General features: G+C 37.7%; 1 protein-coding gene, 1 long non-coding RNA gene and 2 other non-coding genes across 4 annotated transcripts in view; 3 read left to right on the top strand and 1 right to left on the bottom strand.

The window, feature by feature from the left end:
• The first annotated feature begins 19,159 nt into the window (after positions 1–19,159).
• LOC145596227 (small nucleolar RNA R71) lies at positions 19,160–19,265 on the top strand. Its single transcript, XR_014103096.1, has one exon. It is a non-coding gene; the product is annotated as a small nucleolar RNA R71 (small nucleolar RNA).
• A 10,489-nt stretch (positions 19,266–29,754) lies between these two features.
• Positions 29,755–32,907, bottom strand: LOC145595495 (uncharacterized). Its single transcript, XR_014102964.1, has 3 exons — positions 32,629–32,907; positions 31,474–31,637; positions 29,755–29,977 (listed from the first exon to the last, which is right to left on the bottom strand). It is a non-coding gene; the product is annotated as an uncharacterized LOC145595495 (long non-coding RNA).
• An 8,854-nt stretch (positions 32,908–41,761) lies between these two features.
• On the top strand, positions 41,762–41,868 carry LOC145596302 (small nucleolar RNA R71). Its single transcript, XR_014103151.1, has one exon. It is a non-coding gene; the product is annotated as a small nucleolar RNA R71 (small nucleolar RNA).
• A 19,986-nt stretch (positions 41,869–61,854) lies between these two features.
• LOC145593499 (proline--tRNA ligase, chloroplastic/mitochondrial-like) overlaps positions 61,855–72,089 on the top strand; it is a 15,174-nt gene continuing 4,939 nt past the window's right edge. Inside the window, exons 1-9 of the mRNA XM_081649748.1 lie at positions 61,855–62,305; positions 62,635–62,691; positions 67,807–67,917; positions 68,064–68,150; positions 68,228–68,341; positions 68,444–68,650; positions 68,741–68,878; positions 69,783–69,944; positions 72,018–72,089. The exon at positions 72,018–72,089 is cut by the window's right edge and continues 128 nt beyond it. Of these exons, the coding sequence (XP_081505874.1) occupies positions 61,961–62,305; positions 62,635–62,691; positions 67,807–67,917; positions 68,064–68,150; positions 68,228–68,341; positions 68,444–68,650; positions 68,741–68,878; positions 69,783–69,944; positions 72,018–72,089 (1,293 nt within the window). The 5' untranslated portion in view covers positions 61,855–61,960. The remainder of the gene's footprint in view (positions 62,306–62,634; positions 62,692–67,806; positions 67,918–68,063; positions 68,151–68,227; positions 68,342–68,443; positions 68,651–68,740; positions 68,879–69,782; positions 69,945–72,017) is intronic.

The raw sequence follows: 72,089 nt of genomic DNA on the forward strand, positions 1-72,089 counted from the left end.
CAAAAATGTCACTCATCAAATTCCACCAAGCTAAACTTTTGCTTGTCCTCGAGCAAAACAAAGCAAGAAAAAGAGAGGATGAAAATTGTTTTGGGGTTTTTTGTACGTACCCGAATGGAGGGCGTGTACGTCCCTCGGGAGACAGATCCGCAATGCAACACTCGAACGGCCCGGACACCTGCAAAACAACGGACCCCGGGGGAGCCGGAGGTCCGCCTCCGACGATCAAGTCAGTGATCGAAATAATGTATTTTAGAGAGAGAAAGTAGAGAGAAGGGAGAGTAATTGTGGGGGGAATTGCCCTTGGAGAGAGAATTGGATCCCTTGAAACTGATGTAAAGATCAGTATTTATAGAGCACTGGGATATGTGCCTCTTAGGTTATTTAACCTAAGTAGATTGGCTTCCCATCATTTTACGGTTTCTAGGGTTGTGGGCTTAGAGACCATTTTCACCCTTCTATCATTGAGTGACACGTGTCATGCTCTAATTGGCTCATTGAGCGCTGAGCTTGCGGACAGGTGTCGCGGTGGCATTGGTCCACATATAGGGGGTATTTTTACCCCAAACATTAGCCCCTCGAAAGGGGTAATTTCTCTTTTAAGAGGAGTTACTCCTTTCGAAATCAAGGCTTTATTATCCGCTTGTTCAAAAGCTCTATGGGCGGCATATGTCTAGTTCAACAAAAGAGAGATTTGATTAACTTGGAAAATTTGATACCTTAAAGGGTATGATATTTTCTAAGTTAATCAATCATAATAATGATTGCCGCCTGAACTAGACAGATGACGACTTTTATTTCTTTTAGCCCCACTATGGTGGTCATATGACCTTTGGGTGACTTAGAATATTTTTAAGACGTTTGATATCCCAAAAGGTAGGAGGTGAATGGCCGCTTGACTCTTCACAGGGCAGGAGGCAAATGGCCGCCTGACTCTTCATAGGGCAGGAGGCTAATGGCCGCCTGACTCTTCACAGGGCAGGAGGCAAATGGCCGCCTGACTCTTCACAAGGCAGGAGGCAAATGGCCGCCTGACTTTTCATAGGGCAGGAGGCAAATGGCCGCCTGACTTTTCATAGGGTAGGAAGCGAATGCCGCCTGGGGGCAGGAGGCAAATGGCCGCCTGACTTTTCATAGGGCAGGAGGCAAATGGCCGCCTGACTCTTCACAGGGCAGGAGGCAAATGGCCGCCTGGGGTGCTTGTAATCCAATTATACTTTCAATGTCCTTTTACCCCATTGGGAGGACTTGTATAATTTCATAAGGTAATCTAGGTTAGAACTTTGGTCAGTCACCATTCGGGTCTCGAAGACTTGGTCGTCCTTTAGATTACCCAGGTCAGGCGGCTATAGGTTAACCAATGAGGTCTTTCAATTTTTGCCGCCTGCATGCGTACGTAAAGCAAACGATAGAGTGCTTTCTGCGACGATTGCACCCGGAGGGGTGTCGCCGGACGCCATATTTCACATTGGAGCAGGCGAATTTACAAAAATGTATATCCATCCGGCCATTGGCCTCATGTCTTTTTCAAGACGGTTATATAGCCATTGTACAACTCTTTTTGCCCCAATCGGGAGAGTCCGTGCAATTTGGAATGAAAAGCCTAAGTAAGAACTTCGGTCGGTCACCGACTGATGTCTTAGGACATCCGGGTTCCGAAACTTGGTCGTTCCTTAGATTGCTCAGGTCAGACGGCTATGGATGGCTGATTCAGCCGTCCAATTGTGGCCGCCTGCATTGGTACGTAGAGTAAGCAGGTTGGCTTCTCTCTGCGACGATTGCACCCGGAGGGGTGTCGCCGGACGCCTTTGTCCATGTTGGGACAGACGAATTTGAAAAAAGCAGCCATCCGGCCATTGGCCTCTGGTCTAGGTTGAGACCGGATGTATAGCCACTAAGCGGTTTTGTGCTTAGCTTAATTATCTGGCCATTAGCCGCATGACACTTGGACGTTGAATTTGCTACTAAGTTTGAAACTTAGTTTATTATCCGGCCATTGGCCTCACGTCACTTGGACGAACATTTAGCTACTAAATTTCAAACTTAGTTTATTATTGGAGTTTGGACGGTCCGTCAGATTATATTGAAATTCAATCAATGAATCAATAATAAAAATTATAATAATAACAATAATAATGAAGATTGTCATTACTATATTAATGCATTAATACTATTAGGGGGAATCAAATCATATTATATTGTTACCTCCAATATTCAAACGCTTGGTGCCGCTTTGAATTGCTTTGAAAGCTTAAGAATCGGAGTCGGAGATATCGCAAGCTCCTTATTGTAGTACCATGCGGCATTAGTCATTTCATGCCGCTTTCCTTGAACTTAATTTGCCGCCTATGCTAGCTTATACACGCTTGAACACAAGTTCTCGAAGGTTGGTCGGCTTTGAGATGTCAAGACACTGAGCTTGAAGAATGATTTTGATCACTGATTACACAGGCGGTTATTTTGCATAATAATGATGAACAAAGTAGCCCCTGCTTACATAAGAGAACGCATCCAAGTTGGCTTTAGAGCTGTTTGAGTGCAGCCGGGCTTAATTGAGACAAGAAGCAACCCACAGCCGAGATGGATAGATGAGCAAAGCAGCCCCTAAATTCGGTAGGTGCGGCTGCTCTCTCAAGGTGAGCTTCTTTGCATCAGATTGGAGGTCGAGCGGCTCCAAGATTACCGACTGAGTGAGCTCAACCAATGAGATATGGAGTTGAAGTTCGCTGCTAGAACAATTAGAGATTGCTTGCTCACTACTTAGACGGCATGTCGGCATATGTATAACAACAGTCACTTGACCAAGCTTGCACATTAATAACCACAGCCGTATAGATAAGAGTAATATGTAATGTCAGCCGGTTCTTTCTCTTTTTATGATGAACAAAGCTGCCACGCAGCCGGACATAATTGATTGGTCAAGCTCAACGAGCCAATGCCATAGCCGGGCTAGGTTGATTACAATCTAATGGCACAGCCGCTTATATACATCCGGCCTTGGTTAATGAACAAAGCAGCCAATACATCCGGCCTTGGTTAATGAACAAAGCAGAACAGCTTAATTGATGAGCAATAATGCCACTGCAGCCGGACATTAATGCCATTTAACGACAGTCAGCTTCAATGATGTCTGACTTTGTTTAGCTTGGTTGCCGCTTAATTGAGGAACCGCACTTAATTGTGGCAGCAGCCCCACTGCCGGCTTGGTTGCCGCTTGACCAAGCTCAAAATCGATCTCTCTTGTTAGCTTTGACAACATTGAGTACTTTCTGCATGCCATATGCTAACTTATTCGACTCGACATTAGAGTTGCTTGTATAAAGCTGGGCTTCAATACCTTCTGACCCTTGTATATATATACTAAAGTAATATTCTACTCACATGTATAATATATACTTAAGTAGTAGTGTCACATGCTTTCTTTTTCCACCAAAATGCATGTACATACAAAATGTTAGTGCTGCATGCTTTCTTTCTTTCTTTTTTTTCTTTTTTTTTTATCATAATAATGATTTGCAATTTTGCATGGTAGCCCAACTAGCTTCACGCACAAAAGCTGCCTAAGGGGTGATACAGCCGCACTTAATTGACGAGCAAGGATGCCCTTTCATCCGGCTTTAATTGGTGAACAAAATAACCCTTCAGCCGAGTTTATTTGACGATCATTTGAAATGAACCAAGCATCCCACAGCCGGGGATATTTGGCGAGCAATTGAGCCTTGGCAAGTGGGATAAATTGGCGAGGAGAGCTGCACCTACAGTCGGCTTTTGTGACGAGCAAAGCTGTCACTACAGCCGGGGTAAATTGGTGGGACAAGCTGCTCACACACAGCCGGATTTGAGGTTGTTCAAAGCAACCCCCACAGCCGGGTTTAATTGAGGCACAAGGCACCCCTGCAGGCGGGCTTAAGTATGAACCAAGCAGCCCCGCAGCCGGCTTAATTGAAGAACAAAGCCCTTACGGCTGTGCTTGGTAGGAGCGCAAAGACTGATCCTGCCGGCTCTGTACCTGCAAAATTAACGGAGACACCGGTTGGATGGTGCTCCGCCTCCAACGCTCAAGTTAGTAACTTGAAGTAGAGTAAAAGGTGCGGAAATTAAGGTGGGGATCTGCTTGGATTCCAAGCTCAGTTGTCTCTATCAAAGGGACGGTTTTCAATGAATTCCTTGAAATGTGAACCTGCCCTCCAAAAGAGGGGAATCTCCCTATTTATAGGGTCATTGGGAATTGTGCCCCTGATTAGGGTATCAAACCCTAATCATTGGTGGGCTGCGCCGTTCTACGGCTTTCTCGGGATTTGGGCCTGAAGGCCGACATTTTCCCAAATATCTGGGATGACACGTGTCAAGCGGGGAATGGTCCACTTTGGACTATCCTTGGGCTGACATGTGTCGCCCTCCGATTAGGCCACATGGCGGGGTAAAAATACCCTAAACATTTGCCCCTCACAGATGTGACGTGGCAATCCGCGTGGCATCTGTGACACATGTCACTCGCTGAACGATGGTAAATTTACCGCCAAAAAATTACTGTTTAACTTCTGGGTAAATTACGGAGTTGCCCCTCCTTTCACCCTCTATATATAGCCGTTTACCCTCAGAATCTTGCCACACTTCACAAAAATTTCAGAGTAAACTTAGAATCTTGAAAGAGAGAACAGAAGTCATCCGTCTGAGTCAGGCGCATATTTGAAGAAACCCAGACGCACCAACACAGGCGGAACCGTCTACCTTCAGATATCAAATCTAAAGGTACCGTCTCTGACTCTTTCAGCTCTTTTTTCATTTTTCCGTTTGTATATATTCCTTACAATAAATGGATTCATCACCAACACACACGGCACAGCCTAGGATAGGATCCAGCCGTTCACCAGGGACGGCTGAGTCTAGGACTGGTAGTGCCGTCTCAGGGTGTTGGGACCACCCTCATGCTTGGATTCCGACCATCTGCGCGTCTGTGCAGGACACAATGGCTCGGACTATGCAGACGGCACGAGATCCAAATTATAGGAGCGACGACTCAGGCGCACAAGCGTCTGAGGGGGAGGCGTCTGGCTCTGGACACCAGACGGCTCCAGAAAGGTCCCCTCCGCGCGGTCCCCCAACTCCTCCTGATTCCTTTTTGGAGGAATGCGACCAAAGCGGGGAAGAAGACAATGACCAAGGCGGGGAAGAGGTTGCCTCAGTTTCTCTTTCTTTATCAGGGGAGGAGACGAGAAGGGTTGTTGACGTCTCTTCCTCTGAAAGCAGTGACGATCTTCCCCCGCTTGAGGATAGTGAGGAAGAAGAGAGGAAGACGTGGAAGGAGAAAGATGATCCCTTCAAAATCCACGTCTCCTCAAAAGACATTGACCTGATGGAGAAAAATCTTCCAAATTTCCTGAAAGCCCACCCAATGGGAGACGGGTGGAGGATAAGGGTGCCTCCCCCAGACGGCACCATTTCTTGGGAGGACACTGAACGCAACGCAGACGGCTACTTCGGCTGTTACGAGGCGGCGTTCAGGGCAGGTCTTCGCTTCCCCCTTCACCAGGCGGTGAAGGCAATTTTGAGAGGCTACGGCCTCGGAGTCTGGCAACTTTCCCCCAATTCTTGGGCAAACATTCTGGGGTACGTTGCCGCCTGTGAATTCCAAGGGGTTCACCCCGGCTGGGAAGCGTTTGCCAAGATGCACTATCTCAGCCGCAACCCAGGCGGGTTCAGAGCGTGGTATACTCTGTCCACACTCCCCCAATACATGATGACCTTGGATAAGGTTTCCAAATTCGACGGCTGGAAACACAGGTTCTACCTGTGCACGGCTCCCACCAGACGGGAGAACCACGAGCTCCGTCTGTACAATAAGAAGCCTGACCTTATGGGTCGGAAGTGCTGTCTTCCTCGAATTCCGGATGAGGACTTCGACAAAATAATTGAGGCTGATGATGTCCGACGAGCTGCCGGTGTCAATAAGGATCTGTCCAACCAGCTGGTTGGCAACCTTACATTCAATGACGACCGGGTCGTCATGCGGACGGCGGACGCTACCCCTGTCCTTCTCAGTTATGAGGACGTCTGGGAAGGTGGAGGAGGCAGACGCCTGCTCATCATCATCCTTGTCCATCTTTCGAAGATGGCTCTTGGTGCCCCGGATGGTAGGGCCACCACATGAAAATCCGCCTGCTATAGTGTAGACCGGATCCTTATCTGTATCCGAACTACTAGCCGGCTGGGTAGCCTTGGAGGACTGACCCTTGCTCTTCTTTTTTGCCCCGGCTGGGGACTTAGAAATGTAGGACTTTAAAAGCCCTTTGTCAGCCAGACGGTCTAACGTCCGCTGCAGACTAAAGCAGTCGTTGGTGTCATGGCCAACCTCCTCATGGAACTGGCAATATTTATTTTTGTTCCGTGACTGGACGGAGCTCTTCATTGGATTCGGCTTCTCAATGGACAGCCGGTCCTTTACCTCCATGAGGATGGAGTTGCAGTCTTTGTTAAACTCGTACTTGGGGACGTACGGTTTAAACTCTTTCTTCTTCTTCTGGGACGGCTGCTCAGAATCGCTGACCGCCCAGACTTCTTTTCTCTTTCCGCTCTTTTCTTTTTTATTACCCGGCTGAGCTGGCCGGCTGTCTCTCTGTTTGTCAGACTTCTTGGAGTCTGACTAGCCACCAGGCGTGCAGAGGTCGGTAGCCTGTATATAGCTTTCCGCCTCCCTCAGGGCCGCCTGTAGCGTAAATGCCCCTTTTCTGACAAGGTCGAACTTAAAAGCCGACCCGTCTCTCAGACCCTTGAAAAAGTCTGTGAATGCTACCTCGTCAGACAGCCCCTGGATCTGTATTCTAACCAGGTTGAACCGCCTGACATAGGCGCGTAGCCCTTCTCTCTCACCCTGCCTAACGGTGCTCAAATCAAGGCTCGTTTTCTTGGCAGGAATGTTCATTGAGAAGTTGGTTGCAAACAAGAAGGCTAGCCTCTTGAAGCTATCAACAGAACCGGCTGGCAGGTTGCCAAACCACTGCTGGGCAATGCCCTTCAGTGTAGCCGGGAAACAACGACACCAGGTGGCATCGTCCCACCCCTGTAAGCACATGAGGTTGGTATATGCCATCAGGTGGTCTTCCGGGTTGGTGGTACCATCATAGGTGCCCACCAAAACATTCTTAACCTTGGTCGGCTGAGCCACCTCGGTTATATTGGCTGCAAAGGCAGACGGCTGTTCGCCTAGCCTCATTAGCCGAAGCTGCCAGTCCAGAGGCTGGGCAGGAGTATATGCCGCCTGACCTCCAAAAGGAGGTGGCTGCATGAACTGGAGGCCATATTGCCCACACTGCGCCTGAGGTGCGTATGGTATAGACCCTATCATCAGCTGAGGTTCGGTGTTGACGGTTTTACCGCCTGTCCGACTCTCATGCAAGGACATAGAGTTCCTTGCAGAAGCTTGCTTGAAGCTGTCTGGGAAGCTCGAAGTGGAAGCTGACTCAGACTGCTGCCGCCTCCTTCGATCGATGACTTGTCGTGCATCGAAGGTAGACGCATTTTGTGCCTCCGGCTGGGGTCGCCGGGGCATCAGAATCTTAGACCAGTCAAGTGTTGCGGCTGCCTTCTCCTTTGGATGAGGAGTTGGCTGCCTGTCCTTGACCGGCTTCTTCTTCTTTCCAGAAGTGGGAGTCTTTTTAGCCGGCTGACTCTTGCTAGAGCCTGCCTTGTTTTTGTTGATCATAGCCTTGATTTCACCTTTGAAAGAGGTCATGAATCTCATGAGCTCATCTCGGGTGACTGGGGCTTGACCTTTGGCCTTCTAGGTTTCCCCGTCTGGCCTTCCAGGTGGGCGCCTGCTTGGGCCCGCCTGGTCTTCATTTCGCTCCAGTTGATCCCTGGAACGAATAGATTTAGAGATGAGAGATCCATCCCTAGAGATGTAAGTCTCAACATCATTGTCTTCCTCCTCATCCTCCTCCTCAGTGAATACCTCTGGCTGAGGCTGAGGTGGAGGCTGGGGGATTTCGAACCCGACCGGTTGAATAACCGGTTGCAAGTCATCCAAGTTACCCGTCTGGGTACCCGGACGTAGAGAGGTTGAATTGAGAATCGGTACAGAGTTTTGAACCATCTTGAGGTACTCTCCCCACAGACGGCGCCAAATGTTTTGGGGTTTTTTGTACGTACCCGAATGGAGGGCGTGTACGTCCCTCGGGAGACAGATCCGCAATGCAACACTCGAACGGCCCGGACACCTGCAAAACAACGGACCCCGGGGGGGCCGGAGGTCCGCCTCCGACGATCAAGTCAGTGATCGAAATAATGTATTTTAGAGAGAGAAAGTAGAGAGAAGGGAGAGTAATTGTGGGGGGAATTGCCCTTGGAGAGAGAATTGGATCCCTTGAAACTGATGTAAAGATCAGTATTTATAGAGCACTGGGATATGTGCCTCTTAGGTTATTTAACCTAAGTAGATTGGCTTCCCATCATTTTACGGTTTCTAGGGTTGTGGGCTTAGAGACCATTTTCACCCTTCTATCATTGAGTGACACGTGTCATGCTCTAATTGGCTCATTGAGCGCTGAGCTTGCGGACAGGTGTCGCGGTGGCATTGGTCCACATATAGGGGGTATTTTTACCCCAAACAAAATTTTTATTGAAAACGTAAAAGAAAGACTTAAGATAAGAATGTACACTAAGACTCATTGTCGTAGGAATCACGGTTGTTTTTAGCTACAACAAGCCCTTTAAACCCCAAAGTCGCCTATGAGGACGAGTGAGGTCTCGTAAGGGTATCCTAAGAGTTTGACCCATAACTCTCCACCAATCATCAATGAGGCAAACCATAGAAGAAAAAGAAAGAAAAACAAACCTTTACGAAATGAATCAACATAAAGACTATAAAGCAAATGAATGACAATCTTTCTCAAGTAGTTAAGGTATGCACGTTTCAAGATATCCAAGGTTGATTGAAACATAGGGTATGCTAGGCATAGGAACTAGTTATCACAATTCACTTTCATCCCAAACAATCTTACCGCGTTCTTCCCACTAGTCTCAAATCTTCCTTTAGTGAGTATCCCAATGATTCCTCGAAGGAACCGGAAAAGAAATATTTTAAGGCTACTCGACATCTTGACTATGCATCCCCTTTCCTTAGGCAATGACCCATGATGCCCTCCCTCGAATAGTGACTCAACTATCTAGGTCAAAAGGTCTTTCCCCAAGGTTGTAACGTAAGGCATAAAGGGTGAAGGTAGGCTAAAATTTAAAAATTTGGTGGTTTTCCTAATAGTGAAGCAAAGATTGCGCATATCTTTACACCAAGACTAAGTTGTCACCAAACAAAAACAACACCCCCCAGCTTACTCGAAGCTATACTCACAAAAATATATACAAAAAGCGTGAGAACGCCTCCCCCCAAGCTTAAATGGAGCATTGTCCTCAATGCGCAAAAAGGGAGAAAACTCACATCAAAATATTTTTGAATTTTTCATTTTTCACTTTTTTTTTCTCTTTTTTTTTATAAAGATAGTGCTTTGTCCTCGCCTCTTGTAACTTTGGACGGCTTTTTCAACTTTTGCACTTATTATATGTCCATGCCCTTTATAATGTAGGACGGCTTTTACTCATACTCATTTGCCATTATTCACAAAGAATTCAAAACACAAACATGTTTTCATAAGAACCAAACATATCAACTTCTCCACCACAAACTCCATCAAGTATGATCAATTGCTTCACCAAAAACCAAGAAAAGAAAGAAAAATGAAACAAAAGGCCAAAGAACTAAAGATGTGGCTTGAAAAGAAGGTATAAGGCTCAAATGGTTACAAGAAGGCAAATGTAAACCCAAAAATAGAGAAAATAGCAAAGTATAACAAAAATGAAGATACCACCCCGAAAAATGTGCCTTTGTCCTTCCTAGATAGTTCGGTCTCGTGTTTGAGAATCATACATCAAGATTTATTAGATTAGGTATGCATAGTCAAGGATCCACGCCGCTCAATCAAAGAATGTTGAAGGCTAGAAAAACAAGTAACCTCACAAGGATGTGGCAAAAACTCACTAATGGTGTCAAATCAACTATGGGAAGCAACTACCAACGTGCCACAAACAAGTAGAATCCGACTTCATGATCCCTCTAGTTCAAACCAACTACCCTAGCATACACTATCCTAGAGTCAACCAAACATAGTCTCAAACCGTGCATACCTTTACAACCTAGGAAGAAAATCATGCAAAAGACAAAGTCCAATGTACAAGGTCCAATTCAAAAGAAAAGTGAAAATTAAAGCCTCAAAATTATACCACAAAGAAAAAGAAAGGAAATAAAAGAAGGAGAAAATAAAAGAAAATAAAAGCGAAGTAATGGAACATAGAAAAGGAAAATAGGAGAGATAACATGAAAGCACTAGAATGCAAGTTAAACACATAAGAATCCCAATCGACAGACAAGTGATCGAATGACATCATTGTCATCGATCCCAAACACATTACGTGTTAACAAGCATTCATCCTCGAACCATTCAACATCCCCTAAACTAAACCTATTCTATGCAACCAAGAAAAATAAAGAGAAAAATAAGAAAGATCTCACCGGCTCCAAGCTTAGCAAAAATAAACGAAGTAAGTAGAAGCCACCTCGTTGCATTCCATAAACAAAAGCTTTGACCAAAGACCAAGTGAGAAAAAAAAAAGAATAAAAGAATCTATATACAAGGAAAATTGTTAGTAACTTCCAAATGAAAACAGCCGAAAATTCGGCAGCATAACGACAGGAAATGAAAAATATATATCAGAGATAGTGAAACATCAGGAAACATCATCAGCAACAAGAATCATCAGAGTAATAGCAGAGCAGATAGATAAAGAACAGAGCGAGTCATCATCAAAGAAACAGCAGATAAAATATCACAGAGACATCAGAGCAGACAGAGGACATAGAGGCTAAGAAGGAAAAATGCGAAGTAAACCACTAACAAGGAGGAGAACCATGCAAACCATAACCAACCTAAACCAACTCCCCCAAGCTAGAAATGAGCCACCCCTCCCCCAAGCTAAACCCAACCATAGGGCAAACACTAAGCACAGGAGGGGGTAGCCAAAATGGCTCACTCGGCACTAAAGTAGGGGGTAGAACTAGTACTCCCCCCACCTGACGAAACAACTTCCTTCCCTTTAGCCTTACCTAACCTCCTAAGGGCATCAGCAGCAAAATAGTCAGACCAGTCATCCAAGACAGGGGGCCCTGAACGACCCCATCTCCCCTCAGTCTCAGGGGAAGGGAAAGGAGCAGGGTTTGCTGGATCATAAGTCCAGTCACATCCTCCCGGCCTCCTGTAATCGTAATCCCCTTTAGAGGTCCCATGAATGGCACTATGCGCCATATGCGGGCCCTCCCAGTAGGGATAGCAAAGACGGGGCCCCACCGCCTTGTCAAAAGGCTCCCACTGTGCGACAGGGCCCTCTTGGACCGGGAGATATGGATAATTCATATAAGGCTCAATATCCCCTCTAGAAACATGAAAGTCATACACCCTCCTAGCATGATAATCATAACCACCCACAAAACAAGTATTCCCCATAGAAGAAGAAGACAATGCAATAGAAAGGGCATCAATCTTGGCATGCAAGCTAGATAAATCATGCAAGGGAGGGGATGAAGGAGGAAGAGGAGTAGGAGAAGAAGTTTGAAGGATACCTCCCTTAGATGAAGAGGCCTTAGACTTTGGAAGAGCATTACCCGAAGAAGGCATGGAAACCCGACGAAAAGAAACCGGAATATCTCTCTTGGGCGGCTTCCAAGGATAGGGCGAACTCTTGTCTCTCACCATCGACCCTACGTAGGGAATGAGGCACCAATCGGTTGTCCGAGACACCTTCCAAATAAACAAATCGTCCATGATAGTGCGCTCAATGAACTTTTGATTGATTAAGGCAAACGTGCCCAACAAACAAGACGGAGACTTCTCTCTAGGATCCTTAATCTCCACAAGATCTCCAATCATGGAAGCATATTTTTTGTTAAGCGATAGCACGATGAGGGTGATCATACCCCCAATTTGAATGCTTCCCGAGAGAAAGAAACCGTCACGAATATCGATGAAGCGGTCGAGCAAATGCCTAGCAAAATCAATTACATCAAAGTCCTCCAACATATCATCCCTATATCGATGAGCCAACCATAGCCAACTTAATTGCTCTTGAGATATAGCTCCAAGAGATTCCTTGGAGAAAAATGCATAAGTAAGTATGCGGCTAAAGTAGCGCAACGCTCCATGGACTATAGAGGCCGATTTGGAAGTTTGGGCACAATAAGTATCCTCAATAGAAATATCATCCCACCAATCATTCTCATCATACCTATGGTTGCGATGGAGAGCTTCATAGGCCGGATAAATCAAAGGCTTGCCATCAATAGGCTCCGGAAAGTTAAACATCTTGTTTAGGAATGAAAGGGGAATAGAATAGTCTTCATTGAATACTTGGAAGGTAAGTGTTGGACATTCATTATCGTCACCATCCTCTTGCACTTCGAGCGTAGATAGGAATTCATAGGTGAGCCTTGCATAGGTGGGAGCATTAAGGTCAATGAATTGCTCAAGACCCAAATTTCGAGCTAACATCCGCACATCGTCGTCTATCCCAAGAAGAGTAGTGGTGTCTCGATCATAGAATCTTGTAGAATACAATTTCCGTGAAGAAAGACTCTCAAATCTATCCCAATGCTCTTGAACCGTGAACTTGATGCCATAAGTTTCTTTGATGGAAGAAGGTGGATCAATTGTCTTCCTCGAATTTGTAACCTTTGCGCGCTTAGCTTGTCTTGAACCACCCATCTATAAGATAAAGCACAAAGAAAATGATTTCAATAGTAGTAATGGTGTGCCAAAAATTAATCATGTACATGGGGAAAAATAAAAGGACAATATGACATGAGTTAAGCAAAAGTTCAATAGAGATGAATAATGCATAATCAAAGCATCACAATTGACACAAGTATTACCTCAATTCACAATTAACAAAAGAAACTATATACCATACTACCAACAACCACTTTCTCCATTATCACCATCAACATCAACAAAACACCCTAAAACTAAACATATGAAAATCCAACAAGGTTCATGCCAAAATTCGAAAATGCTCAAGTAATATCATCATCATAATTAGATTTCACAAAACCATCATCAACAATTCCATAATCATCATCATAAAAACAAGTGGTAGTAATGGTGGAGAGTAAGAGGGTAGTACTAGTCATGCTCAAATGCTCATGAGATATGAAAATTGAAACTTTATCACATAAAACATGCAATTATACTTTCAATTGATTGAAAATCACAACAAATAAGCAAGAAAAACACCACTACACATAAACATCTCCAACAATCATACCAACAAGTTTCAATTAAAAAGTACCTAAAATTTTCAAACTAGGAGTGAGAAAATTACCTTTAAGGATGTATAATGAAGACTTGGGGAGCAAAGTAATGAGAATTATGGAAAATTTTGATGAGGAAAAATGAAAAATATTATGAGGAGAATGGAGAGCAACTATGAGCAACCACAATAGACTTAAGGAGGAAGTAGAATGAAATAGGAGAGAGAGAGAAGGAAAAATCGGGCTTAAGAGAGGAGGGAAAACCACCCCACGTACACCCAGCAATGTGCGGCCGCACAAGAGAGATGTGCGCCCGCACAGTGCTCGTGTGCGGTCGCACAGTGCTGGTGTGCGGGCGCACAAAAACTGGGCTCTTTTTCCCGATTTTCTTCCTCCCTCATCATGTGCGCACACCCCATGATGGTCATGAGGAACCACATAGGCAGTAGCTACACTTCATATTGGAGAAAGAAAAACTTGAAATCATGAAAATAAACACAAGTATTTACCATTCTCCATTCTTACCCACCTTTCCAACTTAAGAATTGGGACAAGTTTACCTCAAAGTTGGCATCAAAATTGTTGGAATTCGACTCAAACCATCCTACAACATCAAACACAACAAAATTAGATCACAAAAAACATCATCAAAACCCAAAGAAAAACCAAAAGAAAAAGAAAGAAAAAGTTAGAAAGCACGGGTTGCCTCCCGTGAAGCGCTTAATTTAGAGTCTTAAGCTAGACATCCTCCACCTCTTTCAAGGCGGATCATAGAGAGTCATGTCATGAATGACCCCCACGAACACTCCATCATAATACCTCTTTAGTCTATGTCCGTTAACCTTAAAAGTTCTTGAAAAATCCAAGGGAGAAATTTCGATAGAACCATTTGAAAACACCTCTTGAACAACAAAAGGGCCGGTCCAACGAGACATCAATTTTCCGGGAAAAAGCCTCATTTTGGAATTGAAAAGAAGCACCTTATCCCTCGGAACAAACTCTTTCTTCTCAATGAGCTTATCATGCACCTCCTTAGTTCTAGCTTTATACAAGCTAGCACAATCATAAGCATCCAACCGAAGCTCTTCTAACTCATGAAGATCTAACCAACGTTGCTCACCCGCACTAGCCAAATCAAAATTGATCTTTTTAATAGCCCAATGAGTACGGTGCTCAAGCTCAACCGGAAGGTGACAAGATTTCCCATAAACCAAGAGATAAGGAGTGGTACTAATAGGAGTTTTGAAAGCCGTTCTATATGCCCATAGAGCATCATCAAGCTTATTTGCCCAATCTTTCCTACTCCTTGCAACCGTCTTCTCAAGAATTAACTTAATTTGACGATTAGATACCTCAACTTGCCCATTAGTTTGAGGATGATAAGGAAGCCCGAATCGTTGGTTCACTCCATGCTTCTTCAACATCTTCCGGAAAGCGTAGTGCACAAAATGCGAGCCATTGTCACTTATAACCGCTTTGGGGATGCCAAACCTAGGGAATATTATCTTTTTGAACAATTTCATCACCACTTTATGGTCATTAGTGGGAGAAGCAATGGCTTCCACCCACTTTGACACATAATCAACGGCAACAAGGATATATTGATTCCCATAAGAAGATGGAAAAGGACCCATAAAATCTATACCCCAAACATCAAATATCTCCAATTCAAGTATTGGTTGTTGGGGCATCTCATTCCTCCTCGAAATATTCCCGGTCCTTTGGCATTGATCACAACTTTTGACATATTCCCAAGCATTCTTAAAGAGGTTAGGCCACCATAATCCACATTGAAGCACCTTAGAGGCCGTTCTTGAAACACCCATATGACCACCACTAGGATCCGAGTGGCACATCTTCAAAACATTTGGTATTTCCTCATTTGGCACACATCGGCGCAACAATCCATCCACACCTCTTTTGTACAAGATTGGTTCATCCCATACATAGTGCCTTGCTTCTCTCTTAAGCTTTCTCTTTTGATTGTTGGAAAAAGAAAGAGGGAACTCCCAACAAGCAAGAAAATTCACCAAATCGGCAAACCAAGGGAGCTCCTTCATATTGATAACATACAAAGAATCATCCAACATCCGGTCCTCTATAGGAGACCCATCGTCTTGAACTTGAAAATCTTCAAGTCTAGACAAATGATCCGCAACAACATTTTCAGCACCTTTTTTATCTCGGATCTCAAGATCAAAAGATTGAAGCTCAAGGACCCAACGAATTAACCTCGGTTTGGATTCTTTTTTCCCAAAGAGATACTTCAAAGCCGCATGATCGGTGAAAACTATAGTCTTAGACCCCAACAAGTAACAACGGAATTTCTCAAAAGAATGAACAATAGCCAAGAATTCCTTTTCCGTTGTTGTGTAATTTCTTTGAGCACCATTGAGAGTCTTTGACATATAATAGATGACATGGAGCTTCTTGTCAATTCTTTGACCCAACACACCTCCTATAGCTGTATCACTTGCATCACACATGAGCTCAAATGGCAAATCCCATCTAGGGGCTTGGACAATAGGAGTAGAAGTCAAAGCTTTCTTCAATTTATTAAAAGCTTCCAAGCAAGCATCATTAAAGACAAAATCAACATCTTTTGGAGAAGATCATTTAAGGGCTTAGCAATAAGAGAAAAATATTTGATAAACCTTCTATAAAATCCGGCATGACCCAAAAATGATCTTACCCCTTTCACATTGACCGGGGGAGGCAACTTCTCTATTACCTCAATCTTAGCCTTGTCAACCTCGATGCCTTTATTGGAAATTTTATGGCCTAGAACAATCCCTTCTTCCACCATGAAGTGGCATTTTTCCCAATTAAGCACCAAGTTGACCTTTTCACATCTCTCTAGGCATCTTTCAAGATTTTTGAGGCAATCCTCAAATGAAACACCTCCCACGGAAAAATCATCCATGAAGACTTCCATTTCCTCTTCAAGCATGTCCCCAAAAATGCTCATCATGCACCTTTGAAAGGTCGCCGGAGCGTTACACAATCCAAAGGGCATTCTTCTATATGCAAAGGTACCATAGGGGCATGTGAAGGTTGTCTTTTCTTGATCCTCGGAGTGAATAGGAATTTGAAAGAATCCCGAATATCCATCAAGAAAGCAATAGAATTTGTGCCTAGTCAACCTTTCAAGCATTTGGTCAATAAAAGGGAGAGGGAAATGATCCTTTTTTGTTGATGTGTTTAGACGTCTATAGTCTATACACATCCTCCAACCGGTGACCGTTCTAGTTGGAATGAGCTCACCTTTCTCATTCTCAACTACGGTCATACCCCCCTTTTTAGGAACGACATGCACGGGAGAGACCCACCTTGAGCTTGAAATGGGGAATATAATTCCCGCATCCAAAAGCTTGGTGATCTCTTTCTTGACTACTTCTCCCATTTGGGGATGTAGTTTCCTTTGTCGTTCAATATAAGGAAGGGTGCCTTCCTCAAGTATTATGTGGTGTGTACACAAGGCGGGGCTTATGCCTTTAAGATCATCAATTGTGTACTCCAAAGCACCTTGGTGCTTTCTCAAAACACCACATAACGCTTGAGCTTGGCTCTCACTCAAGGATGCACTAACAATAACGGGATATGTAGAATTAGGGCCTAAGAATTCATACCTAAGGTGTGATGGTAGAGGTTTTAGCTCTACCATGGGAACACCTTTACCTTCTTTGGTTGAGGCCACTTGCAAAGCATCTTGACTTGATATCCCCATGCAAGTTTCTTCTCCACTCCCTATATCGCCTTCATTAAGCAAATTTTCATACAATTGCTCTTCCTTGGTTGAGATACCTATCTTTTCCTTGTTCAACAAGACACACTCAAGAGGATCGTTAGATGTGAGCAAGTGCTCATGCATGGAATTCACAATATTGTCAAGCACTTCAACTCTCATGCAATTTTCTAAAGAAGAGGAAGGATATTTCATTCCTTCATTCAAATCAAATTCAATTACTTCCTCTCCTATCTTAAGAGATATCTTAGCACTTTTCACATCTATCATAGCCCCCGATGTAGCAAGGAAAGGTCTACCTAAGATGATAGGTATTGTAGCATCTTCATCCATGTCCAACACTACAAAATCAACCGGAATAACAAATTTTCCAACCCTTAAAGGCACATCTTCTACCTTTCCCTTAGGAATCTTGATTGACCTATCGGCTAATTGCAAGGTAATCTTTGAAGGTAGAAGTTCTCCTAGACCTAATCTTTGATAAACCGAATATGGCATAAGGCTAACACTAGCTCCTAAATCACATAAGGCATTATCAATTTGGGTCTTGTTGATAGCACAAGGGATGGAAAAATTTCCGGGATCCTTCAACTTAGGGGGGCATCTTATTCATGATGATTGCACTACAATGCTCGGTAAGGCTAATGGTCTCCACCACATCACAAGTCCTTTTTCCACTCAAAATCTCCTTAAGGAACTTAGCATAATTTGGCATTTGTTCAACAACATCGGTGAAAGGAAGAGTTAAATGAAGTTGCTTAAGCATCTCTACAAATTTCCCAAATTGCTCATCCAACTTATATCTATTATATCTTTGAGGATAGGGGAGCCTTTGTTTGCAAACCTCTCTCTCTTTCTCTATCACCTTCTCTACTTGTTCCTCACCAACATTTTCGCTCAAGGGGCATTCATCACCTTCAATTTCAATGGAATTCTTACTAGTTCTCTCATTAGCAACACTCTTCTTAGGCACACCTCCCTCAAGGACCTTACCACTTCTAGTAACAATGGCATCCATAGGGTTCCTAGAATCTAAGCTAGGTGGAGTCAAAGAAGAAGAGTGTGCATATTCCTTGAATATACTAGTCAATTGAGAAAGTTTTTCACTCAAATCTTTGTTATAAGCCAACATGTAATTAAACTTCTCTTCATTCAAAACCATACACATTTCCAAAGTCTTGGCTTGTTTCTCAATGACACTTTCCAAAAATTCTCTAGAAGAAAATGATTGGTCATGGGAATTATCATTTAAAATTTTAGCATTTGGAACTAAATCAATTGGGGAACCATCTTGAAAACTTGCTTGAAAATATCCCCTAGCTTGATTATTCCAATTACCCCTAGTTTCATTTTGGCTCCTTTGTTGACCATAGTTATCATAACCTTGGTTATGATCCCCATGTCTATAGCCATGACCATGACCATTATAACCATGATGGTTATAGTTACCATGAATCTCTTGGCAATCATGATTTCTATAACCTCCATTTTGGTTATAATCATCATGATTCATATGATAATTCCTATTTCCAATATTCCTTTGAACATCATTTCTAGGTTCACAAGCATGATTATTGACATAATTCATGTGTTCCATTTCACTTCCATCACATTCACTACAAGAAACATTTGGGCACATAGAAGCATTGTGATCATTCATTCCACATAATTGACATGGCCAACATTCCACAATCATGCGACAAGTTGAAAGATTGGAGTTAGAGTGAGAAGATGTACCTCTCCTCTTAATTTGGGAGGGAAGAATTGGAGCTTGGGAAGGAGGCTTCTCAAGCTTTTCCTTGAGAGACATAACTTCTTTCCCTAAATCCGCAATCAAAGTGGTCAAATCATTAATTACACTAAGTGGTTCGATCGAGTAACCCTTGCTTGTTGGTTCTCTTTCCACTTCTTGCCAATTCATATAATGACGAGCTACTTCATCAATAGCATCAACCACTTCTTCTTCCGTCTTGTTCATGATTGGGCCTCCGGCTCTGGCATCCAAACTTGCTCTCCCATGAGAACTCAACCCACCATAAAAGATATGTATGATTTGATAGGTAGGAATCCCATGGTGTGGACACTCCCTTTGATAATATTTGAATCTTTCCCATGCTTCATAAAGGCTTTCATTAGGCTTTTGCTTGAACCCTTGAATCAAAGCTCTTGCCTCCGCCGTTTTCTTTTGAGGATAGAAACGGAACAAGAAAGCTTTGGTGACATCATCCCAAGTTTTCAATGAATTGGGCTTCATCTCTTTATCTAGCCATTCCAAAGATCTTCCTATGAGGGAGAAAGGGAACAACTTAAGGCGGATGAATTCTTGAGACACTCCATTAATCTTGATTGTGTTACAATATTTTTCAAACTCCTTAAGATGGTTCAATGGGCTCTCGTTCTTCGCCCCACCATATTGTCTCCTCTCAATAAGAGTGATCATTGCCGGCTTTATTTCAAAGTCATTCTCCGGTGATATAGGTGGAGCTATGGCGCTCTCATACCTATAAGCCCCGGGCACAATAAGCTCCTTCAAGGTAACTCTTGAACTACCTCCCATGACTTGGGATCTACACACACAAAACTCAAAGACAATATTAGTAGCACGGCTACAAGTGTAGCCTAAATGTAAAATCTTTTTGTATTTTGCAAATAGAGTGGAATAGACTCAACAACAACATGCATACAAAACACCATTCCCCGGCAACGGCGCCATTTTGACGTGGGAAAATTAGGTCGTTGGACTAATCCTCCTAAGTCAAACAAAATTTATAAACACTCAACAAACCTAAATACAAGTATAGAGGTAAGTCAAGGGTCGAACCCAAAGGAACGGTAATGTCTAAGTGCTTTCAATTATATGCCTAAGCTAGGTCGAAGACAAGAGATAAAAGAGTATACTAACAACTACTAAGACAAGGAAATCAAACAAATAAAATGCTAGGGATTAGGATTCACTTATATTAGCAATGAACAAAGCAAATTGGTTTAGGAAGTTTACTAAGTCAAGCAATGTGAGGGAAGATTAATTATGCAACCAAAAGAGCATGTCAAGCTATTCTCCTAGAGGTCTAACTAGCATCAACTACGATAAACTCTAGCTAGGAAACATCACAAGACACCTCAATCGTGTAAATGCAAGCCACAAATCAATGGTCCGTATCAATGTGAACTTACAATGCAATCTAGTGTGAATAACTAGGGTGATCAAGCCTAAATCAAACACACACATGCACACAATCAATTAACCAATTTAATCACATCATCAACTCCATCAAAATCCCCAATCTACATCAATCCATTACATAATACAAGCTTCAACAAATCCCTAACCAAACAACAATCAAAATCAACAAACAAAACAAAGAATAATAAATGAGATAGAGTTTAGAAATGCTCATTGATAATAGAGTAGATCTCCAATACAATTGTCACCATTGGATCTTCAATCTCTCAATCACCATTGAAATTCTTCACTTTCTCTCTCTAAAATCTACTCCTAAAACTAACCCCTAAATCTAGAGAGAGAAGCTCTCAACTAAGCTAAGAATATGATCTAATTCTATTATTACTTTCTTCCCAAAAATAGAAGGAATTAACTATATATACAAAGGATAAGGTCGGTTTTGACGCCAAAGAATAGACCCACGCAGGTGCGGGCGCTCGGAGGAGAGAGAGAAGTGCGCACGGGACACACCCAGAATGGTGCGCCCGCACGCACCAGGTGTGCGGCCGCACACGACATATGTGCGGCCGCACACTCCCCATGTGCGCTCGCACAAACTGGCAACCTCCTCTTCTTCTCTTCGTCCTAGCTCATGGGGTGCACACATCCTAGATGATGATGATGGAGGACAAAGTAGGCATAAACTTCCTTGGAAATCTTGAAGAAAATGAGCCATGAGAAAGGCATATACAAGGCCTTGAAGCATGCCCCTTTGATTCCCCCCTTTGACTTGAAACTTCTTGCACAAGCTTTAGGCATGAAAACAATGAAAGATCATGGAGAGGAAGCTCGGGAATCCTTGGACAATCAATCACAACCTACAAACAAAGGAGAAAAAGCAAATAAAAGGGAAAAATAACAAGAAAACTAGAAAATGCACAAAATAGAGAAACTAACTACAAAAAGCATAAAATGAAGAAAATAAGAATAAAACTAAGGAAAACTAAAGAAAGGAGTAATAAAATGGAATGAAATTCATCCAAAAAGGGACCAAATGAGTGCCATAAATGTCACTCATCATATAGCAACAAATCCAACAATATAAAACCGTTAGAAAAATAATAGGAATAAAAGGAACATGATTCCTTACTTTGATTTTGTTTGCTTGCTACTATAAAAACAATAAACGCGTTAGTAACTTCAAGGAAAATAATTAAACAATAATTTAAATGGAATTAAATTAAATTAAATTAAATGAGAATTGATTTGGGGCCAAACCCTCAAACAGTTCTACCTTTCACGTCGTGGTTTAAGGATAGAACCCCGGGTAAAGTACGGACTCCTTGGAGTGCTTAAGGAAGGTGTTTTGAAAGAGAGAAGGGTAAGCTAGTGTTTAGGCTAGAGCATAGAAGAGAAATGAGAGAATTATTTGATGCCCCGTACATCAGAAATGAGGGATTATTTATAGAAAAATGTGCTGAGGGAACACACGGAACCCTAAAATGACAGAAACCCTAAAACAGTATCACGTGACATGGCAAAGTGTACCGTGACACGGTAAACTCCACCGTCAGACGGGAGAGAATCCCGTGACACGGTACTCTTTTGAGTGACGCGGGATACTTTTAAACAAACGGGGGAAGAAAACGCGTTAGGGTTTACGCGGAAGGGACACATACTGTACCCGTGTCACATCAGGTCTCCCGTGACACGGGATTCTTTGCCGTCAGACGGTAAAGATTCCCGTGGCGCGGGATTTCTTGCCGTGACACGGGACAGTTTTTGTCCTTTTTTCCGTCTAAATTCATTTTTAACCCTAATTTCATTCAGCATTTTAGGTGCCGATTGATAATTTCGGGCCATTTTCTGATTTATTAAAATTGGGCTAAATTAAGAAAATAAATAAAAGAAATAAACAAAAGGTTTGGGCCAAAAATAAATAATAAAACAATAAAATGAAAAAAGGGTTTTGGGCTGAAATTAAAACTATGCTTTTACCAAACACCAAGACTGATCCATGGACTATTCAGAAATACGAATTTAATTAAATATGATTTTTAAGCACTCTCGGGATTAAATACTGAACCCGACCAATAATAGCGGTGAAAGGTTGTTCATCATCGGGTTTGGTTTTGGGAGACATTTTTAGGTGTCTACAGAAGCCCCCACTTTGACTGAGTTTGTAGAAACGTAAGTTTCGAAACGATAGTCAAATTAGTCGAGTGGGACGGAGAATGATTTAAGACGTTCTGCGATCCTAAATCACTCTGTATACGCCGATACCTGCAAAAAAATATTAGTTCCACAGATAAAAGAGTAAAGGGATAGAATACGTATCTGACACCAGTGTATCGGTGACAAATGAGTTTGGCAGCTTCCTATGCTTGAAGGAATCCATCGGATTATGTTTCGCTGAAATGCTTTCCATGCCTGAGGAAAGCCGACTGATGAATTTGGTAGCTTTCTATGCTTGAAGAAATCTACCGGAGAACATTTTCCATGCTTGAGGAAAATCGACAGATGATTTTGGCGGTTTTCTATGCTTGAAGAAATCCACCGATAATACTTTCCATGCTTGAGGAAAGCCGACAGATGATTTTGGCGGTTTTCTATGCTTGAAGAAACCCGCCGGTTGAGATACTTTCCATGCTTGAGGAAAGTCGATAGATGACAATTTTCCATGCTTGAGGAAAAACTTGTCTGATGATGAAATTGCAAGTCTCTGTGTATCGAGAACCTTGCGCCGTGAATCGTCTTCGCTTGGGAGATGATCACTAAAATGATGAAGGTTCGATTGTCCCCGTACGTGGGCTTGTAGAAGGTTCGCTTGTCCCCGAACCTGGGCTGAGTTGGTCCGCTTGTCCCCGGACGTGGGATGTAGATGGTCCGCTTGTCCCCGGACGTGGGCTGTGGATGGTCCGCTTGTCCCCGGACGTGGGCTGTCGATGGTCCGCTTGTCCCCGGACGTGGGCTGTGGATGGTCCGCTTGTCCCCGGACGTGGGCTGTGGATGGTCCGCTTGTCCCCGGACGTGGGCTGTACATGGTCCGCTTGTCCCCGGACGCGGGCTGTAGTTAAGACCTGAGAAATAAAATTTGCCAAGGGACTCGTATAGACTATGATTGACTTGACAAAATTTTACTTGACATGACATGACATGTGTATGACTTGTGAGTGTGTGTATAGTTTGAGTGTGTGTGCACAGACACAAGCAACCGAAAATGCAAAAGAAAAAATTTTCCGTCATTTTTGTCATGAGTGGAGGGTACCGACTTTCTCCCTTCAAAAGAAAGACATGAAAAAGATTTTATTTTTGAACTTCCCTCGATGAGAAAATTTTGAAAAAGTTTTTGAACTTCCCCAACAAAAAAATAATGAAACAGGGGAAGAAGTTTTGAACTTCCTCCTTAAGCAAGACAAAATGAATCGTATGAATTGAATTGCTTGTCTTGAAAACAGTTTATGCATGATGCATGCTCTTTGGCCAGGAGGCTAAGGACAATTACATCATGTGACACGATAGATGAATGAATTTAGGTTATGGAGCTAAGCATCATATATGGTGTAAGAAACGATCTTGAACGTCACTAAGGTCTAGAAGCTAAGCATGTATATAGACAAAGTGATTATTGCATAATGAACGTTGCTTAAGTCAAGGAGCTAAGCACGATATGCTTTGTATGATTAAAAATCATAGATATATAAATGTAACTCAGCACATTATGCGATGCATGAAACAATGAATATTGCTCAGGTCAGGAAGCTAAGCAAGTATACAATGTTTTTTCTGATGAATGCTGTCTTGAAAAATGGTGACATGCGCAGTGTTGAAACAAGATTTCATGATAGAGGGTTCTTAAAGGGAAGGATGATATGGATATGTATGTGTGAGTGAAGTGTGTGAAAGTGATACTAAGGTTGGCTGCAAAGGTTGTGGTGATGGAAATAGATGCGAGAAGAGTCAAACATGATGACTCTTGTTGGGCTGGGTAAGCTACGTGATGTGGGTTCAAGCCCCCAAGTCTAGCTCTAAATGGTAAGGGATAAGCATTGTATATTCTTTGACTCAATCATGCATAGATATGAATATGAATGTGGCCGCACCTCAATGCGAGGTTGCCTACGTATCCGTTAGGAATCAGACCGAACGTAGCTCCAACCGAACTTTGCACAAGTGTATGTACACCTCAAAGAGGTCTTTCAAGGGTTGTAATGTGGTTAAGTTGATGGTTTAAGGAAGAAAGGGATAAAAGGCTCAAGACCCGAGAGAAACCCCCCCGAGATGTGTAATTGTGTATTTGAAAACTTTGAATTTGCAAGTTTTATTTTTCACATATTTTTTGCTTTGAAATTCTTTTCTTTCTCTTCCTTTTTTTTCGTTCTTTTGAATCAATGTAGGCAATCTCAGATCATGCGGTTCATCACTCACTTAGCATTCATGTTTCTCAGGCACGGTACCAAGCACTCGATGAGAGACGCAATTTGAGACGTGTTCATATCGAAGACATTGGAACACTTGCCTTTAGACATTGTTTTTTTTATTTTTTTATTATTTATTTTATTTTTTATTATTTGAACTTGCTTTCTTACTGTTACACAAATTGCACATCTTTCCATCCCTGGGTTAAGTGAATGTGGGTTGAATAAATAAGGTCAATCGTTAGACGAGGCTCAAAGTGGTTGACGAAGAAATGGAATGAGTGTTTGAAAATGTTTTAAAGGAATGAATGGGTTGCAAAGGTGCCTCAAATCATGGGTGTACCTTGTGTTTAATTCGGCAATTTTTCTTTTTTAAAAATGAGAATTGCTATGATCGAGATATAAAGAAATAATGCTCATTTTATTGATGGAAATGGTGAATAAGATAACAAAAATATCAAATTATAGAAAAAGGGAATCTAAACACTAAACTTAGGATGGGAAATCTATGCTAGACTTAAAAGGGGGGAAAGGGAAAAAATCATGAAATCTTGCACGAGGAGCTCGTCGCGCGCCTTGTCTTCATTGCTGCTTGTCACTTTTTACCACCTGGAGGGACTGGAAGTTTGTTGGCATCAACAAGATCCTAAATAGCATCCTTCAAATTCCAGCATTGTTCGGTAGAGTGACCCCTTCCTTGATGGAACTTGCAATGGGCATTGGGGTTCCATTTGGCGCTCCTTTCTTCAGGTTTGGGCTCTGGAAATGGCCCAATAGGTGCATCATAAGTCATTCCTAAAGGAGTGTAGGTTCTCCTTTTCTTGGGCAATGGAGCATCAAGAGCTAATACTTCATTGAGATCAACTTGGCTTATACTGTTGGTAGTATTTTCCTGCTTAGAAGACGAAGAAGAAGGAAGGTCGTTCTTCTTGTTTTTCCAAGTGTTGTTATTGTTACTACCATCAGTCTTTATTAGCTCGTCCTCGATATTGATGCCAATGTCATATACAGCTTCAAAAGTGTTCAACGGAAGAAATTTGAGATGTTGCTTGTACTTGTGAGTTAGATTTTGGATGAAGAGGCGAATCATCTCTTTTTCTTTGGGAGGATCTACCAAGAGTGCAGCTGTTTCCCTCCACCTATTCAGGTAAGCAGTGAAGCCTTCATTCTCTTTCTGTTTGAGAATAGAGAGTTCTCGTTCAGAAGTTTTACTTTGAATGTTACACTTGTAACGGTTCATAAAACTGTCGGTGACATCTTGCCAAGTCGCAGTACACTTGGCATCTAGGGAATAAAACCAATGTTGGCAAGCATGTTCTAAGGAGAGAAGGAACACTGTAGGGAAGAGTGTTACGTCCAATCCCTTAAGAGCCATGGTTGTAGAAAAAGCCTTCAAATGAAACATCGGGTTATCAGTAGGCTTGAACTTGGGAATGTCAGCGGTGGAAAATTTCTCAGGAAGCCTATCCCTTATGTTCAGAGAAGTGGCAGGTTGCTCGGCATAGGTAAACTCTTCAGAGATCTTACTCATCTGTTCTCTGATCTTGTCTATTGCAGCTACAGTGACATTGCTTTGATTGTTTTGCTCTACCGTGAGAACCCTGGTAGTGAGTGCTTCCATCATAATAGACAACCTTTCGATGGCCTGGTTCATATTCTCCATATCTTCCTTAGTGGCCATTGGTTGAAAGTAAATGGGAGATGGATTTCGTGGGGATGCTTGTGGTGGTTTTCTTGTACGCCTCTTAGGTATAAGAGGTTGGTGAGGTAGCGACTCAAACCGTAACAGTCTACCCCTGCTTCTTGACCAAGTGCTGTGAAATGAAATAAAATCACTTAATTGTTTGACTCAGCTCATTGCTCAAGATAGGAAAGGAAGGAAAAAGACATTTGAAAACAGGTGAGAAAACTCCACTCATTTTTTTATGACGAAAATGGGGGTGCATGAACCTAGTATACGATCATAAACGACATGGTGCACGACTCAAGTCGGGACATAGAGAAAGTGTGTGGACTATACTTGACTCGTGAGTGACTAAGTGATGTTATAAGACTCATGGTATGATCGTATGGTTAGACATGTGAACAATAACCAAAATGACTGATACGGGGACCAAATTAACACGGAAAACTTGACTGACGTTTTCTTCTTGTTTTTTTTTTTTTTGGAAAATCCACCGTGTCACGGTACGGTACCCCGTCAGACGGTGCACTGTACCGTGACACGGTCAATTTTTTTTTTTTTTGAAAAATCCACCGTGTCACGGTCAACATTCCCGTTCCACGGTACGGTACCCCGTCAGACGGTGCACTGTACCGTGACACGGTCAAATTTTTTTTTTTTTTTTTTTAAAAAAAAAAAAAAATCCACCGTGTCACGGTCAACATTCCCGTTCCACGGTACGGTACCCCGTCAGACGGTGCACTTTACCGTGACACGGTAATTTTTTTTTTTTTTTTTTGAAAAATCCACCGTGTCACGGTCAACATTCCCGTGCCACGGTACGGTATCCCGTCAGACGGTGCACTGTACCGTGACACGGTCAAATTTTTTTTTTTTTGAATCGAAGGAGCAATATATTTGGAATTGTAGGGAGTTTGTCTTATTGCTCTAGCATCCTCTTTATTTTATGATACCAACAATTTCCTGAACTCAAGATAGTTTCCTTGATTTTCTGAATTCTTTGATTCATCATGACCCCTTAAAGGACAAGCTTGCAAGGTTAACAAGCGAAGAATATCAATAGAGGCTTTCAATCGCAATCGATTTGATTTAATCTACCTCTCACTTTGTTTGTTTAAAACATTTGGAATATGCCCTTTTTGTTTTGGGAGTGTCCTATAACACTGAACTGCATTTTTGTGTGTTGAGCAAGGATTTGTTCCAATGTGAGAAAGGAAAGCACATTGCTTACCCTCATTTACCTTTTCCAATATCTGAAACCAGTTGTAGTAAATACTTTTATACGAGCATTTGGTTCAGCAAACAAATAACAGGGAAGACAAAATGCATCATCTTTTGAAGGAGAGTATTCTAACCAATCTGGGAACTTATCAAACCAAGTCGATTGAAATCGACGACGATGACTTTCATGCCCTGAAAGGGGATATTCAGGTAAACGGGGTTGGTATGTGTAGGCGTCGATCGAAGTGCGCCTACGTAAAAGCATGGTGTGAATATGCTTAGCACTCATAGGAAGTGGGAATTGACACATACGATTAGGGACACGATTAGGGACAAGGAAAGTAGGGAGCCGCCAACAAGTTTTTAAGGAACTTGTAAACCGTTCACGGATCATTAAAGGCAACCACGATTAAGGGACAACGATAGGCAACAACGATTGACCCGTGAAGGTTACACCCCATTCATAATCCATGAGATTACTAACTCCATATGGTTCGGAACCACGAAAGGAGGATCGGGGATGATGGTACGAAGTGAGTCATGGAGTCACATTCGCCCGTATTGGCCTCTACTCGATTCTTATATCGAAAAGCATTCCTGTGATCTCAAAGGCATACAAACAAAATTCAAATTCGCTCCAAACTATTATTATGCTAAATTGGTTTAATATTAATGCAACACATAATTCTAATTATTAATGATCACTTCGATTTCATAGTAAGATTAAAAGGAACCTAAGCCGGTTGTCCAAATTATCTTATTAGTCGTGATTTTCAAATACATATTCCCTTTAACATGAAATATGGTGATCATAAAATATAGACATTAATAAACATTAATATTGGAAGCAATATAGCAACAAATCCAACAATATAAAACCGTTAGAAAAATAATAGAAATAAAAGGAACATGATTCCTTACTTTGATTTTGTTTGCTTGCTACTATAAAAGCAATAAACGCGTTAGTAACTTCAAGGAAAATAATTAAACAATAATTAAAATGGAATTAAATTAAATTAAATTAAATGAGAATTGATTTGGGGCCAAACCCTCAAACAGTTCTACCTTTCACGCCGTGGTTTAAGGATAGAACCCCGGGTAAAGTACGGACTCCTTGGAGTGCTTAAGGAAGGTGTTTTGAAAGAGAGAAGGGTAGGCTAGTGTTTAGGCTAGAGCATAGAAGAGAAATGAGAGAATTATTTGATGCCCCGTACATCAGAAATGAGGGATTATTTATAGAAAAATGTGCTGAGGGAACACACGGAACCCTAAAATGACAGAAACCCTAAAACAGTATCACGTGACACGGCAAAGTGTACCGTGACACGGTAAACTCCACCGTCAGACGGGAGAGAATCCCGTGACACGGTACTCTTTTGAGTGACGCGGGATACTTTTAAACAAACGGGGGAAGAAAACGCGTTAGGGTTTACGCGGAAGGGACACATACTGTACCCGTGTCACATCAGGTCTCCCGTGACACGGGATTCTTTCCCGTCAGACGGTAAAGATTCCCGTGGCGCGGGATTTCTTGCCGTGACACGGGACAGTTTTTGTCCTTTTTTCCGTCTAAATTCATTTTTAACCCTAATTTCATTCAGCATTTTAGGTGCCGACACTAGTGGAAAAAAGGCCATCCGTAACGGGCAAAAAGGGATCATCCGTAACGGGCAGCGTCCGTTACGGATGGTCATTGTTATTCGTAACGGGCATTGTCCGTTACGAACAACACATTATTCGTAACGGACATTTCAAATGTCCGTTACGAATAACCCCTTATTCGTAACTTACATTTGAAATGTCCGTTACGAATAATGGGTTATTCGTAACTGACATTTCAAATGTCCGTTACGAATAATGGGTTATTCGTAACGGACATTTCAAGTGCCCGTTACGAATAAGGCCTTTTTTGTATTCAAACGCCCGTTACGAATAAATGAATATTCGTAACTAAAATTTGAAATGTCCGTTATGAATAAAGTTTTATAGTATATAATTAAAAACTTATTTGTAACGGGCATTTTCTCTTGCCCGTTACATATAATCATTAGATTAAATTTTTTTGATTAAATTTCGGCAGCATGTATTTATATATAATTAGTATATATTAATTAATACCTGTTATAATAAACCCGTTCCTGTAAATAAACAGTTATATCGAACAATCTTTTGTAAAAATTAATACGACGTAATATAAAAATTGAAGTAGTAAAACATTACAAATAAAAACTTGCATAAATTTATCCAACACATACAACAACACTAATAATATTACTTTGTTCTACCTAAGCTAATAATTATGCATTCAATAAATATTTACTTCTAAAGTATTGCGCCCACTGTTCTCGAACCACATTCAACTCGTCAACATCATACGGGCTGTCCTTGGACAAAAATCCTATTGAAAAAAAAATTAACATATGAATGAGGTTACAAAACAAAAACAATCTATACTAAAAAAAATCATTAGAATAAATGTGATGGTCCAAATTATAGAAATAAAACTCAAAATATAGAAATAAAACACATAACATCCTAAATTAACATATATTTTGATTTTTATGAATTGAAATCAATGAAAAGTGAACATTTACTTCCTTTTAGGAGTGTATAGAGCCAAAAAAGGCTTCAAAATTGCCTAAGGGACTTCTATCTTTCCCATCTTTCATGTATTTGTTCAAATTAACACAATATAACACATAACATCCTTAATTAACATATATTTTGGTTCCATGAATTGAAATCAATGAAAAGTGACCATTTACTCACTTTTGAGAGCGTATAGAGCCAAAAAGGCTTTAAAATTGCCTAAGGGACAGAAAGGTGCCTGTTACGAAATAAGTATTTATTTGTAACAGACACCTTACTTGCCCGATCAACAGAACTTCATAAAAGCAAGACTAAATTATAACCAACTTCAATCTCATATTAACATTGATGAGTCTGTCAATCTTTGACAATTTGTAAATTATAACTAACGTAATCTAATTGCTTAAATATAATTACCATGTGTCCAAATACCACTTTCAAAGATAAATAACATGAGTATATGTAAATGTACAGTTTATATCAACATAGTGTTCAAATGATCAAGCATTCATTCATTTTACCCACTAGATACATACCAAATCAGCAGTGGGAAAATTAAATATAAAGGGGGAAAAAAAAGGTGATTCTAAAACTCCTAAATACAGCCTTAATTAACATATATTTCTGAACAAGAAGCTGAACCACTCAGTCCACCAAAAATCCTCTTCATCAAGAAAAAGGGTAACACGCATGCAAGGCATCAAGGGAATTGACTTTGGTAATACTATCCCTATCTTAAGCTTTCTACTAATGTGTTAAGTAGAAGCAAGAGGTAGATGGTGCATATAAACAATTATGTAGGTCAAATTTAGCCAAGCCCATTAAAGTATTAAACAACTCAGGAAATGAGCAATAAACAGAAAAGGCCTGAAATGAACTGATCAGTACTAAAATTTCAAAATCGAAACTGATCGCAACTGATCAAAACTGAAATTTTAGAACTAATCAGAACTGATCGAAACTGAAATTTCAGAACTTATCGAAATTGAAATTTCAGAACTGATCAGAACTAAAATTTCAGAACAGATAAGAACTGATCAAAACTGATCAGAACTGATCGGAACTGAAATTTCAGAGCTGATCAGAATTGATCGGAACTGATCAAGACTGATCGGAACTGATGAGGACTGATCAGAAAAGTTCTCAAATTTAGCGAAGCCCATTAAACAATGCAGGAAATGAGCAATAAACAGAAAAGGCCTAATCAGAACTAATCAACTCAAAAGTAATAAAATAAAATATGCTTGGTTACTTAGAACAACACTTACAATAGTTATTAGCCATTTTCTGTAAGATCATACTCACCAGTGTAGTTGATACAACTCCACACACGAGAGTTCTAGGTGACTGAGAGAATCCTTTAAGCTTTGACAACACTTTCGCGTCCTAATCTCCATGGTAATGCAGTAAACTTAGTTGCAACTACAACATCCATCTTTGGATCCTTCTATTTCCGCTCCTTAATAAATCTATCAAAGAACTTATTTTCATGAAATATCAAGATAGCAGACCAGAATCAACAGCTCTACATTTCAGACTTCAGAGTTCAGATGAGCTAAATGCAAACAAAGTAAAATCATCAACTTATCTCAACTGCAATGACATTAAAGCTATACATATTACAATCCACTATTATCAAATCATCTATGGGACAATAAAGAGTTGATTATAATAAAACAGCCAAATATACTCAAAAAAAAAAAAAAAAAAAAATTGAAGCACATAATTATGCTAAAAGCAACACCATGCATGTTAACCAAATAATGTTGTAAGGTATATGAATCACTTATGAGTGCTCGAAACAAGATATGTTGATGGCAATTAGAACGCATTGTCAAAAAGTCACAAACAAAATCTAGAAACCAGAATGCACATGTAATAATAATGCCTTAATCATGTTAAAGTTTACATCGAACCCATTGTAATATTGTGGTTTTCGGGGATTTGATGAGTCACCCGGAACCCAGCTCGATTTTTAAGCAATAACCCATTCCACTACTCAAACCCTTAATTTCACAAGCTGCAAAACAACAACTCAAATCTACTTAATTTTATTTTTCCACAAAATCCAACATAACACTTTTGACATTTTAATCTGTCACATTCAACCAAAAACAAAGAATATATGATATTAACTATAACGCCTTGTATCCGTCACACTGCTTCTTGTTTTATCAAATCAACCAATTGAACACCAAATTAATCAATTCAACATTGAAACAATTAATAAAACAACGAACAAATCAAATGAACATCAAATTACGAATTTAAAAAACAAGGATTCGATGAATTTTAGGCTTACATGTTGAATTTATACAGGCAAAGGAAAAGTATAACACAAATTATACGAAATCAAATATTGAATTCAATTTCTTAACTGCAATTAAAGAAGATAAATTGCATTGAATTGAAACAAATTGGATTGAAAATTTAAATTAAGAAGGTGAGGAGATAGAATACCTGGGTTCACAACTTTAAGTTACGTATGCTTCAACTGGAGAATTGTCGTTGCTGATGTAGGGTTTCAGAGAAAAATAAGTATGTATTCGTATCCAGTTCCATTCACTTGATTTGGTAACGCATCGACAACCCTAAGAAGGGGAACAAGAAGATGCAAAGCGGGTTTATAAATAAATAAACAGAGAAAAAACGGAGCTTGAGCTGATAACCGAGCTGCTTCAATGGAGTTGCGGGAGTGAGGACGGAGGACGACGGCCCCATTGGAGAGAGAAAGGGGAAATAATATTTTGAGAGAGAGAGAGAGTGAGAAAGGGAAATTAAAAGTTAGGGTTTACTTTGAAACCTATTCGTAACGGGCAAGACTTGTTGGTTACGACGAGTTGGTTATTCATAACGGGCAACACTTGTTGGTTACGACTAGTTGGTTATTCGTAACGGGCAAGACTTGTTGGTTACGACTAGTTGGTTAATCGTAACGGACATTGAATTTTCCCGTTACAAATAGTGTAGTTGTAACGGAAAATCATATGCCCGTTACAAATAGCTTGTTACAAATAAGATTTTTTCCACTAGTGCGATTGATAATTTCGGGCCATTTTCTGATTTATTAAAATTGGGCTAAATTAAGAAAATAAATAAAAGAAATAAACAAAAGGTTTGGGCTAAAAATAAATAATCAATCAATCAATCAATCAATCAAAGCCTTAATCCCAAAAGTGGGGTCGGCTAACATGAACCAAATTTGATTATTCCGTGTAGTCATCAACATAAATCTTTCTCCTCCATCCCTTACGATCCAAAACTTCATCCTCACGTAAATCCATGCACTTCATATCCTTCCTCACTCCTTCCAACCAAGTCATCTTTGGTCTCCCTCTTCCTCGTTTAATCCCTCCATGGTCCCACTCTTCCACTCTTCGCACCGGTGCACCCTCGGGTCTCCGTCTTACATGTCCAAACCAACGCAGACGATTTTCCCTTAATTTATCTACAATGCCCGCCACACCTACTTTCTTGCGAATAACCTCATTTCTGATTCTATCTCTTAAAGTGTTTCCACACATCCACCTTAACATGCGCATTTCCGTAACCTCCATCTTTTTAATATGCTCTTTCTTAGAAGCCCAACATTCTGTACCATAGAGCAACACTGGTCTTATGGCAGTCCTGTAGAATTTTCCCTTCAACTTTAAGGGAATGCTGCGGTCGCATAGCACTCCCGTGGCCGCTCTCCATTTAAGCCACCCTGACTTAATCCTGTGGGTCACGTCTTGATCAATGTCACCATTCTTCTGGATGATCGACCCTAGGTACTTAAAACATTCACTCATGGTCAAATCCTTTCCATCCAAACTCACCACTTCATTGCTTGTCCCCCTCTGAGTGCCAAAACGACATACCAAATATTCAGTCTTACTCCGACTTAGCTTAAACCCTCTAGATTCCAACCTTTGCCTCCATTGCTCCAACTTGACATTAACCCCATCCTTAGTCTCATCCACCAAAACGATATCATCTGCGAACAGCATACACCATGGAACCTCATCTTGAATTGGTCTAGTTAATTCGTCTAGAACCGTTGCTAAAAATAAATAATAAAACAATAAAATGAAAAAAGGGTTTTGGGCTGAAATTAAAACTATGCTTTTACCAAACACCAAGACTGATCCATGGACTATTCAGAAATACAAATTTAATTAAATATGATTTTTAAGCACTCTCGGGATAAATACTGAACCCGACCAATAATAGCGGTGAAAGGTTGTTCATCATCGGGTTTGGTTTTGGGGAGACATTTTTAGGTGTCTACAGTATGGCTTCAATTCAATTTTATATAAGCTCGTCTTATTTCATTTTGTTTCCCAACTGGATAATCCCATATCGATGGGCGTAAACCTGGGTCACGTTCTAGAGTAGAGATATCTACATTGTCTAGTTCAATTCTCTCCTCTCTCCCTATAGATGAACCTTCTTTTGCGAGAGTAGTTGTATCTTCATTGGTTGGGGTTGTATCATTCTCCGGTGATTTCCTCTTAAAAAAAGAGGTAATTGATTTTTGTTTGTTCATAGTTAATCTGAAATTTATGATTATCACAACTCACAAATCATATAAATTCATAAACAAATAAATATGAATTTCAGTTTAATATTTCATTAAAAATACACAAAACAACACTACATGTTTCATAATTGATAGTAAAAAAAATTTCAAAATTTTTAGAATCAGAAATTGCAAATATCAATATATTAAAAAAAAAAAAAAAAAAAAAAAAAAAAAAAAAAGAGGCAACACAATATAATTAAAGCTCTTAAATTTTACCTATGGAGTCTTGATATAATTAGTGCCAAATTATTACTCGTAGTCTCGGACTCTTGGTAGTATTGCTCTTCTTCCCAAATCCCAATAGCAAAATTGATTATAGTAATTTGCAAGTCTAATAGTAGCTAGTAGTCTAGTACCTAGGGTTTATATTAAAAAAAAAAATAAGAAATATACTACTAGCAATAGGAATCTAGGAGGTAGGTATGTTAGTAGGCTTTGTCAATTACATTGAATTACGGAAAGCAACAAATTTGTAGTAAACTTTTGCCCAACTTGCATTTCACGTAGTAGGCTATTTATATTTCTAAAACTCACCCCAATACTCACCTTATGAAACCAATTTTTGTTTGGGTTGGTAAGGGGGGCCAGACCTATGATGGCCCCCCATGAATGTCCGCCATTGGTGACCTGGTTGCCGTCTACCCTCAACCACCCCAACTCCTCAAGGTACCTAGAAGTAATGTAGGTATCAGCTCCCATGTTGGTCATGCGGTAGGGTTCGTTCTCTACAAAATCGGCTTTCTTGAAGGTTATCCTAGTGATAAGGCCACCAAGATGGATGGAGGTAGTGACAGTGTTGCTAGCCGTGGCATGTCTGCTAAGGTGGTGGATTATATATCTAGCTATGTTCAATTTCTCGAACCCAAACATATAATGGCCAATTACAGCAAGTTCATTGGTCTGACAGTTGTGGGGTTCGTTCCTACCTAGAAAACAGACACCGGCAAATCTTTGCCACATTTTGGGGACAGGATGGTGGATCGGTTTAACACTAGCATGTTGTGCATTTACATTATCAATACCAGTCAAAGCAAAATACACATCTTCCATTTTAAATTCGACATGCCATTGTCGATCCAAATCATGTTCTAACTCAAATAATTTACAAAATTCCACAAAAGATAAGGTGATATTTCTATTATTAAGCCTAAAAATTAATTTCGGACCACTTTTATGATTTTGTACAATTAAAGAAGACAAGAATTCACAAGTTAATTCACGGTATGTAGAATAATGCATGTCAACAAATTTTCGCATACCAATATCATTCAAAAATCTCCTAACAAAACCATAAATTCCTAGAGCTTCTAAAGTAGGACGGTGTAACCACCGTGAGGGCATTACCTCGCGTCCGTAAAGCACCTCTAGCTTTTCTTTTTGCTCTTGGGTGGTGATTCTAATCGTCGGCCACTGCGGGAGTTGTAGAGTCGAGTCGTATTGTTGAGATGAACTGCTTGAACTACCTCCGAGCAAGTTCCTATCCCTTTTTGCCGCCATTGGAGTAGTGGGTCGAAATTGAAATTTGTGGGAAATGAAAAAAAATTTAGTGTAGAAATGTAGAGGATGAAGAGAGGAGAAGAAATATGTAAAAATTTTAGGATTTGGGTAAGAAATAGAGGAGAAATCTTAGAGAGAAGTTAGAGAATTTGAGTTTTTAGAGAGATGAATTAATGGAGGAAAGATAAGAAAGTAAGGAAGAAGAAAGGAGAAAGGGGGAAGGAAGAAGAAAAGACGGGTGAAGGGGGTCATATGATCACGCCCGGTCGGGCGGGAGGTTGCCCGATCTGGCGATCTAACATGCCCATCCAATTTCTTCTCGCGCTCGGTCGGGCGCCTCCCTCGCCCGATCGGGCGATCTTCATCTACTCGACAATTATTTCTCGCGCCCAGTCGGGCGATTTTTCATCAAATTTGAAGCCAACTCTCGCGCCCGATCGGGCGCTCCTCCGCCCGGTCGGGCGAATTCCAACATTTTTTCAACCTAACTCTCGCGCCCGATCGGGCGACACACCGGCCGACCGGGCCCGAAAGCAAAATGGACGACGTATTTTTTTCTTCAAGTTTTGACTAACTCTTTCCTTCTAATCTGTACCAAAAACTCAAAAAACTCATTAAATTCCCTCCTCTCTCCTCTCATAAGAAAAAGTAGAAAAATAAAAAATAAAAAATAAAAACAAGGAAAATACGGGTTGCCTCCCGCAAAGCGCTGGTTTATCTAGGTCCCGCACGACCCTCTTACCATAGTGTTTTCAAGGTGTACTGGAACTAGTTAGGTGTTGTAATTCAACTGCACTAATTGTAGCCCCTTCATGATATAGCTTGAGTCTTTGACCATTGACCTTGAACTCATTACCATTCTCATCAATCAACTCTACAGAATCGAACTTGTTGGCCCTTTTTACAGTGAAAGGACCAGACCACCTTGACTTTAACTTTCCTGGGAAAAGTTTAAGTCTAGAATTGAAAAATAACACCTTGTCACCCTCTTTGAATTATCTTGGAAGGATCATCTTGTCATGTCATCTCTTAGTCTTCTCCTTGTAGACGCGCGCACTATCATAGGCCATCAACCTAAACTCATCAAGTTGGTTAAGTTGTAGAAGCCTCTTTTCTCCTGCTAGCTTAGCATCCAAATTGAGCTCCTTAATAGCCCAGTATGCCTTGTACTCTAATTCCACCGGAAGATGACATGCTTTACCGTACACAAGTCTATAGGGAGTGGTACCTATTGGGGTCTTAAAGGCGGTTTTGTATGCCCAAAGGGTGTCATCCAACTTATCACTCCAATCTTTCCTAGATTTTGCTACCACCTTCTCTAAGATGACCTTAATCTCACGATTAGAAACTTCCACTTGGCCACTAGTTTGGGGATGGTAGGCTAAACTTGTCCTATGGTAAACACCATACTTCTTTAGGAGAGTATCTAACTTACGCTCATGAAAGTGGGATCCTCCATCACTAATTATGGCTCTAGGTACTCCAAATCTAGGAAAAATGGTTTTCTTAAAAAGTCTATGGACCACCTTGGCATCATTGGTAGGAATGGCAATGGCCTCAACCCACTTGGATACATAATCTACGACGACTAGTATATAGCGGTTCCCCCTAGAATAAGGGAACGGTCCCATGTAATCAACACCCCAAACATCAAAAATTTTAACTTCTAAAATCCCAATTTGAGGCATCTCATGCCGCCGCGAGATGTTGTCAGTCCTCTGGCAAGAGTCACAAGCCTGCACAAAAATGTTAGCATCCTTGAACATGGTGGGCCAGTAGAATCCTGACTCATTTATCTTGGCCACCGTTTTGGAGGGACCATGATGTCCTCCATAAGGTGAAGTGTGACAGCTAGTAAGAATACCATGTATCTCCCATTCGGAAACACACCTGCGAAATAATCCATCTGCACACTCACGAAACAAAAAAGGATCATTCCGTAAATAATGTTTAACATCAGAAAGGAATTTCTTTTTTTGTTGGTAGGACAAGTCAGGAGGTAGAGTACCACCCACTAAATAATTAGCAAAATCAGCATACCAAGGGTGTTGCTCTACAACTGCATACAGGTTGTCATCAGGGAATGAATCATCTATAGGAAGTAAATCCTTACCCTCATCATACCTGATTCGTGAGAAGTGATCTGCCACTACGTTCTCTGCACCTTTTTGTCTTTTATCTCAATGTTGAAATCTTGGAGCAAGAGAACCCATCGGAGTAGCCTAGGATTTAATTTGGCTTTGGCTATCAAGTACTTTAAAGCTGCATGGTCAGTAAAAACAATAACTTTAGAACCAACTAGATATGATCTAAATTTTTCTAAAGCATATATAACAGCAAGAAACTCCTTCACCGTGGTGGCATAATTGACTTGATCCTCATCCAAAGTTTTACTTGCATAGTAAATAGCATGTAAAACTTTGTGCTTCCTTTGTCCAAGCACGGCTCCTAAAGCAAAATCACTCGCATCACACATGATTTCGAATGGAAGATTCCAATCGGGAGCACATATGATGGGTGCTGATATTAAAGCCTGCTTAATTCTGTTGAAAGCCTCAAGACACTTGTCAGTAAAAACAAAAGGGGCATCCTTAAGTAAAAGGTGAGTCAGTGGTTTAGCAATTTTAGAAAAGTCTTTGATAAAACGGCGATAAAACCCCGCATGACCCAAGAAACTCCTAACTCCCTTAACATTAACTGGGGGAGGTAATTGCTCAATCACTGAAATCTTAGCCTTGTCTACCTGTATACCCTTATCAGATACAATGTGACCAAGAACTACTCCCTCTGTCACCATAAAGTGACATTTCTCCCAATTTAAAACCAAGTTGCATTCTTCACATCTTTTCAGGATATTAGCTAGATTAATTAGACATGCATCAAATGAAGAACCATAAAAACTAAAATCATCCATAAAGACTTCCATGATAGACTCTATGAAATCAGAAAATATGCTCATCATGCAACGTTGAAAAGTAGTAGGTGCATTACATAAACCAAAAGGCATTCTACGATATGCAAAAGTGCCATAGGGGCATGTAAATGTAGTCTTTTCCTGATCCTCAGGGTGCATCGGAATTTGGAAAAATCTCGAATACCCATCCAAATAGCAAAAAACTTATGGTTAGCTAACCTCTCAAGCATTTGATCAATAAAAGGGAAAAGGAAGTGGTCCTTTTTGGTGGTAACATTTAATCTACGATAGTCAATGCACATACGCCACCCTGTAACAGTTCTAGTAGGAATTAATTCATTTTTATCATTATTTATAACAGTCATCCCACCCTTCTTAGGAACCACCTGTACAGGACTTACCCATTTAGAGTCAGAAATAGGATATATAACACCAGCATAAAGTAATTTCATAACCTTTTTCTTGACTACTTCTTGCATATTAGGATTCAACCTCCTCTGGGGTTGAATACAGGGCTTGTAGTTGTCCTCTAAGTGTATCCTGTGCATACAAAAATTAGGGCTTATACCCTTGAGATCATCAATACTGTACCCTATTGCCCTTTTGTGGGTTCTGAAAACCTCTAGAAGTTGGGAAGTTTATGGGTCATCAAGTGCAGTACTAATGATCACAGGGTGCATTTCCTGCTCATCAAGAAAAACATATTTTAAATGAGAAGGGAGAGGTTTTAGTTCAGGTTTCTTCACCTCTGCAGGTTTTGATTCCTGAACTAATTTTACTACCTTCTTATTCTCGTTAGGATTGAGCTCTCCTATGGAAAGAGCTTTTTCGATGACATCCACCTCTTTACTCCAGATACTCGCATCACCTGTAGACAAATTTCCACAAAGTATTTCTTCCAAGGGATCCCTTGCAAGAATCTATGTCAAGCTATCTTCACAAATATCATCCATTATATCAATGACATCAATTAAACAACAATTTTCCTCTAACATAGGACCTTTCAAAACTTTCCCTAAATTAAATGTAATATTATCATCACCAACAGATAGGGTTAGTTTACCATTTTTAACATCAATAATGGCTCCTGCAGTATGTGTATCCTCGGCCATGTCTAAAACAACAAAATCAACAGGGATGAAAAATTTACCAACTCTAACAGGGACGTCCTCTAAAATACCTAAGGGATATTTAACAGAACGATCTGCCATTTACAAAGTGATGTTAGTAATTTTTAATTCACCCATATTCAATTTAGAACAAATAGACGATGGCATGACTCTAACAGAAGCACCCAAATCACACAATGCTTTATCTATGAAGACATTACCAATATGACAAGGGATAGAGAAACTACCAGGATCCTTTAATTTAGGAGGAGATTTATTTTGTAATAATGCACTACATTCCTCAGTAAAAGCTACAGTTTCTACTTCATTAAAGGCCCTCTTCCTAGTCAATATATCTTTCATAAATTTAGCATATGCAGGAACCTGTGTAATAAGTTCTGTGAAAGGAACCGTTACCTGAAAATTCTTAACAACCTCTAGAAACTTACCAAACTGCTTATCCAACTTAGTTTTTAATTGGCGATTTGGGAATGGCAATTTGATAACTGGTGGTGCTTCCCTACTCTTCTCCAGGGGTGCATCCTTCCCTGAGGTTGTACCCTGCAATGAATTATCAGAAATATTAGTATTACCCTGGAGCCCTGTAGGGGCATTTTGTACAACGGAATCAGGATTAGCAATATCAATTAAATCAGGTTCATCCTCTTTGGGCATTGGGGGCCCATCGTAGTGTGAACCACTCCGTAGGGTAATTGCATTCGCATGTTCCGTAGGTTGAATTCCCTGCGCTGGTAGGGCTCCCTGCTGGCGAGTTTGTAGGGTAGAGGACACTTGGGCAATTTGTGTGTCCATAACTTTATTATGGGCTATAATTGAGTCAATTTGTTGGTCTCTACTCTCCATATGCTTTTGCATACTAGTAAGCATCGTTCTAATTTCTGACAAAGCAGGGTCAGAAGATGTAGTAGGGGTTTGTGATGGGGGTTTCTAGTTAGCATGAGGGTGGTAATATTTTTGCTGTGGAGGGGGTTCTTGTTGTGGTTGTTGTGGAGGTGGAGGATTTTGAACACTGGTGCTACGATAAGATAAATAAGGATGGTTTCGGTAGCCAGGATTGTAGGTGTTGGAGTATGGGTTATTTTTCTTATAGGTTTGGAAAACATTAACTTGCTCCATTGAACTCCTGCAATCTTGCTCATAATGTCCTACACTTCCACAATTTTCACAAAAAGCATCATTAGCATTGTTAGAAACAGAAAAAACATTAGCAACAGAATTAGGAATAGTAGTACTAAGGTTATCTAATTTCTGGCAAATAGAAGACAGTTGAGCTTGCAAAAGGGATACTGAATCGACATGATGTTTGCCCTTATTTGCATAGCTCTGGAATTCCCATATTGGGAATTGTGTATCTCCATATCTTCAATAACCTGACCTGCATCATAAACATTAAGATTCATAAATCTACCGCTAGCTGTAGAGTCTAAAATTGTCCTAGATGCATTCCATAATCCAATGTAAAAGGCTTGAATCAACTGCCACTTTGCCAAGTTATGGTGGGGACACTCCCTCTGCGGATCCTTGAACCTCTCCCAAGCCTCATATAATGCTTCATCTGGCTCCTGGGCAAAATTTTGAATGGCACTTCTCAGTAAAGTTGTTTTCTCTGCAGGGTAATATTTGTTATAAAAATTCAAAGCAAGAGTCTCCCAATTAGTAATACCAAGTGCAGTTCTATTCAAACCATTAAACCACAATTTAGCTTTTCCACATAAAGAAAAAGGAAAAAGAATCTCCCTGATTTGGTCCTGCGTGACCCCATTCTGCCTAATAGTGTTGCAATATTGACAGAAATCTGCAATGTGAAGATTAGGATCTTCACCCTTAGCTCCACTGAATTGCTTTCTTTCTATCATCGTTATGAACTGGGGCTTGATCTCGAACAGGACTCCCTCGAGATCTGGTCTAGGGGAAAGATGCGGAAAATCCGTCAAGGATGGTTGCGAATAATCGCTGAGCTTCTTTGGTGTAGTCATCTCTAATTCTGAATCAGAAGGGTCCTCTGAATCACTAGAATTAGATGGTGAATTTCTAGGAATATTGTTACTTCCAGAACCTGCCAGGATTTGCCTATAAAAATTCTTCTGTCTTTGGAAAGAGCGCTCGATCTCAGGATCGAAAATGATCTGGAACACCTGGGCATAAACAAAGAACTAAAAAGACAAATATGAGAACTACCTCAAAGAACTAATGTCCTTTGAGGCAAAAGAAAAATAATCTAGACTACAAAAACAATTAGAAATAAAAATAAAACCGTGTCCCCGGCAACGGCGCCAAATTTTGACAGGCTAAAGTCGTATCACCTAATAAAAAATAATTACCTAAATCCACTAGCTTATGCAGATAGGGAAGTAGGATCGAATCCACAGGGAAATAAGTCTTTCTACTCCTAATTAATTATTATAGTCTAAATTATCAAAGTAACCAATATTTTTATGATTAAGATCTATGCTACAAAGAATATGAGTAAGGAGAATAAATAGAAAAGAAATCAATAATAATAAAGCCTAGGGTATAGGTTCACTAATAAACAATATTCCAGGGTAAAACATAATAATCAATCATCAATGCATTAATTAATCAGATCATAATGGGCTTTCGCTACGTATTACAATCACAGAGTTAATTTACCGGTATTAAATCTCATCTCTCGAATCTCGACCTAACCATTTATAAATTAATCTGCCTATTGAAACTAAGCCTAAACATTAATTCTCATCTCTCGAATCTCGAATCAATATTGCTAAACTCATACAACTAAACCTGGCCAAATCTAATTGCATAGCATTTAAACAATCAATAGGAAATCAATTAAGCATTAACAATTAACAATCATAAATTACCCCTTCATATTATTTATTAGATCCCCATAAACCCTAGTAAGAGAACTACTCAGACATGATCAAAGTTAAACAAATCAAAGAAATTAAACAAGACATAAGGAATTGGAGGAATAAAAATACTGAGATTAATAAAAGAGAAATCGTACCGCATTGACGGAATTACAATGGAGTTTAGGAACAAGAGAAAACAAAAGTCTAGAGAGAGAAAGTCTAAGTAGAGAGAGAAGAAAATAATAATAGAGTGTAGAGAAGTGTCTAAACTTGCCTAATAAAATTACATTAATACTAAGCAAGAATTATACGCTAAACAAAACTGATGAAAAGAAAACAACTTGCTCGCTCAATACTCGCGCCCGGTCGGGCAAGAGGCCGCCCGTCCGGGCCCGCCTTTCTGCTGCTGAAGACCTTCTCGCGCCCGGCCGGGCGCGTGCTCCGGGCACTGCTATTCTTGAGTGGTGACTCGCCCCGCCCGGCCGGGCGCGCCTTCGGGTGGAGCTATGCGGATCCGGGCAAAGCTCTTGGGCTAAGCTATGCACCTCGATTGGGCCTCTCATCTTCGGCCCAATCGAGTTTTCTTCCTTGGGTCTTCGAACTTGGCCCAAATGCCTCGGGATTTCCAATACCGAGCCCTTAATCACCGATTCGCTTCTTCCAACCGTTCTTAGGCTATCATGAGTGGTCGTGGCCTTCCAACGCTCGTAGTCGCTCCTCGAAAATCCGGGAAAAAGCCCCAAAAATGCAATTTCCTACAAAACTACAAAAACACTGGAATAACCAATTAGTAATAAAAGTGGCTCGAAAGAGCCAAAAACACTACTAATTACGACCAAGGGACGGGGGTAAATCTCTATATAAAATGAACATATCAGAGACTTAAAAATTTTCGCCAAAATGGGATTTTTGGTCAGATTTTTGGCATAAATCACAGCCCTTAAAGCGTGAAAACATTTCCAGAACGCCTTTTCTACCCAAAACTCAATATTTATGGGCGAAAGTCTGGGTTCGGGGCCAAGATCGCATAAAAACCATGGAATATAATATCGGCCGACATGATGCGTTGCTGCTGTATTGTAACGGAATTCAAAGCTACCGTTACGATATGTAGCGATTTGTTACGGAGTGTTAGAAAATAACGTGACATACACCGCGACAAACCAATTTTAACCGCGATAAGCGATTTTAAACTGCGACATCCGTATCTTGAACGAATCGTTCGCATTCACAATTTCAAAAAGTTCAATGAGTATTTATGGATTTTTCTTATAACTTTTTCAGAGCTAATATTCCCCGCGTTTCCCGCAAAGAGTCTAATTTTTGTTGTAAATTTTCACAGATAAAAGAAGAGGAGGAAAGCAATTGAAATCCACAAGTTCGCAACAGCCTTTCAGTTCCACACTTATGTGGAGGAAAAAAAACAACAACAAAAGCAAGAAAAACTTACCGTTTTCAGATCTAAGAAAAGTAGAGTCGGGGATAGAACATTGTCGTCGGCTGACGAACTCACCATTCCACCGATTACTTAGCTTCAACCTTGACTCTTGAGGTTGAAGATAAGATTTAAGTAATTTTTAAGAGAGAGAAAAGTAGTTTGAGTTGAGTAGGAAATTAGGAATTTGACAATGATAGAGTGTTACTTGGGAGTTGGGAGTAGTTTGGGATTCTTGGGAGTTGGGAGTAATACGAGTAGCTGTAAAGCATTACTCATTACTCAAAGTCTCAAGCGGTCAAAGTGTCAAACCGAACCTTTACTGTAAGTTCTAGATGTTTATATTTTTTTTTAATTTGTAATTAAATTTTTAGATAAGAATTAAGATTGTTGTATTATATAATTATTATATGTAATAAAAAAAAGGTGTTTGACAATTATATGTAGAATTGAGGACTTGTATCTTTTAAAAAATTGTTTAGGAAATTTTGTTATGTTTTATGTTAATATTTTTTTATTATTATTGTATTAGACTAGTAGTATAAAGTGCTAAACAATTATACATGCTTGAAAATTGGTAATTCATTTACTTGTGCATAATATTTTTTTAATTATTGTATTAGAGTAACGGTGTATCACGTAAATAAGTAAATTAAAGTTAAAATAATTTTTCACTAATTTTTGTACAAAACAATTGATTTGATTGTAGTTTGGTGTTTTAATTATTTGCAAAAGGTTGATTTTATCTAATGGCTCCAAGAGACGAAGATATTGGTTGGAGTTTTGGTGAACCCGTTGATGGAAATAAGCGTAAAATAAGATGCAAATTTTGTCACAAAATAATTAATGGGGGTATAACAAGATTAAAGCAACATTTAGCTCATAAAACCGGTAATGTAGCTGCATGTGAGAAAGTGTCCGTGGAAGTTAAAAGAGACATGATGGGGCTTCTAATGGAGTATAAAGATTTAATCAAATCAATGAATCGACCAATCGATGATGATGAGGAGGAAGATCTTGAATTGGCATATGCGATGCGACAAAGTAGAGAACAACATGAGTTTGAATATTATCATCCAAGAAATAACTACTATCATGAAGGAGGTAGTAGTGGTATTCCCTCACGATTGAACCAATCATTATCTGCTCACGAAGTTGGAGTTGGAAGAGGAAGAGGGAGAAACATACCAGTTGAAGTACCATCAAATGCAGCTGCAAGATTAAGGGCACGTGAGATTAAACCCGAATGCAGCTCACATGGAAAACACTACTTTTTTTAATCAAAATTGGATGAGTTTAGAACCTGTTCGGGATTAAAATGGGATTAATATTAACGAACATAAATGTAATACCCCTCATGATTGCTTTAAAGGAGTTTGATATACTACTCATATCAACAAGATGCATCTTCCTTTTAGGGAGCTCATATGTTAAGAATACTCCATAGTTAAGCGTGCTTGGCTGGGAGTAGTCTTGGGATGGGTGACCTCTTGGGAAGTTTTCTCGGGGTGCGCATGAGTGAGGACAAAATGCGCCGGAAGGACTTGTGTTGGTCTGTGAGGACAGTTATTGGCCCTCGATGCGCATTTCGTGACAATAGGCCCCTCCCTAATCTGTTTGGGGTCGGGGTGTTACAAATGGTATCAGAGCAACCTTGCGACCGCGTGCTGACCGTGGATAATTGATCCTATGTCAGTCGTCTAGCGGGGGAGAATTCTGGGGCCATATGGCCGTAGCCAGACTGGATGTAACACTTTGGCTACCCAGTTGCCGTTAGGCGTAATACTGGAGTCCTCAGGCTTCCAGGCGCAACGGGGGCGTTGTCGTTCTCAAGTGGGGGTGTATGTAATACCCCTCATGATTGCTTTAAAAGAGTTTGATATACTACTCATATCAACAAGATGCATCTTTCTTTTAGGGAGCTCATATGCTAAGAATACTCCATAGTTAAGCGTGCTTGGCTAGAAGTAGTCTTGGGATGGGTGACCTCCTGGGAAGTTTTCCCGGGGTGCGCATGAGTGAGGACAAAATGCGCCAGAAGGACTTGTGTTGGTCTGTGGGGACAGTTGTTGGCCCTCGATGCGCATTTCGTGACAATAGGCCCCTCCCTAATTTGTTTGGGGTCGGGGTGTTACAAGAAATCTTAAAATTAAAACCCGAATTTACGTGCTCAAAATAATCTGGATTAAGTTAAACTAATCAGTAGTTATAATCACCAAAATTTCAAAACATCAATACTATAAAAGCCCTAAATCAATTGTTCATAAAAACTCTAAAATCATGATTTTCAATAATTAAAAACCCTAGGTTATAAAATTTACAAAATCTGAAAATTATAAAGTTTAATCATAAAAATACAATTAGATACTAATTAAATTAATTTCAAACAATAAAATCAAAACCCATAAATCAATAATTATAATTACACAAACAAATCAATAAAATAAAGGAGAAAGAAAATAAGACTAACCTTTTTGTGTGGGAAAGTTTGGGGATTCATGGGGTATTTATAGTAATTCCTATTCACTACACCCCCTTTTGGCTAGTATTACCTACTCCCCCCCTTGAAATTACTAAAAAACCCTTCCACCACTAACCACACCCCACTAACTGCAGTAAACATTATACTTACCCCAAGCAGTTACTGTGCAGTTACCATCCACTTTCCACGGTAACTGCAGTAAATGCAACTTCCCACCCAAAAAACCCATATATATACGAATTAAAAAAAAAATTCAAAAAATTGATCTAATTCTACACTCTTCTTCATTCATAATTTCTCTCTCCATTTTCTCTCTCCATTTTCTCTCTCATCAAGCGTATGAACAAGCAAAATTCATACTAATTTCTGCAATTTCTTACAATCGATCAACAATGAGTACTCTACAAGAAGAACATGCATTGCAAAAATTTGCTGAAAAATCAGAATCGTAAGTATTTGAGCAATTTTTTCCAATTAAACCCTAATTTTTTGAAATTTTGTTCAATCGCAAGTTTAATTTTGTTTAATTTTTTGGTAGAACACAAAAGGAAGATCCAAAGGACGACAAAGAAGATCCAAAGGACGACAAAGAAGATCCTGAAGCTTTGTAAGTGAACAATTTTAAGAATTAAACACTTAATTTTTTAAGATTTTGTTCAAAAACAAGTAAGAAAAGTACTAATTTGTATAATGTGTTTTGCAGAAAACAAAAGGAGAAGGAGCAACCAGAAAACAAAGATCCTCTGGTTGATCCTAAACTTTTGAAAGACATAATAACGTCTAGTGGTACTCCTGAAAAAGAAATGTCTTCAGTTCCAAGGTATAATGATCAATTATGAATTACTAAATGTTCATATACCTATTTGAAGTTGTACATTTAAATGTTGATTTTTAATTACATCAATATACATGTTTGTACTTGCACATTTATACATATATAAATGTTCATTTTACTGCAAAATTATGAATATGTACATATTCATTTATACAATTGTACATTTTATTGTAAACTTATGAACAAATATAATATATGATACTTTTTTCCTATTAAAATGCAAATCACTGTAATTAAGAAAAATGAACATTTATATTTTATAAAATGATCAATTACAATTTGTGTTATAAAACTATCATTTCTAGGCTAATTCAGTGCCTTGTTTGTGGATGCTATATATGAAGTTGCATGCAAACTGATACATTGATGGTAACTTTTGATATTGTAGTGTTGAACCATATAAAGTCAAACACATGATGAACTTTATATATGGAAATTCTGAACCTAAAATTGAACAAGAGATTATGCAGCCAATTATTTCCAATGAAATAAAAGAAGACCATAGTAGTTGGTGGGATCCATATATTGATAGAAACATGTTAGACCCCAAGTAAGTTAATTTATGTAATTTATTTATTTCCATAACTAATTATATGCATGTCAGTTTTCTGAAATAATTCTTAAAATTTTAGTGAGAAAAAAAAGTTCAAGATAACTTTTATAATGTCAAAATCAAGGCCAGAGACAAATCAACCAATAAGGTATCAAATTTTAATATGACCATTGTTTATTTCAATTACATTTTTAATTTAATATAACAATGTAAAATATAACCATTGTTTTCAATTACACTTTTTATTTCAAACAATTTTAATTAAAGCAATTGAACTTAAAAACAATGCAGAGAAACAAATCAAGAGATGTCAACTGCTGTTGATAAATCACAGAAAAGGTAAATGTTCATTTTGAAATTATTAAATAATCATTTACATAAATACAAATGATTAATTTTATACTGTTACAATTTTTGCCTTTCAGTGATGAAGAAAAGAAAGAACCAACTCCTATGGCTCATGATGTACAAAAACCAATGAACAAGGAGTAAGTATGCATAGAATAATTAATGTTCATTATCACTATATAATATAAAGATATGTTCATTATCACTATATAATCATAATCAACTGTTTCAATTTTTATGCTGTTTGTTATCTAATATATTTAGTATTATTTGAAAATAATACAGCAAAATGGAAGAAATGCAACATGATGCAAGAAAAAATCCAAAGTTTGCAAAAAGAACACAGAAAATTCTTCAAAAGCTACAGAAGAAGAATCTGAAGTTAAAATTAACAAAACTGAAAAAAGAAAAAGTTGGTGATGAAAAGAAATCAATTGAGGAAGGTAAACCTGTAGAGAAGCTGTCAAAAGAGGAAGGTGAAGGAAAAAACCTATTGAAGGTAAATGTTCAATCATAAAAAGTAAATTGAACATTTGTATAGGACTGTTTACTTATCTATTTTTAATGTGTGAACATGTATGTATTGTAGGAGATGAACCAAAGGATTCAGAAAATATTCCAAAGAGCCAGAGTGATGAAAAGGAAAAAAGCCCTCCAAAGGAAAATGTTAAAGATACTCAAGGTAAAATGCTCAATGGTATCACATAAAATGAACATATTATCTGTTTTTACATAAATGTTCATTTTATATTCTGTATGTGATCATTTTACATAAATATTAAATTACATGCTAAAATAAATGCAGCAAAGAAAAAATTGAGTGAGGTCATTATTGAGGATGAGACTCACCTCATTGATAAAGAAAAGGAAACAGATAGTCTTGATGCTTCAATTGATCCTAGTGAAGGGTCAACACAGAAGAAAAAAATTTTAAAATGGTTGCAAGAAGAGGGGGAAAAAACAATTCCGCTTTGGCAGAGGAGCTGTCAACTGGTAGAGTTACAAGAAGCAAAGGTATATATATTTTATATAAGTTTGTAGACATAAAATGTTTTGGAAATGTCATTATCTAATTGACATTATCTAAATTTTGCAAAAGTCCTATCTCAAGCTTCACAATCGGAACCTGCTGTCAAGGAAGCTTCACAAAAACAGACACCTGCTGTCAAGGAAGCACAACAATCTGGAACTCCTACAAAAGGTCAAAAAAAAGGGCAAGCAAAACAAATTAGTCCCATTGAACAGATGCCAGGTGCTCCTGTTGAAAAAATAGTTAAAAAAGGTAAATATTCAATATGTTTTTTATATCACAATAATTTACTTTTTGAAAATGAACATTTTAATATCTAATGAATAAAAACATTTTTCTTTTTGAAAATGAACATTTTGTTTTTAAAAAATGATCATTTATGTTATTTTTATGTAGGAGGAAAAAGGACAACTGCTGCAGATATTAGTCCTATTCAAAAGATACCAGGTGCTCCTGCTGAAAAAGCTGTTCAATCAGGAAAAAAGAGGTCTGCTCCCACACCAGCAGGAGGAACAAAGAAAATTGCTAAGAAATTTGGTACAATCATGATTTTTGTTAATGTTCATTTGCAAAAAAACTTAATGATCATATAGTAAAAGTTCATATTTTTTTATATAGATAAATTTAATTTATTAATGTTCATTTTCAATAATTTAAATGTTCATAGTTAATCACTTTTATATTCATTTCAGTTGTCATCCCTGCAAAGAAGATTGCTGGAAAAAGGAAAAAAATAGATGAAGTTCCATCTGATGAACCATCTCAGGATCCTTCTGATGAAGATTCCACTAACAGTGGAGATGACAGTGAGGATTCTGTCTACAAAGCTGTAATAGAGCCTATTCATGATGAAGATGATGAAGATGATGAATTGGAGGAGGAGCAGGAAGTTGAAGTAAAACCAAAGAAGAAAAAGGCAATAAAAAAGGGAAAAAAGAAAGTGAAGGCAGAAACTGAGAAGGAGGAGAAAAAGTTAGTCTTGTATGATCAAGAGAAGAGTGAAGGAAGAGGGAGAAAGAAGATGAAAACAGAAATAGTTTTGGCAGGTGAAACTGATGAGGTTGAGGAAATTCAAAAAGAGGAGTTTGAGGAAGAAAAATCATCCAAAAGGGGAGGACATGTCAAGTTCATAGCTTGGGTAGATCAAATGACAAACACCGAAAAACAAGAAATTGTTGATATAGGTTTAGGATCACTGCTTGAAATCAAGTTACCACAACTTGATCAAAAGTTCTGTAATTGGATATTGGATAGTTTTGAAGAGAATAGTCAGAATTTAAAATTGCCAAAGAATGAAAAAATTCAAGTTGAGGTAGAGGATGTGAGGGTGGTTTATGGATTGCTTATGGGAGAAATTCCTATTGTTGAGGCAAAGTCTGATAAAGCTAGTGAAGAATATGCAGAATTTCTGAAGAAATGGAGAAAGTCATGAGGTGGAAAGACTCCATCAGTGAGCCAGGTATAATCACTTTCTTTCTTTAAATGTTCTTTTTTAATACACTAAATGATCATTAATAGTAATTGTCTTGTTCATTTGCTTTACAGATTGTGAATGGATACATACATGACAAATTCAAGAACAACAGACCACCTAGTGAACATTTCATAACCAATTTTTTAGCAGTTGCTGTGAACTGCATGATGAAGTGCATAGCAAACAATCAATGTCATTTCAAGTTTCTTTTTTCAATGATGGACAAAGAAAGAATAAGAAACTTGAATTGGTGTCAGTATGTCTTTGATTCACTAATAAAGAGTCATGTTGATTGGAGAAAGCAGAATGGAAAGGGGTTCTACAAAGGCCCTCTGCAATTTCTGATGGTAATATATGGTTTTATAAAATGTTCATTTATAATATGTAAAAATGATCATTCATTTTATGATTATGTTCATTTGTATTTTCATTGATGTTCATTTTCTATTTTGTCTTGTAGCTGTTTTACTTTGATAGGGTTCAAAGGTTGGACAAACGGCCTCCAAGAACATTTCCCATTATATCTGCTTGGAAAAGAGAAATGGTTCTTGAGAGGTTGAAATTAGAGAATGAACTGGGGTTTGGAAGAGGTAAAATCTTACCTAGAATTGCTGTAAAATTGGAAGAAAGTCCAGAGGTTAGGAAAATGATCAATAGTATTGACATAAATGTTCAGTTTATTCATAATAAATTTATTTTAGTAATTCTTATAATTTGATTTGCAATACAGGTTTTCTTGAATGATTTTGTTAGCCTAGTGATAGAGACTAGTACAAACCTTTCAAGACTTACAGGAAAATTGATGAAGGCAAAGGAAATATTTCCAGAAAATTATTTGGTGAAAAAAGTTGATGAAGTTTTAGGAAGAATGGCTACAAGAGAGCAATCAATCCTAAGCCAAGATGAAGAGTTCTATGAATCAGAGGAGTTCTTGAATGCAATTGCTCAAATAAAAAAGATCTCATGGAAGCAGGTGATTTGAACAAAGCTAGAAACTGGAAACAACAGGAGTATGATGTACGAAAAGCATTCACCTTACATTTAACTCCACCGTCTCCAGCGACTGGTAAATACAATTTATATTCTTTTTTAAGCATCATTTTATCGCTTTTAATTTAACAACTTTGTTTAACTAATAAAATTTAATTCAAAACAGGAGCAGGTCCTAGTTCTTCAACACAGGCCTTGATTCTTGAACCCCAAATGGAAACAGTTTTAGGGTCTATTGGTAAGGCTAATGAATGTTCATACTTAATAATCATAATGGTCATTTTCAATATTTGAATGTCTAAAATAAGTTGATCATATTACAGATGAAAGAAATGAAACCCCTGCTACAACATCAGTTGAAAAGGCTGTTGAAGAAAGTTCAGCTTCAGGTAAACGATGTTCATATATAATGAATATAGTGATCATTTACAAGTAAATTTCATTATAATTGTTTATTTTCAATAATTGAATTTCTAAAATTAATTAAACATATTTTACAGAACAAGGAAATGTAGCCTCTACTGTAGATCCAAATACAAGAAATGTAGCAGTTGAAAAGGCAAATGAAGGAAGATCAGCTTCAGGTACAAGATGGTCATATATAATATGTAAAATGATCATTTACAAATACAAGAAACTGTTCTTTTTCACATAATTAAAAATGTTAATTTTTTTAGGTGATCCAAAGAGGGGTTATTCTCCAGTTCCTCCTGATAACATTGATTTGGAATTGACCATAGGAGGAAAGAATGAAGATGATTATATGAAACATTTATCCTCACCAACTCAATGCCCATCAATGGAAGAAGTATTGGAAGAAGACAAACAAGGAGGACAGGGGTAATATGAAAAACCTCACCAAACTTTCAAAATGTATTTCCTGGACATGTATCTTTAAAACAATCTAAATATGTAATAAGTAAGACTAGTGTTATTTTTTGGGGAGGAAGAAGTAGTGTTTATTTTGCTAAGAACAATTTGTTTTATGGTAATTTATTTTGGTTAGAACAATTAGTATTATGTATAATTGCTGTATTATAATTATGTAATTGAAGTTTTTAACTTTTCCAATATAAGAATGTTTAAAAATGATGAGTATTTTCAAGAGGTTATTGAGAATGAACATTTAATGTTGTATGATTGTTCATTTCTGTACCTACTAACTACCTTTGATATTTCAGTGAGAACAAGGAAAAAGATTCATATGGGAAAGTCATGGACAGGTAAACAATTTTAAACAGTAATGAACATTTTCAGATAAGTAAATATTCATTTGTGTTCAATGTTAAATTATAATGAACATTTATAGATTACTAAATGTTTAATTATGTTGTTTAGTATGTTCAGGAATGATGAAAAGAAAACCCAAGTTGCAGAAAAGAGTAAAAAGGCTGGAAAGGAAAAAACTCAAAGGTATAATTTCAAATTTATTTATATACATTTAAATGTTCATTTAATTTATTTATTTATATACCTTTGATATTTCAGTGAGAACAAGGAAAAAAATTCATCAAGGAAAGTCATGGACAGGTAAACAATTTTAAATAGTAATGAACATTTTCAGATAAGTAAATATTCATTTGTGTTCAATGTTAAATTATAATGAACATTTGTAGATTACTTAATGTTCAATTATGTTGTTTAATATGTTCAGGAATGATGAAAAGAAAACCCAAATTGCAGAAAAGAGTAAAAAGGCTGGAAAGGAAAAAGCTGAAAGGTATAATTTCAAATTTATTTATATATATTTAAATGTTCATTTAATGTTCTTAAAATAACTATAGTACATTTGTTGAACATCAAGACCTCAACGTGAAAAGCAAACAATTCCTCATGCTTTCCGATCTCCGTACCTGATCAAGTACAAAGATCTATTCAAAGATGAGAAAACAATGAACCAAATTGTAGTAGACTTTGCTCTCAGTGGTGAAGATTTAAGGTAAATACTTGCAATAATTTAGTTAAAGTGGAATTTATTATCTAACAATATGTTCATATCTATATCACTAAATGTTCATATTGCAGTGCACTTTTATATTATGATGGCTTGAATCTCATCAATAGAGAAGAAATGAAAACACTTGGAGATGATGTTGAAGTAACAAATTGTGTGATAGATGGCTGGGCAAGAGTTCTTAATCATAAAAGGCCAAAAAGCAAAATTTACTTCTCAACAATGCTTCACGTTAGTTTTACTTCTTTTTTTATACTACACGTGTTGTTTTATATGATTGTTTATACAAAATTTTCACTAACTTTGTATATCATTGTTTCTTTTTCAACAGCACATTATGTGTACAAATAGAGTTTGTAAAGAAGGTTCATCCATGGAAAAAAGAATTCATGCCTTCATAGAAAGAATTGACAATGAGTTGAAAATGAATAAGATTGATAGCCTTGTTGGATACAGACAGGTATTGCCATAAACTTCATAATACAAATGTTCAATTATGAATAGCAAATTGATCATTAACAATATAATATTTGTTCAGGTCTTCTTCCCAGTATCAACTTTGCAGCATTTTTTTCTATTGTGCGTCAATCATATAGAAGAGAAAATTCATATTATTGACAATAGGAAACTACCTCAACATATCTCACTCCAATCAAAGTATGAAGAGCAACCAAAAATGATGGTGAGTAATTATGTTCATTTTATTTTTGCTAAATGATCAGTTTATGTTGCTATTTGTTCATGTATTCTACACAATGCCAACTTCTAAGTATTTTTTACTATTGCTTTTATTAGCTGAAGGGATTGGCAGGATACATGAAACACCTTGGGTATGAAGATGCTGATAGAATTGAAGAGTACAAAATTGTTTTGGAGAAGATGAAATGGCGTAGCAACGACAAACATACAAACTGTGGTGTATACATTATGAAACACATGGAAACCTTCACTGGTGATCCTAATGAAAGTTGGATATGTGATTTAAAACCAAACAATGTAAGAATACTAAATGTTCAATTATATAATATAGAATGGTCATTTATATAATACTAAATATTTTAATACATTTTGTTCAACAGCCAAATTAGGAAGCTAAGGATCCAATACGTAGCAGAGCTGATGCTATTTCCAGAAAACACTGAAGTATTGATAAATAGAAGGAAAGCGAGAAAGTTTGCAAAAGATTAATTGTAAATGTTCATTGACGAATATGCATATGATCAATGTTTATATATAGACATATAGATTTTTTATTTTTCACAAAGTATTCTATGTGATATTTCTTCTGGTTATTATAATGCGAACAATATTTTTTCAGTTTATTTTGAAATTGAATGTTTTATAATTTTGCTCTAATTCTTGAATATAAAACACTTAATAAAACAAAGTAATAAAAATGTTCATTAACAATAGAGCATATGATCATTACCAAAATCAAATTTGTTCAATTACATATCTTGCAACAAAATATTTAAGTGGAGCAAAATAGTTCAACAAAGTAAGTTTTTACTTATTATTTTTTGCCAACCTCTTAGCTACATTAGTATCAAAAAATGTCATAAACCTATCATACTTATAAGAAACATGTTGACCACCACGTTGAGTGCCTAGAACTTGTTCATCAGTTGATGGAGCTGTAACTTCAATGCTTCTTGAAGATGGTACAGGAACTTGAACAGGTTTTGGAGGTAACTGGACATTTCTTGGAGGTACTTGAACATTTGTTGAAGGACCTTGAACATTTGTTAAAGGAACTTGAACATTTCTTGCAGGAACTTGAACATTTCGTAGAGGAACTTGAACATTTCTTGGAGGAACACTTGAAGAAGCATGAGCATTACTTGAAAAATTTAAATCCTTCTCCTGTATAAAAAATATTAATAAGCATTATAATAAATATAAATATACATAAAAAAATTATAAATGACATTTAAAAAGAGTAAATAAACCTTAGCAAGAGCAAAAATATCTTCATCAAAAAAACTTTCAACAGCAACCTTTAAAAAAAAAATTACAATTAACCAACAAAAAAATAATACAAATATTATATTTACATAATATCAATAAATTTTAACATAAAAAGAATTAAAAAAACAAATACCTGATTAAAACCATTAAAAATAATTTCATCAGAGTCATTAGAACAATAAGGATATTTTTCTACAAAAGATGCCTTCCTAGCAACCTAAATTATAAAAACATGAAATATAATCATTCATGAAAACGTAAATGAACAAATTAAGGAAAAAAAAAAGTTATAAAAATTTTACCTTAGAAGGTGGGTTTTTCAATATAACCAGATCATCAGAATCACACATAGAATTAGCATAAGAAATAGGAAGTCCATTATCATCAAATTCCTAAAACAAAAAAAATAAACATTAGTATCAAATAAAATGATCAAGTATAAAAAACTTTATGTTCAATAGTACCTGAACTCCTGCTTGACCTTTAGCCCTCATGTAAGGTGTATATGATGACTTTCTCTTCCTCCAATTACCCCTAGCTTTATTAAACTCCTTTTCAACAGTACTTTTAGGCCGAACATTTCTCTCACCAACAGATCGTTTTTTGGGAGGATCATTAATTTCATGATCAACAATTTCAACACCTTCAGCAGCCTCATTGAAATCAATTGTGCCCCTAACACTCTCAACTTTGTCTTTTAAAATATCAAAATTGAGGTCAACTTCAGCTCTTGAAGGCAAAGAATTTTGACAACTAGTTACCAACTTCACAAACTTCCTTAATGTTTGCGACCTCCAAACAGTAGAGGACACCAAATTAGTTCTTGAAGAAGGTTTATCAACAGTAGTATGAGTACACATTGCAGCCTTGGTCCAACGCTTCATAATATACTCATCCGGAATCTTAGGTACACAATGTAAATGATATACACGAAGAGAATGAGAACATAACAATCCCATTTCACTAAAGTACATGCATGTGCAACATATAGAATGAGTTTCCTTGTTGAAAACAACTTCATGCCTAATCTTATCTTTACTAGATCTCCATAAATGGTATGAATATTCAGGAAAATGAAGACCAGCATCAGAATGTTCATAAGCAATACCCTTAATGAACTCCTCTTCAAAAATAATATATGCTTGAATGGTGTACAAAGACTTAGCATGAACTAAAATGCTAATATGAGCAAAAGCAAGATGACGATTACCCCTCAATGTATTAAAATCATTTCCATTCTCTTTGCTCCTCCACTCAGAGATAACATCAAGAAAAACATGATAGAAGTCACACAAACCTTGGGTCTTATTAAGCCTTTCCGAAACAGATTTATTTGTAGTTTCACTTCGTTGAGATGATAAAACACCACAAGACCAATGCTTCTTAGAATAGGCTGGACACCACATCTCTTTAATCTTGTACAAATCACACAACCAATCATCTTTTTCACATTTATATTTCAGTAACATTCTGCATAAAACATATGATCATTAGATATTTTATAATTGAATAAATTATATTAAAAAATGTACATATATACAAAACTAAATGATCATATTATATAACTAATATAAACAAACTTCAAAATACATATTATAATTAAAAAAATTGTCAATACCTTTTCCAAAAATGTTCAAATTCAGCAGGGGTTTCACAATACTTGAGCAAATAACCAAACAAATCTGTAAATCCATCCAAAGCTCTCAAAGCCCCAATATGCTTCTTTGAATTTTGCTCAATGTGCCAAACACAAAGACGATGATGCACACTTGGAGGAAATACATTCTGAATACCAGCTGCAATAGCTTGAGCTTGATCTGTCATAATAGTGATAGGACTTTTGTTTCCCATAGATTTCAAGAATGTATCAAAAAGGCACACAAAAGATTCGGTTATCTCATTGAAAATAAAACCCATACCAAACATGAGGTTATTAGCATGATGATTCATACCAACAAAAGGAGCACAAATCATTCCATATTTATTTGTCCTATAGTGGTATCAAAAACCAGTAAATCTCCAAAATACTCATAATCTCTCTTCATCCGAGCATCACGCCAAAAAAAGTTAACTAAACACCCATCCTCATCTTGTTCAAAGTCATAGTAAAATTCAGCTTCATCAAGTTGTCTTTTAGCAAAGTATTTGATCAATTGATGACTGTCACAACCATCAAGTAAAGCTCGTTTTTCAGCAGATAAAGCATTATAGGCATCCGGTGCTGTAAATCCTAAATTAGGAGAGCCACCAACATCCTTCTTCATTGCCCTCAAGGCTGCAGAAATTTTAACTCCACTACACCTCAATGTAGACATGAATTGCAAATTTTCTTTAGAGACATTCCTTTGAGACCTTAACAAATGTCTCTTTTCAAGAGGAATCATATGATGATTATGTTTCATGTAATGCTTTGTACATGTCCATAAACCTAAACGATCAATCTTAAACTGAATAAAAGCCAAACAACCAGTTCTTATATTAAGTCTCTCATAAGCTCTTTTATTCTTTGCCTTCTCATCCTTCCAACCTTCATTGCAACAAACAAATCTTTTCATCTTCAAAGAGCCATCATTTCGACTTTTACTTTTATCAATTCTAATCCCAAATCCATGCTTAAAAGCATATTCATTATAAGTGTCATAAGCTTCTTCTTCATAATTAAAATCTTTATAAAGTAACTCTGATTTAGTTGCCTCTTCAAAAAAAATTTCATCACTAGTACCCACTGCATAAGTTTTTAAAAATGAACATAATGAATAACAGATATGTACAAATACAAAACAGTACATATATAAATGATCATTTAGCATAATAAAAATGATCAAAATATTTAAATAAAATAATTTACAGAATATTAGTGTAATTGATAATGATCATATAAACTATACAACTGTTCAAAATAATAGTAGACAGTAGCGTAATCAAAAATCAAAATCAAAATTCACAAATAAAACTAAATCAAAAACACAATCAAACTATTATATAACAAATAAACATAAAATAGAAATCAAAATCTAGATCAAACAGAGTACTCAAAATCTAGCTAAAATAGAGAATAAACTGATCTAAACCAAAAACAATTTAACCAAACAAATCAAAATCATAAAACAACTAAAATAAAAGCAAAATCAGTTCAAAAACTAGCATTAATCATAATCAAACAAATCAAATTCATTAAACAACTAAAACAGAAACAAAATTACATTCATCATAATCAAACAAATTACATTCATAAAACAAACAAAATCAAAATAAAAAATGATCAAAACAACTTACATTCATCACAATCAAACTAATTACACGTATGAACAACAAAATCAAAATACAAAATTAATCAAAACAACTCACATTCATCATAATCAAACTAATTACATTCATAAAACAACAGAATCAAAAACAAAATGATCAAATCAACTTACATTGATCAACAAATGAATTCAGCAATCCAGTAGAAGACGGAAAAACAACTTCACAATCACGATCAAACTCAGAAATGGAAGAATGCGGAAGTTCGAAATCACGATCAACATCTACAATCATGAATTCATCCATATTTGAGAGAAAAAGGAACGATCTAGAGAGAGAAAATGAACAAAAAAAAGAGACAAAAATGCAAAAATTAGGTTGAAATTGAAATATATACGTAGCTTGAACAATAAGTAAGGAAAATTAGAAAAATAAGGAAAGAGGGGAAAAAGGAAGGAAAGTCAGGAAAAAAAAAAGGGAAAAAAAAAGAAAGGAAAAAAAAAAAAAAAAAAGCCAGGAATGATCAAAACGACGTAGCTTCAAGGGGGGGAGTAGACAACAATAGCTAAAGGAGGGTGTAGCTAAAAATTTTCCGTATTTATAGAGTAGAGAGTGTAGGGTTAAATTTGGGCTTATAAAAATGTGGGCTTAAGTTATGGGATAGGGCTTAAGTTATGGGTTTTGGAATGAGTTATTCCAATAAGATTATGTAGGAATAATTTACATTGCCCAATAATTAATAAATGTTTGGCCCAAAATATATTTTACTTTTATAAAACCTTATATTTAAATTATATTTTAACCCTTTAAAATATTTAATTAAAATACTTGAGCCCTTAATAATACATTTTATTAATACTTAAATACTTGATAAAAATACGGGGTATTACAGTCTTCATATTGTCAACCATAACACCTTGAATTATGGTGGTGTGTACTATCATCAGTCTACATATTATTGTAGTAGTAGCGGTAACTCTAGTCAAAATGAGTCCACATGGATGGATGGTGCTGAATCATACTTTTTCGGGAAAATTGGAAGAAATAATAACGACGGAGATGCCCAACAAGATGCTCCACGCCACTCATTTTGGTATTAAGAATTTCATATGTATTATTTGTAGAATTTATGGCTTATGCATCATTTCTGTAACATGGTTTGTTGTATTTCTCTAATTAGACTTTGTAATATTTTTTCTTTGCTAACTAAGTTATGTGGTTATTATTATTGTCAATAATAATAATTTTATTTTCTTAATAAAATTAATTAAAAATACATAATATGTTTAAAAATAGATACAAAATTAATAAATACATTTACCGGTTATTATGATATACAACTAATTAAAAAAATAGATTTAAATATATGAATTACTTTTATAATCACAGTTATAAATGATATTTATTACTAATATACATATTTGGGGCTTCAAATTGGTAAAAATCACCCTTAAAATGCTCTAAAATTAAAATTCTACCGCGACGACCGATACCTAGTCCGTTACGGGCGTACCAATACCGATACCGCACTACTGCGATCGCGACCACATTCTTATTTTATGGGTACAGTGCGGGTCATGCGGGTACGAGGTGGGTCAGGTGGGGCGGGGCGGGCATGGGGTGGGTATAGGTTAAGATCCATCCCCGCTGGTTTTTATCCCCATTCCCGCCCTACCACTCGCTAAACCTAGACCAATCCCCACTGACATCCTTATTTATCACCATCTTCGATTTCTCCATTGCAGCCGATCATTTCTCCATTAAAGGCTTCAAATTTTAGCGATGGAAGAGAGATAATGGATGTCAAATGTGACAGAGAGGTGGGGTGATGAAGGCCCTATTCTTTTGAGATTGTAACATAGTAGAATAAGTATTAGCAGAGCAGATTGAGTCAACACAAAAGAGTTGAATAGAATAAGTATTAGCAGAGCAGATTGAGTCAACACAAAAGAGTAAAGCAGAGCAGATTTCAACAGAGCAGCTTTAAAGAATATTGCCGTATTATCTTGAATTAATTTTGCTTACTGACGAAATTACATTGCCACCCTTACCTAAACAATGTACCTTTACCTTTTTTTTTGGTGTAAAGGAGGGTCAAACCCATTTTATTCATAAAAATAAACCGATTACATAACAAAGCGAGAAGAAGTTACACCTAACACATCCTCCCAAAGAAGATTTTTTATTTCGATCGGAGGATATCGAAATAAACTATCTTCTCTTCAAATACAACCCCCATATTAGCTAACTTATCAGCCACTTTATTACCCTCCCTAAAACAATGAACTAAACTAACATTACTACTAAAGGAATTAATAAAGTTGCCACACGAATTTAGAATATGAATGCATTCTCCTCCTCTCTGATAAACACCTTATGTCTATCAACCTTTAGAATATTAATGTACCTTTACCTTTAGATAAACACCTTATGTCTATCACGAAGATAAACTTGTATTTTCTCTCGTACTCTTAGAGTCGTACTACGTTAAAACCCTGAACCTCATCCAAGTTTCGCCTCCACCAAAATCCTGAAAAAATGGGGGCACTCACACTCAGACTACCTTCTCTCTCATCCATTATCATCCCACCATCTTTCTCCTCTCGCTCGACGGCTGCTATCCTCCGCCGCCGCAACCACCACCATCTTCAACCCACCATCAGATTCTGCACCAGAAGTGCAGCATCAGCAAATACATCCGCTTCAACACCCACTTCCAGCACCAAGCCTAAATCCCAAGACAAAGTAATCACCCCACGTTCTCAGGACTTCAATGCTTGGTACCTTGACATTATTTATCATGCCGAGCTTTCCGATTACGGCCCTGTTCGTGGTACCATGGTTATTCGCCCTTATGGTTATGCTATCTGGGAATCCATTCAGGCACTCTTTCTTTTTCCCTTATATTTTTTTATCGGGTTTTGATCTCGTGTCTAGGGTACCACTCTTCGCGACTTTAACCAACTAAGTTAATTGCGCCGGTTTGGATTGATAATTATTTTTGGGTGCTTGACATTGTACCTTTTGTAATTTGAATTGTTACCTTTTGTTTTATTGGGTTCTGATCCCGTGTCTTGGGTACCATGCTTCACGACTTTAACCAACTAAGTTACTTGACAATTCACCAATTGGGTTGATTATATTTTTTGGGTGTTTGAATTTTATGTTGTTTGCTTAATTATTGATATGTTTGGTTAATTGGGTATTTGCAGGATTATTTAAATGTTAAGTTCAAGGAAACTGGTCACAGCAATATGTACTTCCCACAGGTACCAGTGTTCTTCCCCAGTGTCCTGTATATTTGATTGTTTTTTGGTTTTATGCAGTTCAGTTATGTTGTTTACATAATTACTCCTTTTTTTTAAGGATGTTCTTATTTAGAATGGTGAATTTTAATTGGAATTATATGTCTCTTGATTGCTTTGGTTGTTTTATACATTAATAACACATAAATTTGTATATTTGCGTAAAAGTTAGAGTTCATTGAGGGAATGTGATTGACTAGTCTCATTTGAGTCCATTAGTTGATTGCATGAAATTGTTAATCTTGTTGGTATATGATTAATTGGTGTCTATCAAACGTAACACACTTAAATACTTAGTACTTCATATCAACAGATTTTCAACATGGAAAAGTAACAGTTGGTTAACATCTCCAAATTAATGCTCAATTTAGCTCATCTTATGAAATAAGAGGGCGTTTAGCATGGGGTAATAAGAAAAGGGAAAGGGAATCATAGGATATACTTCCTCCGCTACGTATTACTCACAACAAAGGGGTGTTATTTGTGAGACATAAAATATTCCTTTGTTGCGAGTAATATGTAACGGAGGGAGTAATAAGTTGCAAATAGTAGAAATCAGTTATAGTTAGTGAATATTGGTTACATGCAATACGTAATGCAGCAAACTAGTAAAAAAAAACTCCATATCTAATAAGTAAAAATTAGTTCAATTTGAGTAAACCAGTTTTAATCAGTAAATACGGTAACCTCATGTAGTAATGAATTATGTAATTAAATCAGTTCTGATTAGTTAAAATAAGTTTCAATTTGTAGTATTCAGTTTTAATCATAAAAATTTTGGTAACTTCCTAGTATATACTACTTCAAATTAGTAAAAAATAGCTATAATACGTGAATACTTACCAGTAATATTCAGTTTTAGTTACTAATAGGACTATGCAAAATCTGGAAAACCAAAACTCAATCCATAAACCGAAAAAAGGAACCAACAATGTGGGTATTCGATATGAAATAGTTGGGTTAGGATCAGATTTTTTGAATACATAAAAATTTCAATGGGTGTGGAGTCCGGACAGAAAGCTCATAAGGAATTACTTACTCATTTAACGAATTTTTATTTTTTATTTTTTTTTTACTTTTATTTTTTTATTTTTATTTTTATTTTTTTTGAGGAAAAACTCAGATAACGAATTTTTTTTTGACTTTTCCTCTTCTTTTTACTTTTCACCTTTTCACTTTCACTTTCCCTTCCATTTGTTCTAGGTAAAACCAAATTCCCAGACATCATATTAACTAAGTGACTAACTATGATGCATGAGTACCTCACTTGATCATCGTCCCCGTACTAAACACGCAGTACACACCCATTATTTTATATTTTTTTAACAAACTTTTCTTACAATTTATTTATTTTGATGATCTTTTATATAATTTTTTCATCTTATATGAATGCTAAAAGAAAAAATTATCAAATTTCGTTAAAGAACAAACTTCCTTCGTTCTTTTTTACTTGACTCGCTTTGACTTTTACACTATTCACCACCCCTCCTTTGACCGTCTTTTATGAATAGCATGTAAGGAAAAACATATTCATGTGAGATATTTTTGAATTCGTCTCAATAAATACTATCATAATATATTACTTTTGTAATTTTTACTTATGGAGAATAAAAGTTTTGAATTGGCAAGCGTGTTAAAAGAAACAAGTCAATTAAAAAAGAACTGAGGAAGTATTATATAATACTGAATTAACCATACCCTTATCCGTTATATTTTAAACTAGCGTATTACATACCCGATTCTGTACCCAACCTTGTGCAACATAGGTGATTAGTATAATGTATTTGCAAGAAAGAGATAGAAAGACAACAAAAAAACAACCCTAGTTGTCTACTGATTATTGTGACTTAGTACAGTGCTGCTTGCTACTGCCTAGTTGCCTAATGCCTCTATCTTGCTTCTTTTTTATTATTATTATTATTATTATTATTATTATTATTATTATTATTATTATCATTTATTAATTAGAAGAAGAGAAGAGAAGAAGAAGAAGATTATTATTTTATTGGTATGTTATTTTCCCATTGGTTTCTTGTACTACTATTAAGGATTTGAGATATCAAATGTTAAATGTTTAATACCCTTGTTATTGGTGGATATATGTAGATTTCAGTTTAAACCTTTGGTGCCTGTATAGTATTTAAGTAAATCCGTGAATTAGATCGAGTCGTTATCTTATCTGATCAAACCGATCTGAAAAAACTTGATATCCAAATAAGTAGGTGCTGAAAGTTTTGGATACAATTTAGTCTTGACAAATTTGCGTCACGAAAATAAATAATATATGAAATAAATTTCTAGATGATAACTAAACTCGAATTCAGGTGAACTAAACGGGCTTAAGAAAAGTTTGTTGGTAAACTAGAGTTGATATATTCAAGAGGAAATACTAATGAAGGATAAGGTATTTATGTAAATATAGCTCTTTTAGTTTCATGCTTGTCTGTTTAGTATATCTTACTTGTGTGCACGAGTTATGCAGTATATTGAGAGTAAAGAACTCTTGTATTTGTGCCATTTTAGTCCCTCTAAACTCTTTTGTGCTCTTTTAGTCTCTCCTCCACCTCGAATGGTGTTTTCCAGCCAAAAGTCAGGGACTATGCTGGCTAAGCAATAGTTTAGTCCCTCAACTTTGGGTTGACAAACACCAAACATGGTGGAGGAGGGACTAAAAGAGCACAAAAGAGTTTAAAGGGACTAAAAGTGCACCAAATACAAGAGTTGAGGGACTGTTTTTACTCAGTGTATTGAAGAAGAGGGTACTTTAATATATTTAGCCCTCATTTTACTAGTAAAATCTATTGGAAAAATTGTCAGGAATATTACGACCTTTCAGCGGTCTTCCATAAATATAACGACCTTTGGATTATCCCGGAATATTACGACCTTTGACTCTGATCTTCCATAAATAGGATAAAAAACCGATAACCTGTTTAAAAGGTTACCCAAGACACGTGTCGCGTTGTGATAGGTTAGAAATTTTAATTTTGATTTTTATAATTTTCTTTTTTAAGAAACTGATTTTTGATTAAGATAAAATTAAAAAAAAAAAGAAAGAAAAATGTAAAACCCACCCTGTCCTTCCCCAACCATACCAGCAACCCAAACGGTTTCCCATCATCCACCTTCCCCTCCCCTTCTGACTAGCCTCGACGTTTTCCGACGACCGGCGACCACCCCATGCTCTTCTCTTCCCTTTTTCGACCACGCCACCTCTTTCCCTTCTCAATTTTGTTCCATAGTAGCGACCATACCCTTCCCTCCAAGTACCTTTTCCCCTCCTCTAACGAGCAACCCCACCCCCTTGACCAGCAACCACCCCATTCCTCTCCCAAATTCGAACTCTGGTAGCCCCCATCTTTTCCCTTTCATTTTTGAACCCCTGGCTTTATATTCTCATCCAAATCCCACCACCATCGAAATCGACCTCCGACCACTTCATCTGAATTTCTACCCAACCTTTTCATTTTCGACCCCCAACACTATATACTTGCTTGCATTAATGGATAGAGGACGGGGAAGCGGGAGTTACGGTGGGGGTTTCACGGGGTTGGGTGAGGCTGGAGGCCACTTCATCTGAAATTCTACCCAAAACCCAACCCTTTCATTTTTTAATTATTTAAATCATTTTTTTTATATTAAGATCATTTTTAAAAATAAGAAAATTGTAATTTTTTTTAAAAAGTATTTGACCAATTAAAAAGTGACATGTGTCACACTTAACCCTTTTAGCAGGCCACCAACCAGTTACGTCCTATTTATGGAAGATCAGGGTCAAAGGTCGTAATATTCCGAGATAATTCAAAGGTCGTTATATTTATGGAAGACCGCTGAAAGGTCGTAATATTCTTGACAATTTTTCCAAATCTATTTTCATAATGTAAATTTCATAACAAATATGTACTCCCTCCGTTCATAATGTTAGTCCCATATACTATTTTGGGCGTTTCAAAATGATCTACCCATATTGAATCTATTCCTTATTTTATTTTATTTTATTTTCCTAATTCAGTCTTGTAATTTCTAATCCCATAAGTGGATTAATGACATGGCAGTAATGAAATATTTTGATTGGTCATCAATCCCATTAGTGGATTGATCCATTAGTGGATTGATGATATGGCATTTGATTGATATTTCTCACGTTAAACAAGCATTGTAATTGATGCTTTCCAAAGAAAAAAAAATCAGAACAGAACTAACTAAGCAATTTTTGTACTAAAATGTAAGCTTCCAAATATGATTCATTCTCTTATTTTTTGTGATTGATTCTATATGGGACTAACAATGTGAAACGGAGGGAGTATTATTAGTAACTTTTTAAAATTTATAGACACCAAGGGTTGTCACACAAGATGAGCGCGAAGCTTGTTACTCAAAGCATTTAGGTATAATAAATTTTTATTTTGAAACACCAATGGTTTCTCATTTTTTAAGAGATTAATTGACATCCAATTAAAGGGATTTTGTTGCACTAGTTTGAAGGAAATTTTTATACGCCGGGTTATGAATTGGGGGGAAATTTTATGTGAGAGATGGAAGGTGTGGGAAAGAGGGATGATTATAAATTATAAATTGGGTTAGCGGGCTAGGCTCCTTTGGAGTGGGGCCAGGGTAAGCCTAGTGGGGTTGATCTCACAACCATGTCCTCACCGCTAGACAAGTACTACTTGGTTAAAAGTGGAGCTATTGGCTGGGAGTCTTTGTGGAATAGAATGGTGTATGTTAATTAACTTTAATGTTTGTCTAGGGTGTTCATGTTGTAAAGTAAGATAGCTTTGATTTTTTTTTTTTTTTTTTTTTTTTTGGACTTTGTCCTATATTAGTGTATAGTCTGTACATTCTATTATCATTCTCAAAAATTCCCTTTACCTTTTGGAGTTACATGGAGCATTCCCAATATAAATGAAATGCTGTCAAACTGCATGAAATCTTAGGAGATATCATATTATGATTTGGGCATTATATGTTTTCAAGTGTTGCTTGAGTTTGCAATATCTCTGTCTCTCCCCCTCTCTTTTTTCTCCTTTTTTTTCTAAGTTATTTGTCTGACACCATTTTTTAAAAACCTTTTTGCAGTTTATACCGTATTCATTTATAGAGAAAGAAGCTAGTCATGTTGAAGGTTTTAGTCCAGAATTAGCTGTTGTCACTATTGGTGGAGGAAAGGAACTCGAAGAAAAACTTGTGGTACTATTATGAATGACGATTTCATTATTTATGCTTTTGACATTACTTAATTTAAGTTTTTTTTTTCTTCTTTTTTTTTTTTTTGGCATCAAAGTTGGTAAACTGAGTCTTGGCTTTGATTGTTGTACTTGTTGAGGTTCTGGCAGGTTCGACCTACTAGTGAAACTATAGTAAACCATATGTTCACTCAATGGATCCAAAGTCATCGTGACCTTCCTTTAATGATTAACCAGGTGAGATTACAATAAGCTAGGAACTTTATATCTCTCCTTTTTTTACTTCTATCTATGTCTAAAAGTTTCATTTTTAGTGGGCAAATGTCACAAGATGGGAGATGCGCACAAAGCCATTTGTGAGGACTCTTGAATTTCTTTGGCAAGAGGGTCATACTGCTCATTCCACTCCAGAAGAGGCAGAGAAAGAGGTTTTTTTTTTTTTTTTTTTTTTTTCCATAAAATATCTATAGTAAGTTAGATGTGATAAATGGCAATACTCTTAACTACTCGATAAATTTTTCTTGTTACAGGCCTTGCAGATGATTGATGTCTACACAAAGTTTGCTTATGAGCATGCTGCAATACCTGTAATTGCAGGCAGGAAATCAAAGGTAGAAACATTTGCTGGTGCTGATAGAACTTATACAATCGAGGCTATGATGGGTGACAGGAAAGCTTTACAAGCTGGGACTAGCCACAACCTTGGACAGAATTTCTCACGTGCATTTGGCACACAGGTTCAGCCTAGTGGCACTTATGGCTTGCATATGTTTAATCTGAAATGATGCTGCTGGTTGAATGAAGGATTTGAACATTTATATATGCAGTTTACTTATGAGAATGGGCAAAGGCAACATGTGTGGCAGACTTCATGGGCTATAAGCACACGTTTTGTGGGTGGTATAATCATGACTCATGGTGATGATGCTGGTTTAATGCTTCCTCCAAGGGTTGCTCCTATACAGGTAACTTGTATTTTCCAACTACTCTTTTATAAAATGAATGTGTGACATCTTGGCATGAGCTTAGTGGCTGCATTTCAAGAATTATGTCTTCATGCAACAAAGATTATTGTATTTTTTTGTAACAAATGGTAAAATAAAAGATGGGACAACTAGAAAGGGAATCTGATTGCTTACAGAGTCAACAAATTGCGCATGCCAGATTTATCTAAAGCTTGAATTTGTGTTACTGTAGGCAAAAAGTTCTCCTTCAACAACTACCTTATTTTAGTTGTATTATTTTTTAGGAAAACTGATTAAATAAAATGATTTTTTTCCATCAAAATCAACACAAACATACATCTTTTGATCTAGAAAGTTTATCTCACTTACTGTAATCATGGAAAGCTTCAGATAAGTGATTGGATGTGAGCCGAGGTGAATAATGAGAGATGGAGTAAAAGGTGAGTGGGGGTGAGGAATTATGTATAAAGTTAACAAAAATGAATGGAAAGGTGTAAATAGTTGTCTAGTATGATAAGTTTCTGAAAAACCCCAAATGAAAAATAAGTTAAACTTTCAGGATCGGAGAGAGTATTTTCAGTTTAAGGTTGAGATTGTAAAGAAACAACTTGCCTGCCACCTAGAAAATGAAGAACAAAGATATGAAATTTGAAAGGGAGAACAAAGAGACCTTAAACGTCATTCTGGTTTGATGGAATGTCATCCTTGAAGTAAAATGCTTGTACTTTTTGATTTACTCATTAAATAGTATAGGACTATAGGTTATATGTCTAGATTGTGTAGAACTTATAGTTTCGATCATGAGTTGTCTTTTCTATGGTTCAAGTTATGTTGAGTAATTTTCTGTTTATTTTGGTGTAGTTTAATCCTGATTTCGTGTTATATTGATTATATGCCCTTTCAGGTTGTGATTGTACCCATTTGGAAAAAGGAAGAAGAGAAATTAGGAGTTCTTGATGCTGGCATTTCTACTTATGAAGCCCTGAAAAGTGCTGGGATTAAAGTTAAATTTGATGACTCTGAGCAGCAAACCCCTGGATGGAAATTTAACTTTTGGGAAATGAAGGTGTGAGTTCACTCTTGATTATTGTCACGAGGCTTATTTCTGGCATCCCAGCACTTTTTTCTTACCATATGATTCTCTGTATGCTTTATCATGTAATTGTTACTGCTTTTATCTTTCCATTATACTGCTTTGCTTTCTCAAATCTCTGGTAGTCTAGACATTTAAGCATCATGCCATATTTTTTTTACCATTTTTAGATTTCTGTGGCATCATATTTAGGTATTAACAACATAGCTCATGTGATGAAGTAGTGTGAAATTTTTTCCTCATGTAAAACTTCATTTTTTTTAATGGTGACATCTATTAACCTTGGATGTTGAACTGTTAAGGTTCATATTACATTCTATTAGATCTTTCCTTACATAAGCAGTGCTTTCATACTAAATTAGTAATTAGGAGTGAATTGTCAAACAATTGGTGATGCTAGAATCAAATATTAATAAACAGTAAAAACATACTTGTGATAAATACTATAAGATCTTTTTCCCTACATACGCAGTGCTTTCATACGAAATTAGGAATTAGGAGTGAATTGTCAAACAATTGGTGATGCTGGAATCGAATATCAATAAACAATGAAACATACTTGTGACAAATACATCTCCCATACTCCCTTATTGCTGTGATCAAAATGAATTCTGGTTAAGGCGAAAGGTTCAACATATCCTATATGCCATTAAAATTCTGATGCTTTGTTGGTCTACTACAATATAAGCTATATTTACACCATGAAACTGCTGGGATGCTGCCATGACTTGGTTCTGTTTCTAGTTGCTGAAGTTTTTGATATAATTGATACTTTGGTTGTGAGTATTGTTTTATTGCCAATTTCATTGGTTTTTAAAGGAAAAATTGGCATGATTAATCCCAACTTTGCTCCATTCAATGAAATTAATCCCAACTTTCTTTTGTTTTTTTTTATTAATCCCAACTTTATACCATGTCCGCCCAAAACACACCTAAGTGACTTGCACACCTAAGTGACTTGTAACCTGCTAAGCAGGTTCACATTTGTGAGTTGGATTTTTGTTGCCCATGTGTCACCACGTGATTGGTCAAACCAAAATTTAAAAAATATAAATTTGGCAGCCACCCTAAAATATGACAGCCACCCTAAACCACCCTAAACGGTAGCCACGGCCAGAATCGGGGAAGGGATGGGAGTGGGTGGCCGAATTCGAGAAAAGGGCGAGAGAGTGCTAGTGGTGGCCGGATTCAGTAAGGGGAAGTGTGAGTGTGGCCGAATTCGAGGAGGGGAATGAAGGGGGTTGCTCAAATCAGGGAAGGCAAGGGAGGGACTGGCCAGATTTGAGCTTTGGTGGTCGGAATCGAGGGAGGAAAAGGTTGTGGTGGCCGGAATCAGGGGAGGGGAAGGCTAAATTCTGAATTCAAATCGAAATGGGGCTAAATTTAAAGCTTGCGGCTGCAAATTGGGATAAATGGGTCGCCGGAGGTGGAAAGATGGTGGCTGGTTGTGTGGCAGTAGGGGAGCAGCGGTTGGTGGTGGCTGAGCTCCCAGGTGGTGCGTGTGGGGCAACTGCTGGTGGAGTTTGCTGCTTGGTGTTGCGGTGAGTGCTGATGAGGCAGGGGAGGTGAATTGGAGGTGCGGTGCTGGTGAGTAGTTGTAGTTATGACGTTGATGCTGTTTGAATTGTTGTTTGGCCGGCTGAAAGGTCGCCGGAATCGGGGGAAGGGAAGGTGGCCATGGCTGCCTTTTTTTTTATTTTTAATTTTTTAAAATCAATTATGAGCCGACAATGTGTCTGGTAACCGTAATATCAGGTTAGTTGACCGGTTGGGTGTGTTTTGGGCGGATGTAGTATAAAGTTGGGATTAATGAAAAATAAATGAAAGTTGGGATTAATTTAGCGGACGGAGCAAAGTTGGGATTAATCTTGAGCAATTTTTCCTCTTTTTTTTTTTTTAATTTTTATTTTGTTATCATTTTTTTTTTACTTTTCTTTGAGTATACTAGTTTTTGGATGCATCTTTGTTGAGAATGGGATAACTCAGAGCATCTTAGATACGATTACATCTTCTGTCTGGCTCTCTAAATCAAAATTTATTTGACAGGGAGTTCCTGTAAGGATAGAAATTGGTCCACGTGATGTTTTGAATAAGAGTGTGGTCATATCAAGAAGAGAT

This window comes from Chenopodium album, chromosome 19 (assembly GCF_948465745.1).
Source record: "Chenopodium album chromosome 19, dcCheAlbu1.1, whole genome shotgun sequence".
NCBI lineage: Eukaryota > Viridiplantae > Streptophyta > Magnoliopsida > Caryophyllales > Amaranthaceae > Chenopodium > Chenopodium album.